Source organism: Phyllobates terribilis, unplaced genomic scaffold (genome assembly GCF_046119375.1).
Source record: "Phyllobates terribilis strain yellow unplaced genomic scaffold, ASM4611937v1 Scaffold_5__5_contigs__length_657084704, whole genome shotgun sequence".
Lineage (NCBI taxonomy): Eukaryota > Metazoa > Chordata > Amphibia > Anura > Dendrobatidae > Phyllobates > Phyllobates terribilis.
The window spans coordinates 290,130,213-290,202,301 of record NW_027362765.1 but is presented as its reverse complement, the minus strand read 5'-3'; the positions used below and the strand labels follow the sequence as shown (position 1 = coordinate 290,202,301).

At 44.4% G+C, this 72,089-nt stretch overlaps 1 protein-coding gene across 1 annotated transcript; it reads left to right on the top strand.

Annotated features, from left to right (window-relative positions):
* The first annotated feature begins 13,843 nt into the window (after positions 1-13,843).
* On the top strand, positions 13,844-71,540 carry LOC141273005 (uncharacterized). The gene is made up of 11 exons (XM_073684285.1): positions 13,844-13,989; positions 17,434-17,567; positions 18,494-18,670; positions 18,740-18,895; positions 19,670-19,793; positions 19,882-19,979; positions 20,068-20,143; positions 20,249-20,346; positions 20,673-20,784; positions 24,603-25,595; positions 70,717-71,540. Exons 2-11 carry the CDS (start codon positions 17,496-17,498, stop codon positions 71,469-71,471), a joined length of 2,661 nt encoding a protein of 886 aa, XP_073540386.1. The 5' UTR covers positions 13,844-13,989; positions 17,434-17,495; the 3' UTR covers positions 71,472-71,540.
* Positions 71,541-72,089: the final 549 nt, after the last annotated feature.

Genomic DNA, 72,089 nt, shown 5'->3' with positions numbered 1-72,089 from the left:
ATACTGAACGAATACGGACCACATACTGATAGTGGGGCCGTGACCTAAGAACGTCATCTGTACAGCAACTCCATTCTAGCTGTCTCACTACAGAGATGATGAGATCGGAGTTACTGCACTGAGGCTCATAATTTCTGTGAACACAGTGATGTCTATTCTACAGGTTAGGCCACGGCCCCACTATCAGTATTCGGTCAGTATTTTTTCTCAGGAGTGGGAGCCAAAACTAGGAGTGGGTGATCAATGTAGAATTGGTGACTTGTTTCTATTATACCTTTTCTCTGATTGTTCCTGACCTGGTTTTGGCTCCCACTCCTGAGAAAAAATACTGACCGAATACTGATAGTGGGGCCGTGGCCTTACACTAAGGCTTCCATGCACATAAGGCTAAAGTCGACAGGTTCAGCCACCAATCTGATGTGTATGGGGCCTCTCGACTTTCCTTCCATACTTTATGTGAGGGAAGGGAAGGACCCGGCCTGTTGGAATTCGAATGGTTGATCCTTTTGTTCGCTTAAGACAGTGTTTCCCAAACCCCATCCTCACGGCCCCCCACAGGTCATGTTTTCAGGATCTCCTTAGTATTACACAGGTGAGAGAATTCCTGATGCCTTGATGATACTTCAACCACCTGTGTAATACTAAGGAGATCCTGAAAACATGACCTGTGGGGGGCCGTGAGGATGGGGTTTGGGAAACTCTGGCTTAAGATAAGCCGCTGCTTGACGAGCCAGACATCTGCTCATGGAGAGCACAAGAACGTTTGGTGAACTTCTACTGTGTATGTGATAGTTAGGAGAGACAGCTGTCTGCCCTAAAGCCGTTTGATCTAATATATTTGAGGGCCTTAAAGGGACTCTGTCAGTAGAGAATGACTGTTCAAACCAAGCACCAAGGTGCTGCCAAACATTTAAGTGCATCTTCCCACCTACTTGTTTTCCCATCTATCTCCGCCCTTCTCTAGTTCTATAAAGCCAGAGCTGTCAATCAAAATAGAGGGAGGGCGGAGATAGAGAAAAAAACAAGTAGATGATAAGGAACACTTAAATGCGTGGCCACACCAAGGGTGCACAGAGCACCTGTGCTTGCTTTGAATAGACATTCTGTGCTGACAGAGTCCTTTTAAAGGGGTTGTGAAGACGCGGGGTCTTCTGTGGGCATAACACTACTCAGACAAGACAGGGTGAGGGTAAAACAGCGTGGCAATACTTTATTGAACCACAAAGCGATCAATAAACAGAACAGTCCCAGCTAATACCCAAGATGGTACAACATTACACAGTCTCACCCTTTCGCTGGCCCACCTGGGATGGAACAGCTGCAACTTTGGGACTTCCAGGGCCAACTACCTCAATCAGTGGTCCCCGCTTTTGGTGGGCCCCCACAGAGAGAAGGTAGCAGCAAGCTTAGGAAGCTAGCAGTCCATCGAGGTACAAGGCCAGGAGACCATAGGGTCCCACCCTGGCCTATCCGAGAATTTTCATGAGGCCAGATGACCGACTGGTCCCAATCTGGCTTCTCTGAATGTCTCCATGGGTTCCAGGCAACCGGAGGGTCTCACCTGGCAACCTCAAACATATCCATGGGGCCAGGGGACTATCGTTCCAACCTGGCCTCCCCAAATGTATTAATGGGTTCTCTGGTGGTCAATGGAGCATATCCGTATCTTTCCAGTCAGGGCCATATACCCTTAGGCTGGAATCATGTAGAATCCAAATCTGTGTCTCTTTGGATAAAGCCATGCTACTAGTGTTGAGCGTGCGTGCTCGTTTAACCCGTTAAACAAGCAAGCTCGGGTACTCAACGAGTAGTTTCAGCGTGCTCGGTGTTTCATTCATTTTTGCCACGTCTGCAAGTGTCACAGCTGTGACACATGCAGGGATAGCATGTTCGTCAGGCTATCTCTGCATGTGTCACAGCTGTCTAACAGCCGTGACACTTGCAGACATGGCAACAATGAATGAAATGCCGAAACTATTCGGCGAGTATCCGAGAGCGCTCGTTCAACACTACATGCTACCAAGCTGATAGTCTGATCTTTGATTCTTCTTGTCAGGTCTCTTTCAATTCTCTGTTTCAACATCTCATTGCTATAGAACCATAAGTCCTTTTAAGTACACATTCACAGGTCAAGGGTTAGGGATGAAATCATTCCACATGGCTCAGGTCTCATTGTTTGAGCATTTAGTCAATTTACATAGTGGATATAGCAGGGGGCTCTTTAAATAAACATCTAGCTGGCTTTCATATAACATGCAATTAGCATAGTAACAAACATCATTTTTTCGCAGACCAATAGAAGACAACAATCAGGGTTATACAAATACTGGTCTGTCCTTCTTGACCAGCCACAGAAATACACATCTATTTACAAGTCAACAGAAACAAAATAGTGCATTTCTCTTGGCTTAACAAATCTAATCGTCGGGCTGATTAAGATTATAAGCTGTATTATAAGGGTTCACAGGGGTTGTGCAGTGAAAAGAAGTTATCACCTAACTATGGGATAGGTGATAACTTGCTGATCAGTGAGTGTGCGACCGCTGGGACCTGCAGCGATAGGCAGAACAGGGACTTTCTATCCCCGTTACAAAATGGAGCGGCTGGTTGGATGCCCGATCACTACTCTGTTCATTCTAAATAGGGCTGCTGGAAAAAGTAGAGCGCTCTGCAGCCCCATAAGCCAAGAATGGAGCTCAGACTGAGCATGTGCACTGTTGCTGAATTCCAAGGGCTCGTTCACACTAGTGTATAATTGGTCCCATTCTCATCCAGGAGAGTGGGACGATTTTTTCTCACTTGTCATCTGTATACAATCTGTTTGTTTGTTTTTACCGCAGCAGCTCTTAATCTTTTACAGGACCATTTTCAGTTTCACATTTTGCAGTTTCCCATCTTACAGAATTGTAATGTATCCGTAAAAATCGGATGCCACTTATGGTCCGTACGGCATCTCATTTTTTTTCTCACACCCATAAGATTTCAGAGTGAAATTACAGCATGCTCCGATTTTTTTCTCACGCCAAATACAGCTGAGAAAATACACAGATCTGCACGGCCTCATTGTAACATTGGTCTGAGTGCAATCTGATTTTTTATCGAATTGCACTCATTCAAGTTATATGCCAGTGTGAGTGAGGCCTTAAAGAGATAAAAGTGCCCCATTCTGCTGATCAGTGCAGGTCCCAGCTGTTGGACACCACCGATCACTTATCCTGTACATAGGTAATAAAGGGGTTGTCTGATTAAAACAAGTTTGCTGTATTTATGCTTGGAAGCAACAGTATAAGATACAGATTTCCCTTACAGTGAACTTTTAGTATTATGTATACCTGGGGTATCCAATTTTCCCAAGGGGCCATATAAGAGACTGTGACTGGTGTAGAGTACCGAACCAATAGGCTGAAATTAATTTTGCTCAATATTAATATAATTATTACTATTTTACATTATTTGTATCGCTTAATACTGAGCAGAATTAATTCCGCTGACTCGCTGCTACATGTTACGATAGGGCTTATTGTAACTTGTATCCTTACTTGTAGCAGCGAATCAGCACCAGATAATTCACTGCTTTTTATAAAATTCATAAATCATTTAATTCTGTTAATCAGCCATTGTACCTTGATAAACAGCTACACACAATTGGAAGTCACCATAGCCCTCCCACGCAGTACAATGTCCCCACATCCCTCCCACACGCAGTACGATGCCCCCACAGCCCCATTCACACACACAGTGCGATGTCCCCATAGGTCCCTAACATAATTTGATGGCCCCACAGACAGTATGATGGCCACACAGTATGGTGGATCTCCCCCCCCCACCTCCACACATGGTTTCATGGTCACCACATGTACCATCCCACAGAGTGATGGCACTCATATCCCCCCACAGACAGTAATGATGGTCATCACAGCCTCCTCACACACAGGACGGTCCTCACAGCGCCCCATGCATGGTATAATGGTTCTCACAGGACCCTATACACATTATCATCCCCCAGACAGTATTATGGTCACCACAGCCCACCTATATACACTGCTCAAAAAATAAAGGGAACACTTAAACAACAGAATATAACTCCAAGTAAACCAAACTTTTGTGAAATCAAACTGTCCACTTAGGAAGCAACACTGATTGACAATCAATTTCACAAGCTGTTGTGCAAATGGAATAGACAATAGATGGAAATTATTGGCAATTATCAAGACACCCTCAATAAAGGAGGGGACCACAGACCACATCTAAGTACCAATGCTTTCTGGCTGATGTTTTGGTCACTTTTGAATGTTGGTTGCGCTTTCACACTCGTGGTAGCATGAGATGGACTCTACAACCCACAGAAGTTGCTCAGGTAGTGCAGCTCATCCAGGATGGCACATCAATGCAAGCTGTGGCAAGAAGGTTCGCTGTGTCTGTCAGCGTAATGTCCAGAGGCTGGAGGCACTACCAGGAGACAGGACAGTACACCAGGAGACATGGAGGGGGCCGTAGGAGGGCAACAACCCAGCAGCAGGACCGCTACCTCCGCCTTTGTGCAAGGAGGAACACTGCCAGAGCCCTGCAAAATGACCTCCAGCAGGCCACATATGTGCATGTGTCTGCACAAACGGTTAGAAACCGACTCCATGAGGGTGGTATGAGGGCCCGACGTCCACAGATGGGGGTTGTGCTCACAGCCCAACACCGTGCAGGACGCTTGGCATTTGCCACAGAACACCAGGATTGGCAAAGTCGCCACTGGCGCCCTCTGCTCTTCACAGATGAAAGCAGGTTCACACTGAGCACATGTGACAGACGTGACAGAGTCTGGAGATACTGTGGAGAGCGATTTGCTGCCTGCAACATCCTTCAGCATGACTGGTTTGGCAGTGGGTCAGTAATGGTGTGGGGTGGCATTTCTTTCGAGGGCTGCACAGCCCTCCATGTGCTCGCCAGAGGTAGCCTGACTGCCATTACGTACCGAGATGACCCCTTGTGAGACCATATGCAGGTGCGGTTGGCCCTGGGTTCCTCCTAATGCAGGATAATGCCAGACCTCATGTGGCTGGAGTGTGTCAGCAGTTCCTGCAAGATGAAGGAACTGAAGCTATGGACTGGCCTGCCCGTTCCCCAGACCTGAATTCGATTGAGCACATCTGGGACATCTTGTCTTGCTCCATCTACCACCGTCACGTTGCACCACAGACTGTCCAGAAGTTGGCGGATGCTTTAGTCCAGGTCTGGGAGGAGATCCCACAGGAGACCATCTGCAACCTCATCAGGAGCATGCCCAGGCGTTATAGGGAGGTCATACAGGCACGTGGAGGCCACACACAATACTGAGCCTCATTTTGACTTGTTTTAAGGACATTACATCAAAGTTGGATCAGCTTGTAGAGTGTTTTTCCACCTTAATTTTGGGGGTGACTCCAAATCCAGGCCTCCATTGGTTAATACATTTGATTTCCATTGATGATTTTTGTGATTTTGTTGTCAGCACATTCAACTTTGTACAGAACAAAGTATTCAATGAAAATATTTCATTCATTCAGATCTAGGATGTGTTATTTAAAATGAGTGTTCCCTTTATTTTTTTGAGCAGTGTAGTATGAGCCCACATATTCCGATGAGATTCACACACACAAAAAATACCTTGCTCCCATTCCCCTGGCGCTCTGCTCCTGTCTGCACGGAGGTTATGCACAGCAGACACAATGTAGTGACATCATCACGTCTTCTGTTACAGTTGCTCTCTTCTCCAATATATTTACGCCGGCAGGGCTTCCTCCTCCACTATATATTGGGACGCCGGCAGGTCTGCCTCCTCCACTATATATTGGGACGCCGGCAGGGCTGCCTCCTCCACTATATATTGGGACGCCGGCAGGGCTGCCTCCTCCACTATATATTGGGACGCGGGCAGGGCTGCCTCCTCCACTATATATTGGGACGCGGGCAGGGCTGCCTCCTCCACTATATATTGGGACGGTGGTAGGGCTGCCTCCTCCACTATATATTGGGACGCCGGCAGGGCTGCCTCCTCCACTATATATTGGGACGCCGGAAGGACTGCCTCCTCCACTATATATTGGGACGTCGGCAGGACTGCCTCCTACACTATATATTGGGACGCCGACAGGACTGCCTCCTCCACTATATATTGGGACGCCGGCAGGACTGCCTCCTCCACTATATATTGAGACGCCGGCAGGGCTGCCTCCTCCACTATATATTGGGATGCCGGCAGGGCTGCCTCCTCCACTATATATTGGGACGCCGGCAGGACTGCCTCCTCCACTATATATTGGGACGCCGGCAGGACAGCCTCCTCCACTATATATTGGAACGCCGGCAGGGCTGCCTCCTCCACTATATATTGGGATGCCGGCAGGGCTGCCTCCTCCACCATATATTCGGACGCCGGCAGGGTCACCTCCTCCTTTATATATTGGGTCGCTGGCAGGGCTGCCTCCTCCACTATATATTGGGACGCCGGCAGGGCTGCCTCCTCCACCATATATTGGGACGCCGGCAGGACTGCCTCCTCCACTTGACTTTTTATTTTTTTATAGACAGCTTATGAAAAAATCACAGGCAAAATTATTTTATGGACACATTGAAAAATCATAATATATCATTATTACTGTAAATGATACATATCTTAAGCCCATAATTCTGTTATGAAGACAATAGCTGCATTCACAGTAAAATGATGAGAATTACAGTCAAAATTATCTCAAAAGGAAGAACCAGGTGATGGCGCTGTCTTTGCCACCAAGTGAGATCAAGGTGCAGGAACTTCAGGTTGCTCGTAAGTAAAAGAATTTTTTTTATTATTCACACTAACATAAAACAATAAAACCTATATATAGGTATATATAGGTTTTATTGTTTTATATTAGTGTGAATAATAAAAAAAATATTTTACTTACGCGCAACCTGAAGTTCCTGCACCTTGATCTCACTTGGTGGCAAAGACAGCGCCATCACCTGGTTCTTCCTTTTGGCATTCTCGTTGTGGGATACTCCTGTCCCAGGATTCAATCCCACCTCACAGAGGTCGGCCGCAGTCTTTTGCAAATTCATCCATACTACAAGCGGGAGTTGTGCCTCGGCTTGCACAGCCCCATCAGGTGAACAATTTCCTATAGATACTCACCCTTTTAATTGATCAAATTTTACTACGCTTAGATAGCGCCACGTTTTTTCTCCTTTAGGAAATCTATTATCAGATCACATAGTCTTGATTCCATGTAAAAAGGGAATAATTATACCGGCTAACACAAAAAACCCTTTGTCTATTTATCTTAAAAGGTAATCTTTAATAGTCATACTTGACACATATAACATACAACAAGTGCCCATAAAAAGTGACCTAGTGCAGGTAGAACTGTTCATTTATCATGATTATTTTTTCTCTTTTTACACACCTTATTGCTGACAACGATAGTCTTCCACTACTGGATATACAAGTTTATAGGTGTGAACTTGGGCAAAAATAGCCTATACACAACAAGTCACTAAACTTAAAAATAGCAGAAGGTTGTTGTAGATGGGGCTTATGAATGCATATCTATTATTTCCCAAGCTACATCAATATATCACATATATATATCTCAAGGGTGCAACCTTATACCAGTAGTCCTTAATCAAATATATTCACATAAAAATAATCACGATAAATGAACAGTTCTACCTGCACTAGGTCACTTTTTATGGGCACTTGTTGTATGTTATATGTGTCAAGTATGACTATTAAAGATTACCTTTGAAGATAAATAGACAAAGGGTTTTTTGTGTTAGCCGAAATCTATTATCAGTCAAAATTATCTGCATAAGTTTCTTCTAAAAAAAAAAAAAATCACGTACACCTTAAATATTTTTTTATGGAAGAGGCCAAAAATTGCCATATTTTTATGGACTGTCCAGGAATTTTTGGACACCGGGAGGGTGGCTGCAAGGTGCAGCCTGTGGGCCACTGTTTTCAGAACTTTCGCCTGCCTCGGTCCACGAGCCAGACAGCAACAGCCAGAAGGCCGGACGTGGCCAGCATGCTGCACTTTTCCCAAGTATGATGTACACCAAACTAAGTACTATAGATTTGAGTTACTGAAAATTTAATGTCCTCCTTTTTGGCTAAAAATACTCCTCAAAATTGGCAAGAGAAGTGTTTTTACTCCTCTGTAAAATATGTAGTGTGACATTTGCCAGAGCCCGTCCTATGGAGCAGTGGGGGACCAGCAGTCAGACCTCAGCAACTGATGGCCCTTTAATAAAAATCTGTAAAAAAATGTTTCGTCCCATATGACTTGTACAATAGTTCAGCTGTATGGGCCACAGAGGATAGTAAGGGACCACAGGGAATGGTAAGGGACCACAGAGGATGGTAAGGGACCACAGAGGATGGTAAAGGACCACAGAGGATGGTAAGGGGGCCACAGAGGATGGTAAGGGGGCCACAGAGGATGGTAAAGGACCACAGAGGATGGTAAGGGGGCCACAGAGGATGGTAAGGGGGCCACAGAGGGCCAAGATAGACTGCTGGGACCGAATAAATTGGTTACATAAGCGATTAGCATCTTTTTATTTACATGCTGCTCAGGATAGGAAAGAATTACTGTCAGCGAGATCTGAACGATTTAGCGCGGGTCTACTGGTGATGAGTTTGCTACAGATTGTTTCCCCAACAAATTGCAATGTGTGAACACACCCCGAGCTTTAGAGATATAGAAATGAAAATTCAACCCATAATTCTCAAACACTTTTATTAAAACAAGTATAAATAAATCATGACATATTTATCAGATGTGCCATTATCTTATTTGTTTCGACATTGTGATACATTACAGTGGGTACGGAAAGTATTCAGACCCCTTTAAATTTTTCACTCTTTGTTTCATTACAGCCATTTGGTAAATTCTAAAAAGTTCATTTTTTTCTCATTAAAGTACACTCTGCACCCCATCTTGACTGAAAAAAACAGAAATGTATAAAGTTTTGCAAATTTATTAAAAAAGAAAAACTGAAATATCACATGGTCATAAGTATTCAGACCCTTTGCTCAGACACTCATATTTAAGTCACATGCTGTCCATTTCCTTGTGATCCTCCTTGAGATGGTTCTACTCCTTCATTGGAGTCTAGCTGTGTTTAATTAAACTGATAGGACTAGATTTGGAAAGGCACGCACCTGTCTATATAAGACCTCACATCTCACAGTGCATGTCAGACCAAATGAGAATCATGAGCTCAAATGAACTGCCCAAGGAGCTCAGAGACAGAATTGTGGCAAGGCACAGATCAGGCCAAGGTTACAAAAGAATTTCTGCATTACTGAAAGTTCCTAAGAGCACAGTGGCCTCCATAATCCTTAAATGAAAGAAGTTTGGGACAGCCAGAAGTCTTCCTAGACCTGGCCGTCCAGCCAAACTAAGCAATCGTGGGAGAAGAGCCTTGGTGAGAGAGGCAAAGAAGCACCCCAAGATCACTGTGGTTGAGCTCCAGAGATACAGTAGGGAGATGGGAGAAAGTTCTACAAAGTCAACTATCACTGCAGCCCTCCACCAGTCGGGCCTTAATGCAGAGTGGCCCGACGGAAGCCTCTCTTCAGTGCAAGACATATGAAAGCCTGCATAGAGTTTTCTCAAAAACAAATGAAGGACTCCCAGACTATGAGAAATAAGATTCTCTGGTCTGATGAGATGAAGATAGAACTTTTTGGTGATAATTCTAAGCGGTATGTGTGGAGAAAACCAGGCACTGCTCATCACCTGCCTCATACAATCCCAACAGTGAAACATGGTGGTGGCAGCATCATGCTATGGGGGTGTTTTTCAGCTGTAGGGACAGTACGGCTGGTTGCAATTGAAGGAAACATGAATGCGGCCAAGTACAGAGATATCCTGGATGAAAACCTCTTCCAGAGTGCTCAGGACCTCAGACTTTGCCGAAGGTTCACCTTCCAACAAGACAATGACCCTAAGCACACAGCTAAAATAACAAAGGAGTGGCTTCAGAACAACTCTGACCATTCTTGACTGGCCCAGCCAGAGCCTTGACCTAAACCCAATTGAGCATCTCTGCAGAGACCTGAAAATGGCTGTCCACCAACGTTCACCATCCAACCTGACGGAACTGGAGAGGATCTGCAAGGAAGAATGGCAGAGGATCCCCAAATCCAGGTGTGAAAAACTTGTTGCATCATTCCCAAGACGACTCATGGCTGTACTAGCTCAAAAGGGTGCTTCTACTCAATACTGAGCAAAGGGTCTGAATACTTATGACCATGTGATATTTCAGTTTTTCATTTTTAATAAATTTGCAAAAATTTCTACATTTCTGTTTTTGTTTTCAGTCAAGAAGGGGTGGAGAAAAAAATATGAACTTTTTAGAATTTACCAAATGGCTGCAATGAAACAAAGAGTGAAAAATTTAAAGGGGTCTGAATACTTTCCGTACCCACTGTACATATATAAATAATTATAACAAGGTGAAAGATATAAATATATTTAGACATACCAGCCTATAACCATGAACAATATAACAAATTCAAGACGTAGAACTAAGCCATGTTAGAGATAAGTACAGATGAAAACAAAATGCACGAGTGACAACTGCACGTGACTGACATCACCCTCTTCCCTGTGCAGACCAACCCCGCCACATGCAGTCCCATGCATGTGAAATCAACTCCTTCCCTACATAGCCCACCCCACCACATACAGCCACAGGCAAATAACATCACCCACTACTCCGAGCAAAGGCCCTGCATAAAGTCCCACACGAGTGACATTGCCGCCATTCACCAGATTCCCAGCATGCAGCCCCATGAAAGTAACATCCCCACCATCCCTGCACAGCCCCCACGAGTGACATCACTCCCTTTCCTGCACAGCATCCCCACCCCCCCCCAGCATGCATCCTCACACGGGTAACATCGCCCCTTCTCCACATAGGCACTCAGCATGCAGCCCTACGTGAGTGACATTACCCACTTCACTATGCAGCCCCATGTGAGTTGCATCAGTCCCTTCACCGCGCATCCCCCGGCCCCAAGAGTGTGATAATACACTCTTCCTGACAGCAACAAGCAAGTTATATCGTCCCCCTTTCTCCGCACAGCCCCTCCTCGTCACCCCCCCTTTCTCCGCACAGCCCCTCCTCGTCACCCCCCCTTTCTCCGCACAGCCCCTCCTCGTCACCCCCCCTTTCTCCGCACAGCCCCTCCTCGTCACCCCCCCTTTCTCCGCACAGCCCCTCCTCGTCACCCCCCCTTTCTCCGCACAGCCCCTCCTAGTCACCCCCCTTTCTCCGCACAGCCCCTCCTCGTCACCCCCCCTTTCTCCGCACAGCCCCTCCTCGTCACCCCCTCTTTCTCCGCACAGCCCCTCCTCGTCATCCCCTCTTTCTCCGCACAGCCCCTCCTCGTCATCCCGCCTTTCTCCGCACAGCCCCTCATCATCTTCTCCATGCAGCCCCACTCATAGGCTTTACTGTGAAAGCCATCCCAATACGCATCCCCATAAGTAACAGTGACGATTTCTCTGCAAAAGCCCCCCAATATGCCCCCGCCCTTTGAAAGCCCCCCCAACATGCAAGATTACTCATTTCACTGGGCAAGCCCCCCAAGATGACCCCCTTCCCTGAGCAATCCCCCCAACATGCCCCCCACTCTGCAAGATGACCCATTTCCCCGGGCAAGCCCCCCAAGATGACCCCCTTCCCTGAGCAATCCCCCCTACAGTCATGGCCAAAAGTATTGAGAATGAGACAAATAGTAATTTTTCCAAAGTTTACTGCTTCATTTTTTGTAATGCCAATTTGCATATACTCCTGAATGTCAAAGAGTGATCAGCTTAACAGCAATTACTGTACTTGCAAAGTCAATATTGGCCCAGAAAATGAACTTTAACCCCCAAAACACATTTCAACATCATTGCAGTCCTGCCTTAAAAGGAGCAGCTAACATCGTTTTAGTGATTGATCCATTAACACAGGTGTGGGTGTTGATGAGGACAGGGCTGGCGATCAATCAGTCATGATTAAGTAAGAATGACATCACTGGACACTTTAAAAGGAGGCTGGTTCTTGGTATCATTGTTTCTCTTCAGTTAACCATGGTTATCTCTAAAGAAACACGTGCAGCCATCATTGCACTGCACAAAAATGGCCTAACAGGGAAGAGTATCGCAGCTACAAAGATTGCACCTCAGTCAACAATCTATCGCATCATCAAGAACTTCAAGGAGAGAGCTTCCATTGTTGTCAAAAAGGCTCCAGGGCGCCCAAGAAAGACCAGCAAGCGCCAGGACCGTATCTTAAAACTGTTTCAGCTGCGGGATCGGACTACCAGCAGTGCCGAGCTTGCTCAGGAATGGCAGCAGGCTGGTGAGAGTGCTTCTGCACGCACTGTGAGGCGGAGACTCTTTGAGCAAGGGCTGGTTTCAAGGAATGCAGCAAAGAAGCCACTTCTCTCCAGAAAAAACATCAGGGACCGACTGATATTCTGCAAAAGGCACAGGGAGTGGACTGCTGAGGACTGGGGCAAAGTCATTTTCTCTGATGAATCCCCTTTTCCATTGTTTGGGACATCTGGAAAACAGCTTATTCGGAGAAGAAGAGGTGAGCGCTACCACCAGTCTTGTCTCATGCCAACTGTAAAGCATCCTGAAACCATTCATGTGTGGGGTTGCTTCTCAGCCAAGGGAATCGGCTCACTCACAGTCTTGCGTAAAAACACAGCCATGAATAAAGAATGGTACCAGAATGTCCTCCAAGAGCAACTTCTCCCAACCGTCCAAGAGCAGTTTGGCGCCCAAAAATGCCTTTTCCAGCATGATGGAGCACCTTGCCATAAAGCAAAGGTGATAACTAAATGGCTCATGGAACAAAACATAGAGATTTTGGGTCCATGGCCTGGAAACTCCCCAGATCTTAATCCCATTGAGAACTTGTGGTCAATCATCAAGCGACGGGTGGACAAACAAAAACCAACAAATTCTGGCAAAATGCAAGCATTGATTATGCAAGAATGGACTGCTATCAGTCAGGATTTGGTCCAAAAGTTGATTGAGAGCATGCCAGGGAGAATTACAGAGGTCTTGAAGAAGAAGGGGCAACACTGCAAATATTGACTTGCTGCGTTAACTCATTCTAACTGTCAATATAACCTATTGGTACTCATAATATGGTTGCAATTATATTTCTGTATGTGATATAAACATCAGACAAACAGTAATAAAAACCAGAGGCCAGCAGATCATGTGAAAATATAATTTTGGTGTCATTCTCAAAACTTTTGGCCATGACTGTACATGCCACCCGCCCTGTAAAAGCCCCCAACATGCCCCCCACCCTGTGAAAGCCCCCCCAACATGCACCCGTCATGTGAAAGTCCCCCAACATGCTCCCCACCCTGTGAAAGCCCCCTCAACATGCCCCCCGCCCTGTGAAAGCCCCCTCAACATGCCCCCGCCCTGTGAAAGCCCCCTCAACATGCCCCCACCCTGTGAAAGCCCCCTCAACATGCCCCCCCGCCCTTTGAAATCCCAACATGCATCCCGCCATGTGAAAGTCCCCCAACATGCTCCCTTCCTCGTGCATGCAGCTTCAGAATGTCATGCAATCTGAAGTAGTCACATAATGTATTTTTTATGCCCCCAAAATACAATCTTAGACACAGTTAGTTCTATATGTAAAAAAAAAATAAAAGCCATAATGTCCATCTGCACACAGCTCCAGAATGCCGCAACTCTGCCCACTCAGGGTCGTGTGTACAATACCCAGCCTTCAGCCACAACCTCACCAGCAGCTGCAGCACAACCCTGCCCTCTGATACCCGAGCTGACCCGGACAGAGTAGGCGCCGCCCCTTCCGGTGACGTCATTCCCTCAAAAAATCAACTCCGATCTAGTCGCTACCGTCATCACAGGTCCTGCAGCTCAAAGACAGTATTCATCTGCCAGAAGTAGCTCACAGATGTCAGGTTCGCCTGAGGTGATTCAGGTAAGAGGTGGAAGTAATGCTGAGAGAGAGAGCTGGGCAGCTGCTAATGTAATTACATATGTGTGTGTGTATATATATATATATATATATATATATATATATATATTTATATATATTATGCAGAGGTGTAGCTAGGGTTTTGATTCAGGGGGGCAAAACTTCTGAGTGGGCCCCTAACCATGTATGGTAACCCTGATTACAGCTATGGTGGCGTACCCAGATAGTGTATGTAGGAAAACCTCAACAGATGACCGCACTGTTACTAAAAATAATCTGTATAGAAAGACCAGCACTAATACTACTGCCATATGGTGACATATTGCTAGATACCAGTCCTGCAGAACATATAAGAGATCACAGCACAGTTATATATAGTAACTTACAGCTGATGTTCTTTCTGATTAAATTGTTCGCTTTTCCCGTCTTTTTCATCTGGCCCAGACCGACACGACGACTTCTCCAGCCAAGACTCAGAGTCTCAGGTCTGCAGAGATCACAACAAAGACACATTTGACTCCTTACATTTCAGGCACCGTCCCCATCTATTCCCAACCTGCACAAACGCCTCATGCTGCTGATACCCCAATACTGAGCCGCTGATGCCGTGTCCCTATTAGTGCACCTGCTGTGTGCCCTCTAGATGGTAAAACAAACCTCTAGAATATAGTAATGCCATGTGCAAGTGCCCTTATTGTGCCCCATATAAAGTAATAGTGCCCTCTGTGTGCCCCTTTGACAGTCACAATAACCTGAGTTCCCCTATAACGATAAGTGCCCACTTAACATTAAAGAATGGCTTGAGTCTCCCCCCATGTACAGCTCCTTTATACACAGTATGATGCTCTCCTATACACAGTATAATGCTCCCTCAACTTATAGTACCCCACACATTATACTGACCCCTTAGTAGACTCCAAACTGATGGCTCCAACACTGTATGATGGCCCCCACACTGCACAAAGACTCCACATTATCTCCCACACTGTATGATGGCCCCCACAATGTGCAAAGACCCCACATTATCTCCCACACTGTATGATGGCCCCCACACTGTGCAAAGACCCCACATTATCTCCCACACTGTATGATGGCCCCCACATTATACAAAGACCCTACATTATCTCCCACACTGTATGATGGCCCCCACACTGTGCAAAGACCCCACATTATCTCCCACACTGTATGATGGCCCCCACACTGTGCAAAGACCCCACATTATCTCCCACACTGTATGATGGCCCCCACACTATACAAAGACCCCACGTTATCTCCCACACTGTAGGAAATCCCCCACACTGTGCAAAGACCCCACATTATCTCCCACACTGTATGATGGCCCCCACACTGTGCAAAGACCCCACATTATCTCCCAAACTGTATGACCCTAACTGTAATCCCCACACTGTATAAATAGCCTACATATAGTATAATGCACCAGATAGTCCTCCATATAGTATAATCCCCTCATAGGCAAAGTCCGTAGCATAATCCCCCCCCCCCCATAGGCACTCCGTAGCATAATCCCCTGCAGCAGGATGATAGTTTGTGGAGACACTATGTCACATCCAGTTTCACTTGCAGTACAGAATGGATCAGTCATGACCATTTCTTCAAATGTCTCCTGAGCTATTTTTCAACATGTCATCTCCAGGCCGCATGTTGTTTCTGCTATTGTGAGCAGCCTGCATGGCCGAAATGTGTTACCATGGCCTGCAGCATCTGCTTCCCAAAGATATGATAAACCACAGTTAGGTTAAGTTCACACGATGCGTTTTTGACGCGTTTTCCCGCCGCAGAAGCGCTGCGAAAAGGCTTGTTAATACGTGTGCCAGGTATAGCAATGCGAATCCAGATGTGCTGTGCACATGATGCGGAAATTTCCACTCTGGATTCGGATTGTGGTAAAAACCGCAGCATGTCCATTGTTTGGGCTTTTCCGCCGCAAATTTGTGCTCATTGACTTGCATTGAGTGGCAGCAAACCCGCAAGTATAATATCTATACCTGCAGATATGCTGAGTTTCAATGAAAATCAATAGGCGCGAATTCACGCTGAAACACGCTGCGGGTGGTACCCGGGTTGGGAGAGGAGGACTGCATTTCCTCTCATCCTACCGCCGCTCTCGATGATAAGCGAGAGCGGCGTGGATAGGAGGAGCAGTAGTCAGCTCTGCCCAGCGTGTGTGCCCGCTGTAAAGTAAAAATAAAAAAAATAAACCTCTATACTCACTATACTCACCTGTACGGCAGTGATCCTCTCCTCCCGGTGGCCGACGGTATACTGCGGGGAAATTTCTGCTTCAAATACGCATAGTGCGCACATAGCCTTAAGGCTGGGTGCCCACGTAGCGTTTTTCATGCGTTTCCGCAGCGTAAACGCTTGTGAAACGCTAGGTAATCTGCACCCCATGGTCCCCAAGGGGATTCCGCATGTCCTTTGCACATGCTGCGGATTTTTCCGCAGCGTTTCTGCAGCGCTCATAAATCCGCAGCATGTCATTTAATTTTGCGGAAGCGCCGCCATTGACTTGCATTGAGACGCATAGAAACCGCGACTGTACATTTCTACAAGCGGCTTCTATGCGTCTCTATGTGCGGATGGCACCCAAGTCTGGAGGAGAGGAGACTCTCATCCAGACCTGGGTACCATTGTACCTGTAAAAAAAAGAATAAAATAATAAATAAAGTTTATACTCACCTGTCCGGCGTCTTCTCTCTGAATGCCAGCAGCGCTGAAGGACCTTCGGTGACGTCACAGTCATGTGACCGCAGGCCCTTCACCGCTCTGTCTCGCGATATGCCGGCAGCCGGGAACCAGCCAGGAACGAGCACTGCTGCACACACCGGGGCCTCGGGGGTGAGTATAGCTTTATTTTATTTTTACGGTTCACACTGTATAAATCCATGCCGTTTGCATGGATTTATACAGTGTGACCTAGTTGTCAAGCACTTTCCAAGTGATGCTATCGCCTGGAAAGCGCTTGTCAATCTGCATGCGGAAACGCATGTGGATCCGCATGTATTCTGCAGGAAAAACGCATGCACAATCTGCATGTACAATCTGCATGCGTTTTTTTCTGCCAGGGAGATGCAGAAATGATGCAGAAATTTTCTACTTCATTTCTGCATCGTGGGCACATAGCCTAATTTAGGTTTTAAGGGGGGGGGGGGGGGCAATTACTTCTTTTAACACACGGCCTAATATTTAAATTTGTTTTCTGATCTGAAACATTTAAGTGTGAGAACAGGCAAAAGAATAAGAAGTCAGGAAGGGGTGAACACTTTTTCACACCACTGTATAATGTTGGTGCTTATTTTCCTAGGGCATCTCTTTATAATTTTTCAGAAAGTGCTACTTGATGGTGACATAGTATTTATTGTTTGGATTATGATGGATAATTGTACCCCTTATTCATCTAAACCACATTATTTCTATCATTTATAGATTGTTTGAGAGACCTCATGACTGTAATCAGCGGACTGTCTGTGAAAGATCCATGACTGAAAATGGACAAGAGTCACGTGACTGAGAAGATATTAAATTTCGCCGTGGAGATCATCTACCTTCTGATTGGAGAGGTGAGGCATTTTGGGATGCGCAGTTTGTCACACGATTTTAATGGGGTTGTCCGGTCCAACTCTATAAGTCTGCAGTCACTCTGTGAATGAGGTCTTGTTTTTTTGTGGGACAAGTTGTGGTATTAAATGGCACTATTCATTTTACCATATAATTTACTGAAAAATGGGGGGAAAAAAAAGTCCCAAGTTAAGGTAAAATGGCAATAAAGAATCCAACACCAACATTGTTTTTTTTTCTATTTTGTTTTCATGACATTTCATTGTACAGTTCAAATTACCTGGCAATATGATTACAGCAATGCCAAATTTATTTTTTGTTTAAGTGGTTAATAAAAAAAATCTATATTGTGTAAAAAAATTGTTTTGTCTTTTTTTTTCTTTGGAGTTTAACACTCTGTTTGAAGTTTAACACATATGGTTTTGACAATTTGATATTTTAATAGATATCACTCTCTCGGGTATGTTGTTTTTTTTATTATTTCTCTTTGATGGAGATGACTCAAGATTGTTTGTTTGCATTTTATTTTTTTATATTTTTGAAAACGTATTTATTTTTTAGCCCCCTTAGGGGACTTGAGCCTGCAATCATTTTATTGCTCATACTATATACCACAGTATTGCAGTATATAGTGAAATTGCGGTTCTCCAATGACACCCATACTGTAGCTGAGTCTCACAGACTGGGTTTAGGCAGTTATGCGGGGCTTCAGCAGACCCCCAGCTGCCGTGGTACCGCATTGACTCTCTGTGGAAGCGTTGTAGCTTTAGACAGATGCCAGCTATGTTAAACAGCTAGCATCTACCTGGTATTAAGCAGGCTCAGCTCCTGAGCCTGCTTCATACAGCCCTTAGCATCCTATGACATAAAGCATATCTACTAGCTAGTTAGAGGGTTAATATTTATCAGGGTTTTCCATCATACACAGGATTACACAGTAGTAAGAAAGACATCTGATAAGTGTGTGGACCCCTGCATATTAGGAAGATGGAGCAGGATACAGAGCCCCATCATGGAGCTGCCTCCTCACCCACTGATCCTTGAGTACAATGATCAGAAGATACTAGAACTCGCCAACAAGATGATTGAGCTGCTGACTGGAGAGGTGAGATCTGCTGGGAATACTGGGGCATTTTTTTTTATCTTGCTTAAATGGCACCATTAATTTCCACAGCACTTTACAAAGATCAGCATCGCTGTTCCCATCGGGTGTCACAACCTAAATTCCCTATCAGTATGTCTTTGGAGCGTGGGAGGAAAACGGAGAACCCGGAGGAAACCTACACAAACATGGGGAGAACATACAGAATCCTTGCAGATGTTGTCCTTGGTGGGATTTGAACCCAGGACCCCAGTGCTGTAAAGCAACAGTTCTATCTACTGAGCCACCATGCACTGTACAGTAAAATAAGGATTTGTAGCGGAAATTTAATAAGACGCCTTTTATACATCAGTCTTAATAAAAAGCCAGCTGGAGTGAGATGTGCATACCACTTAAGAAATGAGGTGCATCATTGGCAGTCTGTGTACCAGAAAATCAAATCTATATCATATTTTTGGAGTAAATTATAATGAATAAAGAGAAAATTTCAGCTCACCCCTGAGATGTAATCCCAGTCTGGCATGGAGCACGGAGTCCTCGCTGCTGCACAGCGCCTGGGTCAATGAGGAAGTGAAGATGGATCCAGCTCAACACACCAGGCAATTAATTAAAATTCAACAATCTTTATTGGCAAATCCTTTTAAAAACTTTTAGAAAAGACACAAAATGGACATCTCAGACGACAAAGCATATATTATGGGGTGGTGTGTATAAAATATACCATACGCGTTTCGAGTGAAAAATTCTTGATAGCCAGTGTGCAAGAGTTTTTCACTCGAAACACGTATGGTATAATTTATTTAATACTTATTTTCCACCAAAATTTGAAAAAAAAATTTCCAAATCAGACAATGTGATTTTCAGGATTTGTTTTCTCATTTTGTCTTATAGTTGAGGTCTACCTATGATGTCAATTACAGGCCTCTCTCATCATTTTAAGTGGGAGAACTTGCACAATTGGTGGCTGACTAAATACTTTTTTCCCCACTCATTGTGTGTCAGGTCCCTATAAGGTGTCAGGATGTCACTGTCCATTTCTCCATGGAGGAGTGGGAGTATATAGGAGGACACAAGGATCTGTACAAGGACGTCATGATGGAGATGCACCAGACCCTCACATCACTGGGTAAGTGGGTATTTTCACTGTACAGAAGAGAGCAGCTAGGGTTATATAACCCTGGTGTATCCAGTCACTATGTGTGTGTTTCCCACAGAAGGATCCAGTAAGAGAAATCCACCAGAAAGATGTCTCAGTCCTCTGAATTCCCATGATTGCGCAGAGAAAAGTCTAAATATTCCACAGGCTCATCAGGTAAAAATAGCTGAGGTCTCACCAAATATCGAATACGTCTATGCAGTAAACCAAAGTTATGCTTAATGATTTAATTTTATCTGTTTAGGTGGACAATTTGGTTGATATTAAAGTTGAAGTTATAGATGATGAAAACGATACTTACGTGATAGCTGATCAGCAATGTAAGGAGGGTTTGATTTTTAGTATCAGTTTTGAGGGTCACCGAGATACTCGCTATATAATCACACAAATAAATAATGTATTGAGTCACTGTGTGTCTTCTACAGATGGATCCAATAGGAGAAATCCACCAGAGAGATGTCCCAGTCCTCTGTATTCTTTGAACTGTCCTGCAGAAAATCACAGTGTCCCACAGGATCCACAGGTAGTCGGCATCGAGGTTTTCTCATATAGCAAGCTTGGCTTATTAAACCATTGATTTTAGAGGGAGTCTGTCAGCACAGAATGACTGTTCAAACCAAGTACAGACTCTTGGTGCATCATGGTGTGGTCATACTTTTTGTTTTCCATCTATCTCCACCTTTAACTGGCTCTATAAAACCAGAACTGTCAATCAAGAAAGAGGGGGAAAATAGGTGGGAAGTTGCACTTAAATGTTTGGCCACGCCAAGGGTGCACCGAGCACCTGTACGTAGTTTGAACAGTCCTTCTGTGCAGACAAAGTCCTTTTAAACCTTTGTTTCTGTTTAGGATGAAGATCTGCTTAATATTAAAGTTGTTATAGAGGAAGAAGAAGATGAGATGTATACGAAGGATGATAGGCAATTTAAGCAGGAGGAAATTCCAGTAGATATCTGTCAAGGTGAGCAATGACCAAGATAAAAGGTTGTCATGTTCTGCATGTTCTGTCGCTACATCAACCTCAGTGGAAACTGGAAGAGTCTGTCCAGTGGTGGGGTTAGCGACAATCAGCCCTTCTAGTATCCTTACATCATTGTTTAATAAATGGTCAAATCGCAAGAAATTCAGATAGCGGGGACAGCAGCTGTGCCATAAAATGGCCAATTTTCCAACAGGCAAGCAATATTTAAAAGACAGTTGCTCTTTACCAGACCAGCAAAGTATGGGAAGAGAAGAAATACATGTAAATCTCCTCTTGTTAACACTGGCCTCACTATTTACTGCAAAACACACAGTGTAATAAAGCCATTAACTAACCACAAGGTATTTTCATAAAGCATATTTATAGTGTTAAAATTCTGTATAACACAATATATGACAGTCCACATGACATCCAAATGGACAGCATAGCTGAGCTTAAGATTAGCATTGTTTGGTTATCCTTTAACAATAAATCAGCTAAGAAGATCATTCTGGATAAGAGCTAAAAGAACCAGCCATCAGACAAGCTCTCTGATGAACTTCGTTCTAATGCTTGCTCTGTAATGATAGTGGTCATGTTTAATGAAACTCTAATGCAACAATGCTTTTTACCCCAAAATACATACATTTGTGTAAAAAATGCTCTTAGAGGGTGTCCATATCCTATACATTTTTGGGACAATAGTTATTAGCTTTCAGTATATTGTGAACACAAATAAGTGTTTCCTGTTCATCTTACGGCAGCATAGCAATGGGTTAGGTTTACTTCAGTCCTAACGAACAGAGCATAGATTAGCAGTAGTTTAAAATAAGGACAACATATAAGAATCATGTTCACACTAAGCATGCTTTTTTTGTTCTGTCCTAGAACAAATATAGTTTCCTCTGGGATTGCTACCTTATACTAATTCCACAAGTACTATGGTGTGTGTGTGTAATATATACACATACATTCATACTGGGGCACTGTTATGTACATGAAATGTAACCATGCTGTGCATCAGGGTTTTTTTTCCATTTTTGCCCACCCAAACCAAACAACACCCACTCTTCAATTTAATTGGCTAATTGTGAGTGGGCAGAATTTCAGCCATGGGTGGGCGGGGTTTCAGCGGCATCATCGTTATCTTAAATATGTGTTCACCTATGGTAATAGAAATCCATTTAGGATCCAAAAGAGCCGGCTCTTTTTGGTGAGCGGAGCAAGATCACCAAGACGAGCTGTACTGCCCATCACTAACTGCCACATAATAAACCTGCTTCCTTCTTCTTATAGAAACACTCCTGGTGTTTCTAATCAAACACTGCAGAGCTGGGATTTAACCCTGTCCTTCCCAGCTATGATGCATACCCCTCTCCCTCCTCTGCCCAAAGCCTAGGGCTGGGCACCGTCTGCCACCCCACAGTGCCAACAGGGTAGTCACTCTATAAAAACTGATTATTGGCTCCCAGCTCCTGGGACAACACCATTCACACATGGCTCTGCTATCTACAGCTTACACACAGAGCTCTGCTATCTACAGACTACGTGCAATGTTCTGTTACCTACAGCCTCACACAGTGCACACTTCACTACCAATGCCAACACATCAAAAAGCTAAAAACTCATTGTACACAGTCGCACACACTGCTGTACACAGTCGCACACACTGCTGTACACAGTCGCACACACTGCACACCCTGTGTACATCATGTCACCTTGTCACCACCACCCATCATGTGACCTTGTTACCTCAGCCGACTCCTGGCGGCATACTGGACTACTGGGTGCTACCACTTCAGCCCACAAGTCCCATAGCATGCAACAAGTCCTTAACCACTCCCACTTCATGGGACACGGAACCACAGTCTTTGCCTATGTCAACCCGGGCCATGAGATAGTTCTTGGCATCGTTATCAATACACTTTACCACATCCTTACACTGCAATGCCTGTGCTCTCTGGGATTTCATGCCCCTGCATTCTCCACTACTTGTAGGAATTCACTTGCTCAGGTAGGCATTAGTCCTTGGGTAGCGTTCAAACAGGCAATGCGGCTTTGGTCCAAACACATGCAGTTTTTATTGCTTTCCACAGGTTGCACGGCACCAAAACAACACAATCATAAATCCCATTCCTTTTCCAGGCACTAACTAAACAGAACAGACCCTGGCTACTCATACACGGCTGAGCTAGCCCCAGCTCTGTCAAACAAAACAGCTATTGTCCATAGCAACCACTGACACTTGCTATTCTCTGCGCACGGCCTGTGCAGATGCTTCTCTGAGAGAGATTCTGACCTCTCCCTTCAGTTCCAAGACACATCCAGTCTGGTGCACACGGCCTGTGCACTCACCAGCTAACAGATTTGCCTCTGCTTCCTTCAGTTCCAAGATGCACACGGCCTGTGCACTCACCAGCTAACAGATTTGCCTCTGCTCCCTTCAGTTCCAAGACACATCCGGTCTGGTGCACACGGCCTGTGCACTCACCAGCTAACAGATTTGCCTCTGCTCCCTTCCAGCAGATGGACACTCCCTCATGTGATATTTAGTAATATACAGACTAATGATATATCTTCAAGATGTTTTCGGCAAATAAGAGATCAAGTCTTCAAAAAGAAACCAGCTAAAGATGACAAATCCATCAATAATAATAATAAAAAACACCAGGCCTGTTTTATTCATGTGGACAAAAGATTATCCTAGTTTACCTCATGTTGATTGAGCAACGTTATTGCAAAGATCTGAAAGATTGTTATTCAGATGTTTATTCCAAAATGATGGGAACAAATGATTAATTTTTTCTCAACTTAAAATAAAAAAGGGAGCATTGGAATCGGTTTCATAGTTCTATCAAGTTTCATGGAATATATTCAAGAATCTTTGCCATTTGTAAACTATAAGGAATATTCAGATAGGTTCTAGACCGTACTTTCCTTAACAAATAAATCTTAGACTCCATTTTGAACTTTTTTTTTTCATTTGCTCAGTGTTATCAGAAGAAGAGATTATTTAGTGACTGTAAATGCTCAGGATGCGTATCTTCACAGTCCAGTTCTGAAGTCTCACAAATGCTTATTGAGGATTGCCATCTACATAGGGAAAAAAAATTTTAATTGAGAAGGTAGTTGAGGTGGTGAAGTCCAAACCGGTTTCTAGGGAGCCGGTATGTCACTCTCCACAAGGAGAAACATTATCCCTTAGACCTCAGTCCAGAGCCTCTCACCTAGTCATATCAGTTCTCATACTTTGCACTGATGAGGGCCAACAGCCCGAAACACTGTGTCTGCAAATTGAGATTCTAATTTGGCTTTTATCCTAAGTCATATTGCACGACTCGTTAAAGGGTCAATTGTGACTTGTAGGATTGCTGCTTCCAACAGGTGGCGCTATAAAGTTCACGTCTTCTTTCTCTCTGAAGAGGCAATTTGCATATTAAATTTCCCAGAGGAGCATTGCACGGCAAATAAGCCTCCTTACTTTGACATGCCAGAGCCGGTATGTCACTCTCCACAAGGAGAAACGTTACCCCTTAGACTTTAGATTTTTGTAACCTTTCCATAATTTTTATGGGAACTAAAATACTCACATTCCATTTGTAGCATGACACTTGGCAATCCCAAATGTTGATGAATTATCCCTCTCCACCACAGCTGATATACAGCTAAGATATCCTAAACCGAATCCTTTTCTAATCTGTAGTTCCTTACTTATTAATGTGTAGGAAGCTTAGTTTACTGAGGCTTGACTGTAGTTTCTAGAATAAAAGTTTGTGATTAAGCTTCACTTTTTCTATTTTTTTTTCATTATTTAACAGGACTAATGAACATCAGAAATATCTCAAGTGGACAAGTTATTTTATCTCCAGATTGTGAAGGAGATGTTGATAAGTTTATACAAGATTCTTCAGGACAAAACATGACTCCAAATATGCTCCCAGTCCTTCAAAGTCGAGTTCTATCAACTGATGCCTCATATGATAAAAAACATTCTCTTGATCTTGCATATATTGAGAAAAAAGGTCTACATCACAAAGCAGGAAAAGTATATCCATGTAACGTGTGTGGGAGATATATTAAGTCAAAAACAAGTCTGATTCGACATCAGAGAATCCACACGGGCGAGAAGCCATTTTCATGTTCTGAGTGTGGGAAATGTTTTACGCAGAAATGTGATTTTATTGAGCATCAGAGAGTCCACACAGGAGAAAAGCCGTTCGCATGTTCTGAGTGTGGGAAATGCTTTAGGCGGAAATCTAATCTTGTTGCACATCAGAGAATTCACACGGGGGAGAAGCCATTTTCATGTCTAGAGTGTGATCAGTGTTTTACAAGGAACTCCAAACTTTTTAGACATCACAAAACTCATCATGCAAACAAAAGGTTTTTTTCCTGCTCTGTTTGTAGGAAAAGTTTTACACAGAAATCTGATTTTATCCAACACCAGAGCATTCATGCAGCAGAGAAGTGGTTTTCTTGTCCCGAGTGTGGGAAGAGTTTTAATAGGAAATCCAATCTTGTTAAACATCAGCTGGTGCACACAGGGGAGAAGCCATTTTCATGTTCTGAGTGTGGAAAAGGTTTTACGAAAAAGTCAAATCTTGTTGGACATCAGAGAATTCACTCAGGGGAGAAGCCGTTTTCATGTAATCATTGTGGGAAATCTTTTACACAAAAGTCTAACCTTGTAACCCATCAAAGAATTCACACGGGGGAGAAACCATATTCTTGTCCTAAGTGTGGTAAATGTTGTACACAAAAGGCTAACCTTATTGAGCATCAGAGAGCTGGCACTTGTGAAAAGTTATTCTCTTCATTATCAGGGAGATAATTAAATAACTAAAGCTCTACACAAAGGCCCAAAATTCCTAATTTCTGGATCTTTGAGGACAAAGCTCAAATGAGTGGTGTGCTCCTTATCCCAAGAAACCTTTGTAAGGATATAGGGTGGTTTGGTTCTCCATATGACATGAACTGGCCCATCTACTAAATGCTGTGTGAAGGGAAAGGGGTGGGAATGGAACAAAATAAGATTACCTTTTCTAGATCATGTTTGCTCTGTCGGCACCATAATAGTATATGGCCCTGTTGGCACATACGCCCGAATCTCTTTTTGTGGGGGGGCTTGGACGTAAGCCCTGACGGAGCCACTGACCAGGTGCCTGAACGCAATGTGAAAGCACCCGAAGGGTAAAGCCACACAAATACAGTAGCTTTATATCTTTAAAATGGAAGTAAAGAAGAGGATAGGGGTGGTAAAAGTGCTATTTTTCACAGCTTTCAAACTTGAGTATAGAGAAGCTTTAAACAGGTTTTTCATCTAAATGTTTTATTTGCAATACATTTATTAATTATGTAGTTTGATTTGAAAGATGTTTCTTGACTGCTGCAAATTTGTTTTCCTCCTTTACTGTTGCCATTACAGGGCCAAATAAAATTTGAGTTAAATGTCTAAGACATCCCCAAGAAACAGTCTCAGATTATTATGATCTTCAAAATGTGTAATTGCTACTGAACATTGGGCAAAGATGGGACAAAGAGGTCTATCTGTATCCCTACTATGCCTGACTCTCTGCACCATAACAACAATAGGGTTTTGGCTACTTTTATTTTAATTTATATCAGTCTTCCAAGATTACTGACTCCATGTTTATTAGTTCTAGTTATTGAAAATATAAGACATTAAGCTATATAATATACCACGTACAATATATGGCCAAGAGCATGTGGACACTTGATCACTACAACTCATTGGATATCCTGTTTCAAAACCATAGGCATTCATATGTATTTGTGTAAACTGTCACGATTAATGATGTATTGAAAGGTCTGGCTCAAAATTAGTGTCTTAATGTATTGAAGGGTCTTCCTGAGAGCTGAGGTTGGGGCTTTGTGGAGCCACTTGAGTTCCTCAACACCAAATGTATCATCCCTTTGTCATTTATGGTCTTTGATTTGTGTACAGGGTTACATCCAGGCTGGAAAAGTAAAAGGCCTTCTCAAAACTAATGGAAGCAAACTGCTATGCAAAATTTCCTTCACTGGAAATAAGGACGCCTGGTTTAGACCACTAGGAAACAGCCCTCACCGTTATCTCTCCTCTGTCAAATGCTACAGTATGAAAAAAATGTGCTAAGCGCAATATGGACTTATCCAAGTATATGAGGTTGATGAACAATGGTGTGCTCACCTCATATGGTTGTGTATGACACAACCGCTAATAATGCATAATTGTCACCTACTGCATCATCCACAGACGGTATAAATTGTAACATGAAGCCAAGAAATTGTGGATTTCGAGTGCGCTGCTGATTCCAAAAAGGATCTGAAGATAAGATAATAGGGTGGTTTATTGTCAACGCTTTGTCAATACTGACTCCTTCCTCAGGACAACCAAATGTGGAAAAACTTACATTGGTTGTACTGAGGAAGGAGTCCGTTTTGACTTTGAAACGTGTCAATAAAACACTCTATTCTCTTATCTTAGGATCCTTTTTGGAATCGGCAGCACACTCGAAATCCACAATTTTCCCACTTCATGTTACAAAATGTAACAGTATAACATGCATTATGGTAGGTGTTCTCTAGCCATCTGCAAATCTTAGATTCATCATGCATATTGCCAGACAGTGGAATATGAACAGCCAACATGTTTCCATTGTGCCAAAGTCCAGTGGTTTGCATTACATCATTTCAGATGGCACTTGGCATTACACCTAGCGATCTTAGTCTTGTATGCTACAGCTTGACGATGGAGAACCCATATTTTAAAGCTCCTAATAGTTATTGTACTCACTGGTGGACACAGACAAAAAAGAGCCCCCGTGCAGGAACAATATATGGGCCCTTTGCAGCCCAAGATCTCCTAAAAATGCAAAATTGCACCTGCTTTGGAGGTAGAAATGGTCCCCCCTTACCTCTTGGGCCCCTGTGCATCGGCACAGGTGGCACAAATGATATATCTGCCCCTGACTGTACTGACCTCACCTCGGGATGCAGTTTAAAACTTTGTAGTGTTAATAGGAAAATTTTAACACGCTTCAACACCCAGTGCACTCTCTTTGTGCGTTTCTATGGTGCACTGACTTGCAGATGAACTGTTGTTCTTTTAGATGCTTCTTTTTATAATTAGGTCATTTTTATCAGTGTCTTTTTTCTTAAAAAAGTACAATACTGCTTGTTTGTTTTTTGCATATTTGTAATACCCCATTGTTTTTGACCACAAAAGTAGATTGTCTTTGTGCAAAATGCATAATTTACATTGTTACAGTACATGTTGAAAAGGTTACAAAATACATTGTAGCAAAGCTTAAACTACATAGCTTAAAGGGAACATGTCACGTCCTAGTTGCTATGTACACTGCCCCCATTGCTTTGTTAGTGATGCAATTTCATTAAAATCGGTGGCAGTATAATGATTTTATAACATTATATACACTTTGTCCTACCTGCTCGTATTCAGTCATAGGGGTTGCGTCTAGATTGGAGTTGGATTTTTTGAGGACCTCACTCCAGCAACTACGATCTAGTCTCCTCAGCAGTGAAGCGTCTAGATCGGATGTGATCTTCTGTGGTCCTCACTAGCCTCCGATCTAGACGCAACCCCTATGGCAGAATACAGCAGGTAGGACAAAGTGTATATAATGTTATAAAATCATTATACTACCACCGATTTTAATGAAAAAGATTGTTAACGATGCACATTGGGGCAGTGTACATAGCAACTAGGATGTGACAGGTTCCCTTTAAGATACATAACTAGTAAGTTGGTTAGTCTGATAACTTGTAGTTGTAAGAATCAACCTGAAAATATGAGACCAACCGGAGCATAAAATGGGGTCCTTTGTAATGGTATTGAGGGGAGAACAGGTGTATCTACCCAAGGACCCCATATTCTCTGAAATTTGGCAACAGCTTTCCTTTTGAAATACACACCTTTTTCTAATCTAATGATATTCATTCTGTTGATGTATTCAGTAATACAAGGAAAAGCTGGCTGTAGGCAAAGGCTTAATATTCCTTTGCACCCAACATTCTGAGTATGCCTGTAGCCACATCATTTTCATTAACATTATCCCCAAATGTCCTAAAAGACACACTTCTAAAGAAATAAATACCCATACCATATACCTAATAAATAATATCAAGTACTCTAATCCAGAATGATCCCAATTGAGAGCACTCTTAAAACGGGCATAAAACCCCTAATTGTCTACTTCTCATCTAGGACTGTTAGAATTGGGTCGAAGTCTTATTTTGTAAATCCTATAAAAAAGGAATAAATGTGATATGTGTGACTCCGAAAGAAAGTGGCATTGTATCGGACACAATATCTGACCACTGCTCATCTGTCATAGGCCCACATCAGTTTTCAAGCTTTTTTTTTTACATAGATCTTCAGAGTGAAGAGAGGAAAAAGTATTTAGAGTCTCAGGGAAGGCAGAGAGAACAGGCTACAGAACAGGAAAGCACATGAAGAGTAAATAAGTGCAGGATAGATATTGTGTTGATAATGAAGACAGTGGTACCCTGGATACACAGAGAGCTCACATCCAGCATGTATTCCAAGAGACACTCCCACAAGACAAAGATGTAAACCGTGGAGGAGACGGCAAACCACAGATCTGGAGGGCTGAATAGGGAATTGAAGATTGCAGACTGAAACTTGCATCATTTTATTAACTAAAGGTAACCAATAACATAAGTAAAAAATGTTTTTTTTCCATATTAAAAGTGGCCATAGCTTTTAACCCCTTTACCCCCGACGGTGGTTTGCACGTTAATGACCGGGCCAACTAAAAAAATCCAAACTATAAAAAATAGTTTGGATTTTTTTAATTGGCTCCTGTTCACACTACGAAGGATGTGCTGGCCATTTTCAGTATGTTTCTAAATTCTCTATGTGGCATGTGCACTTCCTCCTCCATCAGCCTCAGGTGATTTTAAGTAGTTGGCTGGTTCAGTCCTACCCCATAAATTGTAGGCTTGCATTTCAGCCCAAGAGAGGTGACCGAGAAGGACCGGGACCCAACAATGAGAGACGCCTTGACGCTGGTTGTTGGGCACACATATATTAGCTAATCTATGGCCGAAGTTCTTTCCTTTACTGTAATTTTTCATATTAATATTACAGAAAAAAATTGAAATATTTCATGTACACATTTTGTAGCGCTTTCATATGTTTCTATTGCAGTAATGCAGTTTCAATGTCTTAGAGCAATCACTTAGCAATTTAGGAAGCAACTTTGACTTTTTTTTTATAAAACAGAAAAACCCGATATAAATGTTGTATCGCTGTAATCGCACCGACCCGAAGAATAAAGTCATCTAATCACTTATACCGCACGAGGAACGGCGTAAAAAATAAACTCTAGGGTTAGGGTTGTGTTACGGTTAGGGTTGGGATTTTTTCAAAAGTAAAGAGAAAAAAAATTATGACTATATGGCAACTAGTGTTGAGAGCAAGTTCTCGCTACATGAGTTTGCATCGGGTGCTCAGGTATGCACCGAGTATCGCGGGTGCTCGAGTAACATGCTCGAGTCTTCGCCCCATGTTTTGCGGCTGTTATACAGCCAAAAAAACACACGGGGATTGCCTGCCATACACGGGCAATCACCGCATGTTTTTTTGGGGGTATCTAACAACCGTGAAACATGCGGGGCGGGGACTCACAGGGTGAGTGAATACCCACCGCCACATGCGCTAATTTTCCTGGCATTATCTTCTACTAGCAATCCGTCTGATGAAGTTCAGAATGTTATGACTGAAACGTTACACATATTATGGATTGCATGTTCTGAATAAATTATCTTCTCTACTGCATGAAAAGAGTGCCAGACAGTCATAAAAGGGCTTGTTTTTTTGCGGGACAAGTTGACGTTTTTATTGGTACCATTCTCGGGCAGATGACATTTTTTGATCACTTTCTATTCCAATTTTTGGGAAGCGGACTAAACAAAAAGCAACAATTCAGGAATTTTTTTTTCATGCCGTTCCGCGTGTAGTAAAATTGATAAGGCAGCGTTATTCTTCGGCTCAGTACGTTTACAGCAGTACCACATTTATATAGGTTTTTTGTTTGTTTTGGTGCTTTTGCACAATAAAAACTTTTATAGAAAAAAAAAAAATTGCATTGCTTTATTGTGAGAGCTATAATTTTTTTTTATTTTTCGACTGATGGAGCTGTATGGCAGCTTATTTTTTGCGGGACAACATGACGTTTTCAGCTGTACAATTTTTAATTACATTTGTCTTTTTTGATCTCGTTTTATTCCATTTTTTGTTTGGCGGTATGATGATAAAAAACGAAGCAAAAAATAATGCTTTATTTTTTTAATGTGTTCACTAAAGGGGTTAACTAGAGGGACAGTTTTATAGGTCAGGTTGTTCCGGACGGATGCAGCAATACCAAATATGTGTATTTATTGCAATATATGCAATTGAACCTTGATGTGTATTGAGAGCCTGTCAATACATTTGGAAAAAGCAGCCAAAGCATATTTTCATACCCCTAAGCACTTCTAGCCTGACTGACCTATTTCTTCTATGCTAGAATTCTTATGACTGTCACATTGGGTCTCTATAAAAAAAGGCATAATTTTTGTTGGAGCCAAAGCACTTATACAGCCATATCACTAGCTCCAGATGCAAAAATGTATTGACAGGTTCTCTTAATTTTTAAAAAGATTTCAAATTTAATTTGCAGCAAATTGATTTGCCACAAATCTCAATACTGCAAAGCTTCTAATTATCGGGAAAAAGATGTGTGTAACCCTATGAGGTCTCTCATGGCTAGTTTGAACTGCTCTTGAGCTCTTTAATGCAAGCACAGCAGTCTATAAGTAAATGGATGGTAACTGGCAGTAACCAACTGTTTAAAAAAAAAAACTGCTACTGCCGGATTTTTAGTCTTATTAAATAGTAAAAATGGGCTAAAAATTATCCTTTTTTTGGGAGGGTTGGGGGCAGAAGACTGCCTTGCTGTTTTTTTATACACATACAAAGTGGTGTAAACGTAAGTACTGTCTTTTTCACAAGGGTGCTGGAATAATTATTCCTGTTTGTGGAGCATCATGATAGTTAGTGTTTGCTAAAAAAAGAAGTGATAGCTTTTTTTCCCTTCACCCATGACAGCACACCTGAGAGAGGATCCGCCCATCGAGGACAGAAAACCATCTGAAATAAAAGGGCGACTCCTCTCCCCCCGCTTCAGTTGGTTTCCTGTCCTTGATGGGAAGCCTCATGAAGTAATCAGCGGCTGTCATGCATAAAGGAAAAGACTTACCCAGGCTTGTCCTGACGCTGGAAGAGCGGGCTCTGGTCCGTGGCACCGGCCTTCAGGTGCTGGTAGCGCTGTCCGCAGAATCTCTGGGGTCCTGTCATACGTGCGGGTGCAGGCGGTGCCGAGGTCCCGGGCTTCCGCTCACCACCGCGCCGCCCTCCTCTTGCCTCCCATGTGATTGGTCACATGCCTCTGACGTCAGGATGCGGGGCACATTGGGTAGGGCATGCCTCGATGACGTCCGGGGTGGCGCCGGAAGAAGATGGCGGCGCCCTGTGTAACGCCGGCTGGCACGGCAGAGGAGTGAAGCTTCTCAGGACTCCACGGTTTCCCGGAAGGATGCGTCGCGTATCCTGAAACACCCTTCAATTCCGATATCCGCAGTGGTGGGGTGAGTGATCTACGTGAATGTCACTAGATATATTTGCTAAAGGGCCTCCTATTGTGTGTTTAAATCACCAGGAGGAACCCAGGAAAGTTACCGCCAAGAAGAGGAACAAGGAATGTATGTTATGCAAATGTCCGCTAGAGATAGACTGGCAGAAGGAGCTCTGCTCGGACTGCATCCAGAGAACTATCTGTGAGGGGTACCCCGGATTTTGCAGCTAGCCTCAGGCCTGTCATCAGATCAGAGGTAGAGGGTTGCTTTAAAACTATTTTGAGGGAAAAAAGAAAAATCATATCTGATCCTTCTTCTGATTCTGACTCCTCTGTGTTATCGGATGGACAGTGCCGTAGTGTGGCCTCATCCTTTTCAGACAGTGATAGAGGGGGAAGACCATGCTTCCCTATGGAAGACACAGATAGAGTGGTGAAAGTAGCCAGAACCACTATGGGGTTAAAGGAAGATAAACCCGTTAAATCCCTCGAAGACATGTTTGGAGGGTTGGAAGAAAAGAAAAAGCACCTTCCCAGTGAACGCTAAGGTCCAAGCACTTATTAATAGGGAATGGAGGAAGCCAGAGAAGGTAGGAGCCTTACCTTCATAATAAAAAAGGAAATATCCCTTTGACCTAAAGGACTCTGAAAACTGGGATAAGGTGCCAAAAATTGACACTGCTGTGTCTAGATCGTCAAAGAGATCGGCACTCCCTCTTGAAGATTCAGGGGTTCTTAGAGACCCTTTGGACAAGAAGGCAGATACCTTCCTAAAACAGACGTGGGAATCAGCAGCAGGAGGTCTTAAACCAGCCATTGCAGGAACGTGTACCGCCCGTTCCCTTATGGTATGGTTGCAGCAGTTGGAAGATCAGCTGAAAGATAAAAAGACCTCAAGGGAAAAAATTCTAGACAACCTACCACTATTACATTGTGCGGCTGTCTTCCTAGCAGATACCTCTGAAGACTCTGTAAAATTGGCAGCTAGGTCGGCTGGTCTATCAAACGCGGCAAGACGAGCTTTGTGGCTCAAGGGATGTCCTGGGGACTTGCAATCAAAGTCCAGACTGTGTTCTATCCCCTGTGACGGCCAATTTCTCTTTGGCAAAAAATTGGATGATGTCCTTGAAAAGGCGAGCGACAAAAAAGGAAGATTCCCTGGGGTTTCGGCGGACGCCAGGAAGACCTATTTTCGGAGGGGGAAATTCAGTAGAGGTCGCTCCCCAGGAGAAAAAAGAAAGTGGGATTTTAAAACCAAGAAAGAATCCGATTATATGTACGGAGGACCCTCCGTTGCCTCAAAAAAACTTCGACAATGATGCCAGGCCACAAGTAGAAGGAAGACTGTCTCATTTTATTCAGGCTTGGGAAAACATTTCCTCCAGTCCCGGGGTCCTCAACATAGTGAGAGATGGACTAAGGATTCAATTTCTTAGGCAACCACGGCACTTGTAAGAAAATCAGACGAACAGCTGGCCCTAGAATCAGAGATCTTGAGTCTATTACACAAGCAAGGATTTTATTCCCCTCTCTTTCTAATAAAAAAAACTGGACGGTTCATTCAGGACTATTATGAATCTAAAAGGCCTCAACCAGTTTGTAGACAACCATACATTCAAAATGGAATCAATAAATTCAACAATAAAGCTTTTTTTTCACAATTGCTTTATGGCGGTGATAGATCTCAAAGACGCGTATTATCACGTCCCAATTCACCCAGATCATCAAAAATATCTAAGGGTTGCTCTTTACATCAATGGAAGTTGCAGACACTTTCAGTTCCAAGCTCTCCCTTTCGGGTTGCCGATTGCTCCAAGGATATTCACCAAGCTGATAGCCGAGGTGACATCCTTACTTCGCATTCAAAACATGGTTATAATACCATATCTGGACGACTTCCTTATAGTGGGGAATTCAGAGAGCCACTGTATTTCTCAACAGAAACAAGTCATGGCTGTCTTGCAAAACTTAGGCTGGATGGTCAACACCCACAAAATCAAGACTAGAACCCGCAAGGGTCCAGGCCTTTCGGGGGTTTACTCTAAACTTCGAGTGTCAGACTTGTCTTCTACCCAACAGCAAAATAGACAGTCACAAATTTGGTCTCGGCAGCTATACACACCCCAGTCATGTCCCTGCTAGGTACTCAAACATCATGCATTCCGGCGGTCAAGTGGGCCCAATTTCACACAAGAAACCTTCAGTGGAAATCTTGTCAGCACAAAGTTTTTTAAAAGGGTATTTAGAAGGAAAGGTACATCTCTCCTTGAGAACCAGGAACTCCCTCTTGTGGTAGACAAGTCAAATTTAACTTTAGGGGTCCAGTGGGACACACCAGTACAAAACATCATCACAACCAATGCAAGCAACTCAGGGTGGGGAGCACACTTGGAAAATCACATAATTCAAGGCTCTTGGTCATTCCTAGACAAAGAGGGGTAATCAAATCTAAAAGAGCTATGGGCAGTGAGGAACGCTTTAGAAGGCTTCCTCCCTTTACTACAGGGTCGTCATGTTCGGGTTATGTCGGACAACAGAACCACCGTGGCTTACATAAACCACCAGGGGGGAACAAGATCTCATTCTCTTCTGGAAGCAGTAAGCAGACTTTTTCAAATAGCGAAGCAAAATCTCCTATCTCTTACAGCACTACACATACGAGGCCTAGAAAACACGAGAGCAGACTTCCTAAGCCGCAACAAGTTGAGACCAGGGGAATGGGCCCTGAATCCCAGAGTATTCCGACAGATAGTACATCTATGGGGTCTACCAGAGATAGATTTGTTCGCCGACAAAAACAACAGGAAAGTGGAGAAGTTCTGCTCACTAGACCCAAGGGGAAACCCATTGGTAATAGATGCTCTCCAGATTCCTTGGAGTTTCAAGTTGGCCTATGCCTTCCCTTCAATAGCTATGATACCTCTGGTAGTGAGGAAGATCAGGAAGGATCAAGCGAGAGTGATTTTCATAGCCCTCTTTTGGCCAAAGAGACCATGGCTCTCTCTTGTGAGAAGTATGTCACTATCAGACCCATGGATCCTACCAGAGACCCCGGACCTTCTGGCACAGGGACCAATATTCCACACTCAAGTGAAGGGTTTCCACCTAGCAGCGGGGAATTTTGAGAGAGCCATAATTGAAGGGCAAAGGTTTTTCATCAGGTTTAGTGTTTACTCCATTAAGAAGTAGAAAGCCCATTACCACCAAAATCTATGGTCGAACACGGAGAAAATTTTTAGATTTCCTAGGAAAGCCGTTAAGCCAAAAACCTCCAATTAATTCCATCCTGGAGTTCTTACAGCAGGGGTTTGAGTTAGGTCTGGCTACCAGTACACTTAAGGTCCAGGTTTCTGCCTTGGGTGCGCTATACAACTCTAACCTCAAGGTTCATTAAATCTTGCGGTAGATCTAGGCCAGTCTCATTACCCAAAGTTACTCCATGGAACCTGAATTTAGTGCTTGACGCCCCAACTATAAAACCCTTTGAACCAGTTCAGGAGTTGTCTGCAAAATATATAACTCTCAAAACAATTATTTTGGTGGCTTTAACATCTGCCCATAGAGTAAGTGATTTGCAGGCCCTATCCATAAATCCTCCATATACACAAATATTTGAGGATAGAATATTATTGAGACCTGACCCAGCCTACCTTCCTAAGGTTGCGCTCAAGTTTCATAGATCTCAGGAAATTGATCTGCCCTCCTGTAGTAACAACCCGAAGACCCCAGGGGAACAGAAGTTTCATAACATTGATGATGTTAGAAGGGCTCTATTGCAATAGTTACATGTAACTAGCCAGAGGAGACGTAGTCAATCCCTGTTTGTAGCCTTCCAGGGGAGTAGGAAAGGTTAGGGGGTGACAAAAGCAACTATAGCAAGATGGATTAGGGCGGTCATTTGCTTAGCCTACTCTGCTAGTAACACCCTGATGGCATCAAGGATCACTCCACCAGAGCTGTGGCTACCTCCTTGGCAGAGAAGGCAGAGGTATCCATAGATCAGATCGGTAAGGCCGCTACCTGGACATCACCATCTACCTTTTTCAAACTTTACCGTTTGGATCTATCCTGCCTATCAGACTTAACCTTTGGTAGAAGGGTGCTGCAAGCCATGGTCCCTCCCTAAGGTGTTTCTTCTCCAAAAGTCTCTCAGGTGTGCTGTCATAGGTGAAGGGAAAACACCAAGGTTACTTACCGGTAGCCGGTTTTTCCAGAACCCATGACAGCATCCGTATATTCCCCTCCTTTTTCTTTTCCACCATATGGGTGTGCACATTTGCTGGTGTTATATGATGAGGTGTTGGATTTTGTGTATAACTCTTTTTATGGAGGTCTTCTTAATGCTCTGTAACCAACTGAAGCGGGGGAGAGGAGCCGCCCTTTTATTTCAGATTGTTTCCTGTCCTCTATGGGCGGATCCTCTCTCAGGAGTGCTGTCATGGGTTCTGAAAAAACCGGCTACCGGTAAGTAACCTTGGTGTTTCACAAGCAGTCTAAAAATTATCCTTTTTTTAAGGATTTGGAAAAGTTTACCATTTCCAAATGACTAAACAATTATCACTTATCAAGCCGTGCAAAAATGATCCCTTTATTTAAGAAACCGGAACAGGTTAGCTGTTTTCAAAGTGAAAGAGCAATGGCCTGTCAACAAGCATTTTAGGCTATGTGCCCACAATGCAGATTTGAAGCAGAAATTTCCTGAGCGGTTTTGTCTCTTCTTTCCAGCAAAAACATTTTTTACGCGTTTTACATGCGTTTTTTTAAGTGTTTTTGAGCATAAATGAATGATTTTTGGAGTTAAATAAAGTTGGTGGGACATTGCTTAAGCCTTTGGATTACCATAAGAACTGGGGTGAGTATATTGGTTCATTTAACTGATTAAAGAATGGGTCTGTTGTATTTCAAATAAAGTGTTTACACTGTGTCTGTGTGTTTCTTTACTTTGGTCATGAAAAGGTCTGATTGAAACCTTGACCTCACCAAACTAAAGAGCTGGGTGTCAGCTAGTCCCATTCACCCAATCTTCATTAGCATTTCTATTCTCGTAATTTATGTGACTGATGTGAGCTGTTTTTTAAGCCTGGGAATGTGCACCTAGGCAAACATTTTCCCTGGCCATAATTAAAATCTCACAGCTGGTTCATTAGCCCCTATGTCCCCCTTCCCCGATCAACACTTCACAGCGCTTTGGACATAACGATTTACAGTACAGACCAAAAGTTTGGACACACCTTCTCATTTAAAGATTTTTCGGTATTTTCATGACTATAAAAATTGCACATTCACACTGAAGGCATCAAAACTATGAATTAACACATGTGGAATTATATACTTAACAAAAAAAGTGTGAAACAACTGAAAATATGTCTTATATTGTAGGTTCTTCAAAGTAGCCACCTTTTGCTTTGATGACTGCTTTGCACACTCTTGCCATTCTCTTGATGAGCTTCAAAAGGTAGTCACCGGAAATGGTTTTCACTTCACAAGTGTGCCCTGTCAGGTTTAATAAGTGGGATTTCTTGCCTTATAAATGGGGTTGGGACCATCAGTTATGTTGTGCCGAAGTCTAGTGGATAAACAGCTGATAGTCCTACTGAATAGACTGTTAGAATTTGTATTATGGCAAGAAAAAAGCAGCTAAGTAAAGAAAAACGAGTGGCCATCATTACTTTAAGAAATGAAAGTCAGTCAGTGTGAAAAATTGGGAAAACTTTGAAAGTGTCCCCAAGTGCAGTTGCAAAAACCATCAAGCGCTACAAAGAAACTGGCTCACATGAGGACCGCCCCAGGAAATGAAGACGAAGAGTCACCTCTGCTTCTGAGGATAAGTTTATCCGAGTCACCAGCCTCGGAAATCGCAGGTTAACAGCAGCTCAGATTAGAGACCAGGTCAATGCCACACAGAGTTCTAGCATCAGACACATCTCTTCAACAACTGTTAAGAGGAGACTTTGTGCAGCAGGCCTTCATGGTAAAATAGCTGCTAGGAAACCACTGCTAAGGACAGGCAACAAGCAGAAGAGACTTGTTTGGGCTAAAGAACACAAGGAATGGACATTAGACCAGTGGAAATCTGTGCTTTGGTTTGATGAGTCCAAATTTGAGATCTTTGGTTCCAACCACCGTGTCTTTGTGCGACGCAGAAAAGGTGAACAGATGGACTCTACATGCCTGGTTCCCACCGTAAAGCATGGAGGAGGAGGTGTGATGGTGTGGGGGTGCTTTGCTGGTGACACTGTTGGGGATTTATTCAAAATTGAAGGCATACTGAACCAGCATGGCTACCACAGCATCTTGCAGCGGCATGCTATTCCATCCGGTTTGCGTTTAGTTGGATCATCATTTATTTTTCAACAGGACAATGACCCCAAACACACCTCCAGGCTGTGTAAGGGCTATTTGACCAAGAAGGAGAGTGATGGGGTGCTGCGCCAGATGACCTGGCCTCCACAGTCACCAGACCTGAACCCAATCGAGATGGTTTGGGGTGAGCTGGACCGCAGAGTGACCGCAAAAGGGCCAACAAGTGCTAAGCATTCCTGGGAGCTCCTTCAAGATTGTTGGAAGCTCATCAAGAGAATGCCAAGAGTGTGCAAAGCAGTCATCAAAGCAAAAGGTGGCTACTTTGAAGAACCTAGAATATAAGACATATTTTCAGTTGTTTCACACTTTTTTGTTAAGTATATAATTCCACATGTGTTAATTCATAGTTTTGATGCCTTCAGTGTGAATGTACAATTTTCATAGTCATGAAAATACAGAAACATCTTTAAATGAGAAGGTGTGTCCAAACTTTTGGTCTGTACTGTATGTTGCGTCCAAAACGCGGAGTTATAATGCCGAACTTTTGTTGTCACTAAATGTGAATCCACCGCATATAATGACACTTCAATCGGTCAAAATTTGCAGCGGAGACTAGCGTCTCTGCTACAGAAATTGACATGTTGCGGGTGAGTTTGGGTACGTGGCCACGGTCAGAAGCCGCTGCAGGTTTGACGCTGTGTGTTTTATACAGCATCAAACCCGCAGCGTTCAGATGTTACAGCATAGTGGATGGGATCTCTAGAAATCCCATGTCTGCTTGCGTGCATCTGAGGCTGCGAATCACCCGTGGACACTGATATGCAGTGCGTCTTTCAGGACCACAGCATGTCAAATTCACTTGCTTAGTCGCTAGTCTCCACAACAGAAATTTGACCACTAGAAAGTATTGAATGCGGTAAATCCACATGGTTCAGTGAACACGTGTGGATTTACCTGCGTTCAAAATAATGCAACGTTTTGGATGCAGCAAAAATTTGCATCCAAAGCGGTGCTACATCTGAATTATGGGCACAGAGCCTAAAATAAAATAAAAAAATGGCGTGGGCTCCCACTTCATTTTTATAACCAGCAGAGGGAAAGCTGACCGCTGGTGGCTGATATTAGTAGCAGCAGAAGGGGCCATTAGCCAAAAATGTTCCATGGCTATTAATATCAGCCCACAGCTGTTTGTTTAGTCTTTACTGGCTAGATTACAGGGGGACGTGGGGTACCCCTATAAAATCTAGCCAGCAAAGGCTAAACTAGACAGCTGCGGGCTGATATTAATAGCCATGGAAGGGGCCATGAATACTAGCCCCCTAATGGTTGCCACATTTTCAATAAAAGACAAGGCCAGAATAAAGAATTTTAATGAAATAAAACAGACACCGTTCTACAATTTTTTTTTTTACACGCCTCCGCGAAGCCCCCCCATCTCCTGTAAAAAAAAAATAATAAACAACAATATTCCTCACCTGTCCGCCGTCGACGACGTAATCCGCGTAACGCCAAGGTCCCACGACGATCCGGATCATTTCTATAGCTGTGACATCAGGAATCACTGATGTCACAGCTGTAGAATACAGTAAAATCACAACTCGAGTACCAGCCGCGGCGCAATTCCGTCGCGATTTTGCGCCTATTGATTTACATTGAAAAGCAGCAAATCCGCATGTATAGATATTATACATGCGGGTTTGCTGCGATTCAATGCAAGTCAATGGGCGCGATTTCGCCGCGAAATCGCGCCTAAATTGGTTGTGCTGCAGATTTTTCCGCAATGATAATCCGCTGCGGATATCTCCGCATAATGTGCACAGCACATGCGGATTATCATTGGTAAACATGACAGACCTTCTACCAAGCGTTTTTAACCGCTTCCCGACCGCCCACTGTAGATAAACGTCCGCGCTGCTTGGGCTCTGTGCAGCGCGGACGTTTAAAAACGGTGGGTGGTCTCGCAGTGCTCAGGACCCCCTGGGTCCTGCAAGCGCTGTGAGAGCGGTGCAGAGCGTTAGCTCTGACAGGGAACATCATCGGGACCTGATTAGATCAGGTCCCAGTGATGTTAACCCTTTGCTGTCTTCTATATGCTGCGATCTATAGTGATCGCGGCATATAGGAGACAGCAGGAGGAGAGGGGGTCGTCCACTTACCTCTCTGACGACCCCTTGATTGCTTTCAGGACCTGGCGTTGCTATGGCAGCTGGAGGTCACATGACCGCCTCCAGCTCTGCCATATATAGTGTCCTTCCTGTCTGGCTTCAGCCTGTAGCTGATGCCAGACAAGAGACTGTGAAACAGTCAGTGAAGATCTCATATAATGTAATATATGTCTATTACATTACATGAGATCAGGGATCAGAAAAATAAAAATTAATGTCCCATACAGGGACTAAGTAAAAATGTAAAAAAAAGTTTAAAAAAATGTTTTGAAACTGTTAAAAAAAAAATACAAAATAAATAAATAAAATATTAAACCGATAAATCCATATAGTTATGCAAAAATAAAAAAAGTACACATATTTGGTATTGCCGCGTCCGAAACAACCCGAGCTATAAAACTGTCACACTAATTAACTCCTTATGTGTACACCGTAATAAAAATAAATAAAAAACGGAGCAAAAAACTATGCTTTTTCCTCATATCGCCAAACAAAAAGTGGAAAAAAATGCGATCAAAAAGCAAAATGGAAATAGAAATGGTACCGCTGAAAACGTCATCTTGTTCCGCAAAAATCAAGCTGCTATACAGCTCCATCAGCCAAAAAATAAAAAAGTTATACCTCTCAGAATAAAGCAATGCAAAAAAAATATTTTTCTATAAAATTGTTTTATTGTGTAAAAGCGCCAAAACATAAAAAAATATACAGTAAGTGTAGTATCGCTGTAAATGTACTGACCCGAAGAATAACGCTGCCTGATCACTTTTACCACACGCAGAACGGCATAAAAAAAAACCTCAAAAAACAATTCCTGAATTGTTGGTTTTTGTTAATTTTACCTCCCAAAAAAACGGAATAGAAAGCGATCAAAAAATGTCACGTACCCACAAATGGTACCAATAAAAATGTCAACTCGTCCCGCAAAAAACAAGCCATCACATGACTCTGTCGGCCGAAATATGGAAAAATTATAGCTCTCAAAATATGGCGATGCAAAAACTAGATTTTGCAAAAAAAAGCGTCTCTTAGTGTGTGACAGCTGTCAGTCATAAAAACCCGATATAAATCTGGTATCTCTGTAATCGCACCGACCCGAAGAATAAAGTAATCTAATCAGTTATATCACACTAGGAACGGCGTAAAAAAAAAAATAAAACCAATTCTTCACCTGCTACTGATTTGTTTATTATGTCTCCCAAAGATCGCAGTATGGCTCGGCACACATTTATCCTGCGCTCTGCGCTGAGCACTTACGCCAGAGTTTCCATGTAAATCTCTGAAATATGTGATTCAGCCGGAACCCATGACGGAAGATTCCCTGTAATGAGGCAGATATAGGCCACTGTGGATGCCGTCTGGCCTGTGATCCCACGGTGTCATTTGTTTTAGGCGTGCATAAAAGTGCGGTTGGCCACAGTTTTGTGCACTTCTGAAAAAAAGGACACCGCTAAACAGAGGCCAGACGGAGTCCAGAGTAACTCTGCTGCCTCATTACAGTGAATGGATCCCGCAGGGGTTTCATCTGAATTACATCACTTGGAAATTTAGATGGAAACCCCGATGTAAGTGCTCAGCCTAGAGCGCCGGATAAATGTTACGTAAAATGTTCCCAATAAAAGCTTCAACTCAGTCCTCAAAAAAAACTAGTCCCCACTCAGGTCCGTCATCTGTTAAAAATATAAGGGACTTCCAAGTTACTGGTAGCAGAAAGGCTCTGGAAAAGCGAAATGGCCCTTGCCCCCCAAAAGAAATTCAAAAAATTTTGTGCTCCCAAATCCAAATGCCTATTCTACAATAATTTGTTCTCCAATTGTCAAATAGCACTCCGTCCCCCCCAGATCTCGCCATATGGCTGAGCGGTACGATACAGCCACATATGTATTGGCACTTTTAGAAGAAATTGTGTGACACATTTCGGCACCATTTTTACATATGGTCCTGTGTGAAAATGTAAAATCTGAGGGTAAAACATTTTTTTGTGGTAAAAATATAATTATGCTTTTTTCACTGCCCAATGGTATAAATTTAAAAATTAAAAAATACTCACTACTTCCCTAGATGAATTCCTTGAGAGGTGTAGTTTACAAAATGGGGTCACTTGTGGGGGTTTCTGCTGTTTCTGCATGTCAGCGACTCTTTAAATGTGACACGGTGTCTGCTGCCTATCCCAGCCAACATAGCGCTCCTTTCTCTTCTGAACCCTGCCGTACACCAAAGCAGTGGTTTTCCCCCACATATGGGGTATCGGCGTGTTCAGGAGAAATTGTACAACAAATTTCATGGTGCAATTTATCCTGTTACCCTTATGATAGTACAAAATTAGGGAAAGGAAAACATTTTTTTGTGGGAAAAATGTGAAAATTTTATTTTTATGGCTCAATATTATAAACTTCTGTGAAGCAGCTGGGGGTGCAAGGTGCTCACCACATATCTAGATAAGTTCCCTAAGGGGTCTAGTTTCCAAAATTGTGTCACTTGTATGGGGTTTCCACTGTTTAGGAACATCAGGGGCTCTCCAAACGCAACATGGCGTCTGCTAATTATTCAGACAAATTTTACATTCAAAAAGTCAAATGGCGCTCCTTCCCTTCCAAACCCTGCCGTGCGCCCAAACAGTGGTTTTCCCCCACATATGGGGTATCGGCGTGTTCAGGAGAAATTGCACAACAAATTTCATGGTGCAATTTATCCTATTACCATTATGATAATGGAAAATTAAGGGATGAAAAACGTTTTTGTGGGAAAAATGTGAAAATTTTATTTTTACAGCTCAATATTATAAACTTCTGTGAAGCACCTTGGGGTTCAAGGTGCTCACCACACATCTAGATATGTTCCCTAAGGGGTCTAGTTTCCAAAATGGTGTCACTTGTGGGTGGTTTCCACTGTTTAGTCACATCAGGAGCTCTCCAAACGCAACATGGTGTCTGCTAATTATTCAGACAAATTTTACATTCAAAAAGTCTAATGGCGCTCCTTCCTTTCTGAGCCCTGCCGTGCGCCCAAACAGTGGTTTTCCCTCATATATGGGGTATCAGCACGCTCAAGAGAAATTGCACAAAAAATTTTGGGGTCCATTTTTTCCTGTTACCCCTGTGAAAATAAAAAAAATTGGGTCTAAAGTAACATTTTTGTGAAAAAAGTTAAATGTTAATTTTTTTCTTCCACATTCCAAAAATTCCTGTGAAGCACCTGAAGGGTTAATAAAGTTCTTCAATGTGGTTTTGAGCACCTTGAGGGGTGCAGTTTTTAGAAAGGTGTCACTTTTGGGTATTTTCTGTCATAAAGACCCCTCAAAGTGACTTCAAATATGATGTGGTCCCTAAAAAAATGTTTTTGTAAATTTTGTTGGAAAAATGAGAAATCGCTGGTCAACTTTTAACCCTTATAGCTCCCTAACAAAAAAAAATTTTGGTTCCAAAATTGTGCTGATGTAAAGTAGACATGTGGGAAATGTTATTTATTAACTCTTTTGTGTGACATATCTCTCTGATTTAAGGGCATGAAAATTCAAAGTTTGAAAATTGCAAAATTTTCAAAATTTTCGCCAAATTTCCGATTTTTTCACAAATAAACGCATGTGATATCAAAGAAATGTTACCACTATCATGAAGTACAATATGTCACAAAAAAACAAATCTCAGAATCAGGGGGATCCGTTGAAGCGTTCCAGAGTAATTGCTTCATAAAGTGACAGTGGTCAGAATTGAAAAAATTGGCCCGGTCACGAAGGCAAAAACAGGCTCTGGCACGAAGTGGTTAATGTGTTTCTGCGGCGGAAATACTGCCGAAATAACAAGCACTTTCCACCTATTGTGTCCCCCCATTTCCTTGTAGAATGTAAGCTTGTGAGCAGGGACCTCACTCCTAATGTAACTGTTTAAACTGTCTCACCTTGTATTGAATTTATTGTCTGTACATGTCCTCGCTTAATTATAAAGTGCTGCGGAATATATTGGCGCTGTATAAATAAAAATTATTATTATTATTACTATATGTACCCTAAATTTGTATCAATAAAACAGTCAGCTCGCCACGCAAAAAAAAAGTCCTCACAAAGCTCACTGGACGGAAAAATAAAAACGTTCCAGGTCTCAAAAAATGATGATGGAAACCAAAATTATATTTATTTACACACCTGAGGTTTTTTTTCTCTGCTTAACCCCTTAGTGACGGAGCCAATTATGTCTTTAATGACCAGGCCAATTTTTACAATTCTGACCACTGTCACTTTTATGAGGTAATTACTCTGGAACGCTTCAACTGATCCCTCTGATTCTGAGATTGTTTTTTGTTACATATTGTTCTTCATGATAGTGGTAAAATTTCTTCGTTATGACTTGCAGTTATTTGTGAAAAAAAATGGAAATTTGGCAAAAATTTTGCAATTTTCAAACAGGGGGCGCCCACTGATGAAGAGGCTTTGAAACGTGTGTTGGGGTTAGAGGCACAAGATGGCACAGTGGCAGGATGTCCAGGAATAATCTGGTAAAAAAAAACAAGTGGGTATTATGAATTGTTGATACGGCTAACATTTCTTCTGTTTATCTATGGAAATCATGATAATGATGATCTACAGTAGTGCTCAAAAGTTTACATACCCGGCAGAATTTTTCCTTTCTTGGCCTTGTTTCAGAGAATATGAATGATAACAAAAAAATAATTTCTCCACTCGTGGTTACTATTTCGGTGAAGCCATTTATTGTCAAACTACTGTGTTTTCTCTTTTTAAATCTTAATGACAACCAAAAAACATCCAAATAACCCTGATCAAAAGTTCACATACCCTGGTGATTTTGGTATGATAACATGCACAGAATTTGACACAAATGGGTTTGAATGGCTACTAAAGGTAACATCCTCACCTGTGACCTGTTTGCTTGTAATCTGTGTGTGCATAAAAGCTGAGTGAGTTTCTGGGATCCAGACAGACTCTTGCATCTTTCATCCAGCCACTGACGTTTCTGGATTGTGAGTCATGGGGAAAGCAAAAGAATTGTCAACGGATCTACGGAAAAAGGTAGTTAAACTGAATAACACAGAAAAGGGATACAAAAAAATATCCAAAGAATTGATAATGCCAGTCAGCAGCGTTCAAACTGTGATTAACAAATGGAAAATTGGGGGCTCTGTAAAAACCAAACCACGGTCAGGTAGACCAATCAAAATTTCGGCCACAACTGCCAGGAAAATTGTTCGGGATGCAAAGAAAAACCCACAAATAACATCAGCTGAAATTCAGGACTCTCTGAAAACTAGCAGTGTGGCTGTTTCGAAATGCACAATAAGGAGGCACGTGAAGAAAAATGGGCTGCCTGGTCGAGTCGCCAGAAGAAAGCCATTACTGCGCAAATGCCACAAAGTATCTCTAATACAATACGCCAAACAGCACAGAGACAAGCCTCAAAACTTCTGGAACAAGGTAATTTGGAGTGATGAGACCAAAATTGAACTTTTTGGCCACAACCATAAACATTACATTTGGAGAGAAGTCAACGAGGCCTATGATGAAAGGAACACCATTCCTACAATAAAGCATGGAGGTGGATTACTGATGTTTTGGGGATGTGTAAGCTACAAAGGCACAGGAAACTTGGTAAAAGTTGAAGGAAAAATGAATGCAGCTCGTTATCAGCAAATACTGAAGGCAAATTTGCACTCATCAGCCCAGAAGCAGCGCATGGGACGTACTTGGACGTTCCAACATGACAACGATCCAAAACACAAGGCCAAGTCGACCTGTCATTGGCTACAGCAGAACAAAGTGAAGGTTCTGGAGTGGCCATCTCAGTCTCCTGACCTCAATATCATTGAGCCACTCTGGGGAGATCTCAAGCGCGCAGTTCATGCTAGACAGCCCAGGAATTTACAGGAACTGGAGGCTTTTTGCCAAGAAGAATGGGCAGCTTTACCATCTGAGAAATTAAAGAACCTCATCCACAACTACCACAAAAAACTTCAAGCTGTCATTGATATTAGAGGGGGCAATTCACGGTGTTAAGAACTGGGGTATGTGAACTTTTGATCAGGGTCATTTGGATGTTTTTGGTTGTCATTAACATGTAAAAAGAGAAAACACATTAGTTTGACAATAAATGGCTTCACCCAACCAATAACCATGAGTGGAGAAAAATTTTTTTGTTATCATTCATATTCTCTGAAACAAGGCCAAGAAAGGAAAAATTCTGCCGGGGTATGTCAACTTTTGAGCACAACTGTACACTAGTGGCCAAAATTGAGGCAACACCTGCAGTTTTTCACAATCACCAATATTTAATGAAAGTTTTCACTGACATACTTACTTGAACACACACCCTCTTCTGCGATATGCATTCTATCTTTGTTTATAGTAACCTGGGTGTGATTTAAGACCGATATTGTGCCAGCAGTATTAGACAGGAGTGGTCACCTAAGAAGAGAGCCAAAGCTATTACTTTAAGAGAAGAAGGGTACAGTTACCGGGAAATTGCAGCACGAATTGGAAAAGAGATCTCACCGGTCAGCTTTCTCAAAGTGTGTAAGCGGTTTCAAGAGACTGGTTCGATAAAGAATAAACCAGGTAGAGGAAGGAAGAGGGCTACAACTCCTCAGACTGATAGAATTGCTAGAATCGCCTTAAATAAACTGCTGTTGACATCAACAAGGAGCTTGTCAACACTGGAGTGACAGTGTCCGATCGGATGGTTCGACGATGATTGGTAAACGCGGGGTAAAGAGCCAGAACACCACGTAAAAAGCCATTTTCAGAAACGTCTGCAGTGGGCCAAAGAGCATTCTAAATGGACCATTGAACAATGGAGAAATGTTTTATGGAGCGATGAGACACACATATCCATCTTTGGCAGCGAAGGTGTCCGCTACGTTCGACGACCTGGAGACGATTGCTTGCCAGAGTGTACAGTACCCACCATGAAGCATCCTCTGAGTGTTATGGTAGGGGGCTGCATGTCCAGAGATGCGGTTGGTAGGCTGCAGGTAATTGAAGGAACAGTTAATGCTGAAAAGTACATCAAGGAAGTCCTTCACCCTAAACTCATTCCTTCGGCACGTGATGTGTTTGGTGAAGGGACACCGTTTACTTTTCAGCAAGATGGAGACCCATGCCATACAGCTAAAAAATTTCTCTCTTGGTTCAAGGACAAAAATGTCCAGCTATTGAATTGGCCAGGAAACAGCCCAGATCTCAATCCTATTGGGAATCTCTGGGCTCGGCTGAAAAGAGCGGTGTCAAAACAGCGGGCTTCAAACAAGCAGGAGCTCATTGCAGCCATCATCAAATCATGGTTTTATATCATCACACCATCTGATTTACACAAACTGGTAGATAGCATGCCAAGTAGATGCCAAGCAGTTATCAAGGCCAAGGGCTATCCAACTAAGTATTAACATTTTAGTGTTAAAGATATGAAAATAGGACAAATAAATGGCTTTTCTCCCACAGTCATCTGAGTGACAATACTGTCCAATTTGTTGACAAATGAACAAATTTCCTGCTAATATGGTGTTTCTATATGAGATTTTGTTATTTCTACTTAAAAACTTTACTGTGAAATCAAAAACATTAATGAAATTTGGATTTGTTTTGGCAAAATTCTAAAAATTCATAAATCTTGAGGGTGTTGCCTCAATTTTGGCCACTAGTTTAGATTTTTTGTACTGGCACTTTAGATAATAATGATATTGATTAGAGAGTGTATAGTAACATTAATATAGGAATTGTATCCTGGCAATGTGTCCATAATATTTCTTGTGCCCTCTTTTTTGCATATCGTGGTACCTGTATTAATTGTTGTTTTTTAATTTACATTAATAAAATAATGTTTTTATGTATGATGTAGTCACTTGGTATATCTAAACTCCAGGTAGTATATGATATACACAGATAGATATTGATTTAAGGGTGATACCGCTGAATGTGGTTATTGGTGATATTGGACTTTTTTTTTTATTTAAAAATTTTCGAAACCATTTTTTTTTTTTTTAGGGACCACGTCACATTTGAAGTGACTTGGGGATTTTCTGTCATACAGACCCCTCAAAAAGTGACAATTCTAAAAACTGAACCCCTCAAGGTGCTCAAAACCACATTAAAGAAGTTTATTAACCCTTCACGTGCTTCACAGAAACGGAAGCAACGTGGAAGGAAAAAATTAACATCTAACTTTTTTCAAATTTTACTTCAGACCCCAATTTTTTTTATTTTTGCAAGGGTAACAAGGGAAATGGATCACAAAATTTGTTGTGCAATTGTTCTTTAGCATGCTGATACCCCATATGTGGGGGAAAACCACTGTTTGGGCGCAGGGCTCGGAAAGGAAGGAGCGCCATTTGACTTTTTGAACGCAAAATTGGCTGGAATCTAGAGTGGACGCCATGTCGTGTTTGAGGAGCCCCTGATGTGCCTAAACAGTGGAAACCCCCCACAAGTGACACCATTTTGGAAACTAGACCCCTCAAGTAACTTATCTAGATGTGTGGTGAGCACCTTGAACCCCCAGGTGCTCCACAGAAGTTTATAATGTATAGCCGTGAAAATACAAAAAACTTTTTCCACAAAAATGATCTTTTAGCCCCAAATCTTTTGTTTTCGCCAGGGTAAGATGAGAAAATGGACACTAAGAATTGTTGCGCAATTTCTCCTGAGTACGCTGATACCCCATATATGGGGAAAAAAAATCTGTTTGGACGCACGGCAGGGCTCAGAAGAGAAGGAGCACTGTTTTACTTTTTGAATGTAAAATTTGTTGGCCTAATTAGCTGACATCATGTCGCGTTTGGAGAGCCCCTGATGTGCCTAAACAGTGGAAACCCCCCACAAGTGACACCATTTTGGAAACTACACCCCTCAAGGATTTTATCAAGGGGTATAGTGAGCATCTTGAATACAGACCCCTCAAAAAGTGACAATTCTAAAAACTGAACCCCTCAAGGTGCTCAAAACCACATTAAAGAAGTTTATTAACCCTTCACGTGCTTCACAGAAACGGAAGCAACGTGGAAGGAAAAAATTAACATCTAACTTTTTTCAAATTTTACTTCAGACCCCAATTTTTTTTATTTTTGCAAGGGTAACAAGGGAAATGGATCACAAAATTTGTTGTGCAATTGTTCTTTAGCATGCTGATACCCCATATGTGGGGGAAAACCACTGTTTGGGCGCACGGCAGGGCTCGGAAAGGAAGGAGCGCCATTTGACTTTTTGAACGCAAAATTGGCTGGAATCTAGAGTGGACGCCATGTCGTGTTTGAGGAGCCCCTGATGTGCCTAAACAGTGGAAACCCCCCACAAGTGACACCATTTTGGAAACTAGACCCCTCAAGTAACTTATCTAGATGTGTGGTGAGCACCTTGAACCCCCAGGTGCTCCACAGAAGTTTATAATGTATAGCCGTGAAAATACAAAAAACTTTTTCCACAAAAATGATCTTTTAGCCCCAAATCTTTTGTTTTCGCCAGGGTAAGATGAGAAAATGGACACTAAGAATTGTTGCGCAATTTCTCCTGAGTACGCTGATACCCCATATATGGGGAAAAAAAATCTGTTTGGACGCACGGCAGGGCTCAGAAGAGAAGGAGCACTGTTTTACTTTTTGAATGTAAAATTTGTTGGCCTAATTAGCTGACATCATGTCGCGTTTGGAGAGCCCCTGATGTGCCTAAACAGTGGTGGAAAAAATTAACATCTAACTTTTTTCAAATTTTACTTCAGACCCCAATTTTTTTTATTTTTGCAAGGGTAACAAGGGAAATGGATCACAAAATTTGTTGTGCAATTGTTCTTTAGCATGCTGATACCCCATATGTGGGGGAAAACCACTGTTTGGGCGCACGGCAGGGCTCGGAAAGGAAGGAGCGCCATTTGACTTTTTGAACGCAAAATTGGCTGGAATCTAGAGTGGACGCCATGTCGTGTTTGAGGAGCCCCTGATGTGCCTAAACAGTGGAAACCCCCCACAAGTGACACCATTTTGGAAACTAGACCCCTCAAGTAACTTATCTAGATGTGTGGTGAGCACCTTGAACCCCCAGGTGCTCCACAGAAGTTTATAATGTATAGCCGTGAAAATACAAAAAACTTTTTCCACAAAAATGATCTTTTAGCCCCAAATCTTTTGTTTTCGCCAGGGTAAGATGAGAAAATGGACACTAAGAATTGTTGCGCAATTTCTCCTGAGTACGCTGATACCTGTAGCCGCCATCTTGGTAATGATAAATCATATCCAGGGATGGCCACACTTCAGCAGCCCCCACCCTTGGGACCTTCTGTTAAAACGTCAACTAGATAGTTTCCCCCCATCCAGGCTCCTGTAAGATAAGAAGCCTACTTAACACTTGAATGCTAGGAGCTTCAAAGACTTCGAGAGGAAACACAGCCAGCAGGGGGGGGGTGCTTCGTCTATCTGTACCTGACCATTTGTCCCATAGGACTAGTTTCTTTGTCTGTCACAAGCATGGAGGCATAAGATATAGAAACATGAATAGTACACGCATGTTGCGTGGGATGGGCCAATAAAAAAATATCACGGCGTCCCGGAGCCATTGCGCACACAAGCCTCCGCGGTAGACGTTTGTACGTGCTCTGGAAGCCAAGATATAGCGCGGAGCCATTCCTGAGGACCGTATGGTATCATAATTGATATCAAAAGGTCGGTTACGGCGGCCCGAATCCATGGGAACCCCTGGGGGTATCATGAGACCATCCCAGAAGAAGTTATTGGGTTCCATAGAATTTGGGCTTCTGATCGAAGTTAGACCTGAGGGTGGAGACTGAGCCAGCTGACCTCACCAGCAGTGGGCGGGACGGGGCAGGTAAGATAGCAGGACAGACAAGAGACAAGTCAGTCTTGACCCAAGAGTGGTGTGCTGAACATCTGAGCACCAGCTGAGGCCACCAAGGGGAGGAGCAGTTTGACCATGCGGTGGTAGGCCTCAGCCTGTAACAAAGAACCGTGCCTGCGATCGCAGAATCCTCTCCCTACGTCACAAGAAAATCAAGAAACCGGTAACTGATATGCTGTGGTGATTCTGTGTGTTGTATTCCATTGTTGTATAGTTTAGCCTGACCTTATACCTGTGTATATTTAGTTGTATATCGTGTATCTAGTGTATTATTATAATCAATTACCTCAAGTAATTGTGGGCCTGCCTTTTATTCTGCATAACGAACGCACGTCCGTGTGAGCTCGGCTCAAGCCAAAAACGCTACCCAGGGTTGGTTCCTGACCCGATATAGGCCCATTCACGGACTGGGCGTATATCTAAAATAGGGACTGGTGGCAGCATACCAACTGGGGATTGGGGAAGGCTGGTAGTGACGGTCGGAGGTTCAGATATATATATTCCTGGCGCGGCCAAGGAAGATATATATACCGCCCTCACTACAGAGGGCCCCGATACCCAGTAGGTTACAGGACAGTCTCCCTGGCGACCGCTTATCCTAGGTGCAGTTCCTTGACTGACCTGAGGCTAAGAGGGCGCTAGCGAGTTGTGCTGTGTAGTGACGTTACGGTTTAGTGACGTTGAAGGGATAACACACTACCGTGTTCCCTGCGCTGGTTGCAGCTTCCTGGCACTACTTTCTCTAGGTGCAGTACCTTGACTGACCTGAGAGGTAAGGGGGCGCCAGAGAGCTGCACCCACCGGCCGGCTTTCATCACATTGGTGGCAGAGCGGTGGGATTGCAGAATAATAGTGTTGTGGGACCCCTACTCCCAGGCACTAAAGACTGCCAGTGGTAACTTCCACTGCTGGAGTCTTAAGGTCAGCCCAACGTTAGACGGTCAGGCTAAAAGTATAACAAGGTGTGTGCAAACTCAGGGTTGCAGCGGTGTCGGTTACCAAGATGGCAGACGGCACCAGGAGCAAGACCCTGCAGGAGGCTAATGCTACGGTCCGTGTGGCAGGAGGGGAGGACATTGTTACTCATGGCGAGGAGGAGTCCAGCCCGGGCACCTCAGGGAGCCAGTCCCCAGTATACGGTCCCGCAGTGGGCTGCCCACCACCTACCCAGCCCAGCCTGTCCAGATCACAAGCCCTTTTACAAGCGGCTATGGCAAGTCTCCAGTCTCATGGCGATGCCGTCTACAAAACCCTCCTGGCAGCATCAGAGAAGGCAGCGGAGGAGGAGCGCGAAGCTGCGGAGCGCCGGGAGGCTGCGGAGCGTGAAGCTGCAGAGCGCCGGGAGGCTGCGGAGCGTGCAGAGCGAGCTGCGGAGCGCCAGCACCAACTGGACCTGGCCCAGCGGGGGCTTCCGCTAGAGCAACCAACCCATCAGGAGACCAAGTCGTCCAAAGTCCGAGCTGAGGACTTCCCTCTACTGGAGAAGGATGGGGACCTGGACTCCTTTCTGGTGGCATTTGAACGGACCTGTCTTCAGCACCATCTGGCCCGGGATCAGTGGGCCAGATACCTGACCCCCCGTTTGAGGGGTAAGTCCCTGGATGCCTTGGGGGACTTACCTGCCGGGGAGGTACAGAACTACGACTGCATCAAGCGGGCCCTGATCCGGCAGTACAACCTCACTCCCGAGTCGTACCGCCAGAAGTTCCGGAGCCTGCTGCGTGGCCCCAAGGACACCTGGACCGATCATATGCGGGCGCTGTTGAGAGCCGCAGAGCACTGGACCTCGGGTCTAGCGCTTACTACCCGCCAGGAGGTCCAGGAACTGTTCGTCACGGAGCAGTTCTTGTGGAACTGCCCAGAGGACCTCCGACAGTTCCTCCGTGACCGAAAACCAACAGGGGCTTCTGCTACAGCCGCCCTGGCAGACGAGTATGCCAATAACAGGGCGCCTGAGCTGAAGAAGTCTGCCAGCAGCACCTGGAGAGGGGGTAAGCCCAGTCATGCCCCTGTTTCCCCGGCCCCTAGAACACAAGGGGTGTATCCCCCTGTTGCCCTCTCCAGGCAAGGACCAGACGTAAGACGTTGTCATCTATGCAACAAACCAGGACACTTTAGGGCTGAGTGTCCCCAGCGCCAAAAGACCCCATCCCAGTCCCAGAGAGCGCCCAATGTTTTGTGTGTGGGAGGGGGTGGTGGTAGGTCCCTGGACAACATCCAACCCGTCACCATAGGCCGTTCTGCGGTCATGGGACTGCGGGACACGGGCGCTGAACGAACACTGGTACGGCCTGAGGTGGTGTCCCCCCAGGACTTGGTACCAGGAAAGACTCTTTCCGTCTCCGGGGTTGGAGGCGTGGAGCCGGCACTTCCCGTTGCCATGGTGTATTTGGACTGGGGTGCCGGAAGGGGGATGCGGGAGGTGGGAGTAACGCCAAATATTCCCGCAAATGTTTTATTAGGGACCGACTTGGGGCGTCTAGTATCGCAGTATGTACCCTCTGAACCCCCAAGTTCGGCCCCCCAAGAGTGTATTGATTTGTCTGCTGCTAATGCCAACCATGTTGTATGTAGTGTGTGTCCTGCTGAGGAGGAGGGAGTGAAACCTGAGGGTAACACCTGCACAGACACAACACAAACAGGGTTAGTGAAAGCAGGTGGGGAGTGTGGGGATGCCCGCAGAGGTGCTCAGCCGGCGTGCCGTGACCTCTTGTCCTCCGGTGAGGGAGGGGGCGGGCAGGATTCTGTAGAGGGAAGCTCAGGGATGGAGAGGGGGGCAGCTACCGGCAGTGTAGGGCTCCCAGGGGTATCCAGGCTGCTGAGTATAGGCCCACTGCAGGGGGAGGAACAGGCCATGGGAGGTGGGGGTGTCCCAAGAGAGGAGCCGCCAGGTAAGACCCCAGGGCAGGAGTTCCCCACATCCGAGATGTCCAAAGGCCTAGGAAGCCTGCCTGATCGGGCGGCTTGGTCAGAAACAGAGGGGAAGCAGGCACTACCCACGGTCACAGCGGTCATAGCCGCTGTCACCAGGAGTGGGAGCGCCGGAGCCCAAGGAGCCTTGCAGAGGTCCGACGGCTTCCCCACTTCTGACCAAGTGTCTGCCGGGTCAGACAGCGGCCAGGTGACATGCCCGGAGGGGCTGACAGAGGATGTGGCAGTTTCGTCGATTCTGGCCACATCAAGTCAGGAATTTCAGGCTGCGTTGGAAGCAGACGACAGCCTGAAAGCTCTCCAGGAACAGGCGGCACAGCCTCCCATGGAGTCAGACTGCGAGCGGGTGGTCTGGGACCAGGGACGGCTGTACCGGGTAACGGTCCAGCAGGGTTCACCGGAGGCGTGGCCCAGGGACCGACAGTTAGTGGTACCCTATCCGTTCAGGGCGGAATTGTTGCGGATCGCACACGAGATTCCGATGGCCGGACACCTAGGGATCGCTAAAACCAAGGCCAGGATAGCTCAGCATTTCTACTGGCCTGGGATGGGAGCCGCGGTGGGTGCCTACTGCCGTTCGTGTGACACCTGTCAGAGGGTGGGGAAGGCGGGGCCGCGCCCCAAAGCCCCACTGGTAACTCTGCCAATCATCGAAGAGCCTTTCTCGAGGGTTGCTGTGGATCTTATTGGACCTCTGTCCACTCCCAGCCACTCCGGGAAATGCTTCATACTCACGGTAGTGGACTATGCCACCCGGTACCCGGAAGCGGTAGCTTTGTCGTCCATTCGGGCCGACAAGGTGGCTACCGCCTTACTGGAGATCTTCTCCAGAGTGGGTTTCCCCCAAGAAATGCTCACCGACCGAGGGACCCAGTTCATGTCGCGGCTGATGGAGTCCCTCTGTAAGCAAATGCAGGTGCAACATCTGGTGGCCAGCCCGTATCACCCACAGACTAATGGCCTGTGTGAGCGGTTCAATGGCACCTTAAAGCAGATGCTTAAGATGTTGGTCGACTCCCACGGGAGAGACTGGGAGCGTTACCTCCCACACCTCCTATTTGCTTACCGGGAGGTTCCGCAGGCCTCAACGGGGTTCTCCCCCTTTGAGCTCCTGTACGGGCGACGGGTACGGGGCCCCCTGGCTCTGGTGAATGAAGCATGGGAAGGGGATTTGGCCACCCCCGAGGTGTCGGTCATCGAGTATGTCGTGCGCCACCGGGACAGGATGATGGCCTTGGCAAAGCTGGTGCAGGACAATATGGCCCAGGCCCAGGCCGACCAGAAGCGGTGGTACGACCAGAATGCTTGTGAGAGGACCTACCAGGTGGGTCAAAAGGTGTGGGTACTGGTCCCCGTACCACAGAACAAGCTTCAGGCAGCCTGGGAAGGTCCCTACTTCGTGCACCAGAAACTCAATGCCGTCACCTATCTGGTCACCCTGGATCACGCCCGTGGAAGGAGGAAGGCCTTCCACGTGAACATGATGAAGGCTCATCATGAGCGGGAAGCGACTGCCCACCCAGTGTGCAACCTTCCCGAGGAAGGAGAGGTAGAAACCCTCCTGGATCTGCTCACCCAAGCCAAGGCGGGTGGGTCCATCGAGGATGTGGGGGTTGGCCACCAGCTCACGGAGGACCAACGGTCCCAGCTGGGGACCACCCTGCACCCCTTCCGGGGGCTGTTCAGCAGCCTGCCCGGAAGGACTGAGATGGCTGTCCACGACGTGGACACTGGCGATCACCCGCCGATCCGGCGTTCAGCATATCGGGTCTCTTTCGAGGTGCAGGGAAACATGCGCCAAGAGATAGACGAGATGCTGAAGCTGGGGGTGATCCAGGCATCCAGCAGCGCGTGGGCCTCGCCTGTAGTCCTCGTACCAAAGAAGGACCGAACTACACGGTTCTGCGTGGACTACCGGGGGCTCAACGCTGTAACGGCCACCGATGCGTTCCCCATACCACGCATCGATGACCTGCTCGATCGGATGGCCGGGGCTAAGTACCTGACCATCATGGATCTGAGCCGGGGGTACTGGCAGATTCCTCTGACCCCCGCGGCAAGGGAACGCTCTGCCTTTATCACCCCTTTTGGACTGTACGAGTCCACAGTGATGCCATTCGGCATGAAGAATGCCCCTGCCACTTTTCAACGGATGGTCAATACGCTGCTTGAGGGACTTGAAGGGTACGCGGCTGCGTACTTGGTCGATATTACAGTCTTCAGTCCCACTTGGGAGGATCACCTAGAGCACCTGCGGCAGGTGCTCGGTCGGATCCACCGGGCAGGCTTGACCATCAAGCCGGAAAAGTGCCAGCTGGGCATGAGTGAGGTCCTCTACCTGGGTCACCGGGTAGGCGGGGGGGTTCTGAAGCCAGAACCTGGGAAAGTGGATGTCATCGCATCCTGGCCCACTCCTAGGACCAAAAAGCAGGTGATGTCCTTCTTGGGGACCGCTGGGTACTATAGGAGGTTCGTCCCACACTATAGCACCCTGGCCAAACCCCTGACGGACCTCCCCAAGAAGAAGCTGCCCGTCGCAGTCGACTGGACAGTCGCCTGCGAGACAGCTTTCGGGGCACTCAAAGCCGCCCTAAGTAGCTCCCCTGTACTGCAAGCTGCCGACTTCGACCGGCCGTTTGTGGTACAGACCGACGCCAGTGACTTTGGCCTCGGTGCTGTGCTAAGTCAGGTCAACACGACAGGCCAGGAACATCCTGTCTTGTACCTGAGCAGGAAGCTACTGCCCCGGGAGGTGGCTTACTCCACGGTGGAAAAAGAATGCCTGGCAATTGTATGGGCCCTGCAGCGTCTGCAGCCCTACTTGTACGGGAGCCATTTCACCGTGGAGACGGACCACAACCCCCTCAGCTGGTTACACACGGTCTCTGGGTCGAATGGCAGGTTGCTACGCTGGAGCCTCGCTCTCCAGCAGTACCACTTCTCCATTCGCCACAGAAGAGGCCGTGACCACGGTAACGCTGACGGGTTATCCCGGCAAGGGGAGGGTGCAGAAGGACGCACGGGGGAACACAGGAATGTGCTACCCCCTCGCGCCCTCGTATAGGGGGAGGTGTGATGAACCTGTAGCCGCCATCTTGGTAATGATAAATCATATCCAGGGATGGCCACACTTCAGCAGCCCCCACCCTTGGGACCTTCTGTTAAAACGTCAACTAGATAGTTTCCCCCCATCCAGGCTCCTGTAAGATAAGAAGCCTACTTAACACTTGAATGCTAGGAGCTTCAAAGACTTCGAGAGGAAACACAGCCAGCAGGGGGGGGGTGCTTCGTCTATCTGTACCTGACCATTTGTCCCATAGGACTAGTTTCTTTGTCTGTCACAAGCATGGAGGCATAAGATATAGAAACATGAATAGTACACGCATGTTGCGTGGGATGGGCCAATAAAAAAATATCACGGCGTCCCGGAGCCATTGCGCACACAAGCCTCCGCGGTAGACGTTTGTACGTGCTCTGGAAGCCAAGATATAGCGCGGAGCCATTCCTGAGGACCGTATGGTATCATAATTGATATCAAAAGGTCGGTTACGGCGGCCCGAATCCATGGGAACCCCTGGGGGTATCATGAGACCATCCCAGAAGAAGTTATTGGGTTCCATAGAATTTGGGCTTCTGATCGAAGTTAGACCTGAGGGTGGAGACTGAGCCAGCTGACCTCACCAGCAGTGGGCGGGACGGGGCAGGTAAGATAGCAGGACAGACAAGAGACAAGTCAGTCTTGACCCAAGAGTGGTGTGCTGAACATCTGAGCACCAGCTGAGGCCACCAAGGGGAGGAGCAGTTTGACCATGCGGTGGTAGGCCTCAGCCTGTAACAAAGAACCGTGCCTGCGATCGCAGAATCCTCTCCCTGCGTCACAAGAAAATCAAGAAACCGGTAACTGATATGCTGTGGTGATTCTGTGTGTTGTATTCCATTGTTGTATAGTTTAGCCTGACCTTATACCTGTGTATATTTAGTTGTATATCGTGTATCTAGTGTATTATTATAATCAATTACCTCAAGTAATTGTGGGCCTGCCTTTTATTCTGCATAACGAACGCACGTCCGTGTGAGCTCGGCTCAAGCCAAAAACGCTACCCAGGGTTGGTTCCTGACCCGATATAGGCCCATTCACGGACTGGGCGTATATCTAAAATAGGGACTGGTGGCAGCATACCAACTGGGGATTGGGGAAGGCTGGTAGTGACGGTCGGAGGTTCAGATATATATATTCCTGGCGCGGCCAAGGAAGATATATATACCGCCCTCACTACAGAGGGCCCCGATACCCAGTAGGTTACAGGACAGTCTCCCTGGCGACCGCTTATCCTAGGTGCAGTTCCTTGACTGACCTGAGGCTAAGAGGGCGCTAGCGAGTTGTGCTGTGTAGTGACGTTACGGTTTAGTGACGTTGAAGGGATAACACACTACCGTGTTCCCTGCGCTGGTTGCAGCTTCCTGGCACTACTTTCTCTAGGTGCAGTACCTTGACTGACCTGAGAGGTAAGGGGGCGCCAGAGAGCTGCACCCACCGGCCGGCTTTCATCACAAAATGGATCACAAAATTTGTTGTGCAATTGTTCTTTAGCATGCTGATACCCCATATGTGGGGGAAAACCACTGTTTGGGCGCACGGCAGGGCTCGGAAAGGAAGGAGCGCCATTTGACTTTTTGAACGCAAAATTGGCTGGAATCTAGAGTGGACGCCATGTCGTGTTTGAGGAGCCCCTGATGTGCCTAAACAGTGGAAACCCCCCACAAGTGACACCATTTTGGAAACTAGACCCCTCAAGTAACTTATCTAGATGTGTGGTGAGCACCTTGAACCCCCAGGTGCTCCACAGAAGTTTATAATGTATAGCCGTGAAAATACAAAAAACTTTTTCCACAAAAATGATCTTTTAGCCCCAAATCTTTTGTTTTCGCCAGGGTAAGATGAGAAAATGGACACTAAGAATTGTTGCGCAATTTCTCCTGAGTACGCTGATACCCCATATATGGGGAAAAAAAATCTGTTTGGACGCACGGCAGGGCTCAGAAGAGAAGGAGCACTGTTTTACTTTTTGAATGTAAAATTTGTTGGCCTAATTAGCTGACATCATGTCGCGTTTGGAGAGCCCCTGATGTGCCTAAACAGTGGAAACCCCCCACAAGTGACACCATTTTGGAAACTACACCCCTCAAGGATTTTATCAAGGGGTATAGTGAGCATCTTGAACTCAGAGGTACGACACAGAATTTTATATCATTAGGTCGTCATATTGAATATCTTGTCATTAGTGTTGAGCGCTACTTGAGTTTGCATCGGGTATGCACTGAGTATCGCGGGTGCTCGAGTGACATGCTCGAGTCCCTACCCCACATGTTTCGCGGCTGTTAGACACCCAAAAAAACATGTGGGGATTGTCCATGTATGGCAGGCAATCCCTGTGTGTTGTTTTTTGCTGTATAATAGCCGCGAAACATGTGGAGCAGGGACTTGAGCATGTCACTCGAGCACCCGCTATACTCGGTGCATACCCAAGCACCCGATGCAAACTCAAGTAGCGAGAACTTACGCTCAACACTGGTCGCCATATCATCAAATCCCAACCCGAACACAACCCTAACCCTAACACAACCCTTACTCTGAATGAGGCTTACATTGAAGGGGTTGTCCACTGCTCAGATAACCCCTTCTCAATCACTGTTTCTCCCAAGTAAAAAAATAACAGCTATACTTACCTCCGGTGAGGGCTCGCATGGCATAACAATGTCACACAAGCCCCGAATGAGCCAATGCCAACAGTGGAACAGTGCACACAGGTAACTATAGCTGTTATTATTTTATTTGGGGGAAGCGTAGTGATTGAGAAGGGGTTGTCTGAGTAGTACACAAGCCCTTTAATAAAGGAACTAAAGGTCTTAAGAATGAGATGGCAAGTAAGAGCTATGGTCACATGATGCAGGAGGTGACCGTAGAAACGCTGGAAACGGAAGACTGCAGCGACCGGTAAGTATTTTAATGCACCCTATACATCAATTACTGATTGATAACAAAGGAGACAATGATAAAAAAAACAGAGCCAGAGTGGCCTTTTACAAGGAACCTGTCAGAACTTCCACCCCACCCCAAAAAAGTTATAAGACTATGTACGCCTTTAAAATATAAGCCAGTCGATCCCTTTATTACTCCAAAGTGCTGTCGCAGCAGTGCACAATCTCATTTTAAAGTTCAGTATACATTAATTTGGAAGTGCATTGGGCCGAGACGAGGAACTTCCATTTTCTCCGTTTCCTGAAGCTTTAGTCTCTGTTTAGCGCCTTTAGGCGGCGGATCCAAGGGATTAAGCTGTGCTTATTTATGTTTTGTTTTTTTTTTAAATAATTTATGACAGAAAGAATATAGTGACACCCATGGATTCCAGTCAACACACCGAGATAGACAGTGGTGCAAATATACTTGACTGTGGCTTACTATCAGAAAAGAGTAATCCGTGCGGCTCTTGCCATTCTGAAAGTCAATAGGGTCGACCCATCAAGCAGTTTTTAGCCAGAATTTTGTTGTTAAACTGCTTGATATGTCGTAAAAAGTTGCGTAATCCTGGACAACTTTTTGAAGGGTTCAGGCGGGACGGGGGCACCAAAGGCCTCCGATAAATTCCTTATAATTTAAGCCACAAAAGTGCTGTATATTACAACTAAAATGTATACCAGTCTCGTGTACATTTTTGTTTTTTGATGTGGTGAACAGTGGTTGAAAGATGTGCCGAAATCATTAAAGAGGTGCACGCCTAATAAATTTGGGTCATCTTCCTCCAAAGCTGTTAATACTGGTGTACAAAATGCGGATCTTGAATTGGGGCCAATATTCCTTTATTTCCTTCAGGAAAACTGTATGCAGCATAGTGGACATCGTTCAGCAATATGGCCAACGACCTGTTCACACTATGAGCCCTTTTTCCTGGCAACGAAGAGATAAAGACATTATACATATCATATCTTATTTTTATACATTCAAATTTTGCAGTTAATTTTTTGGGGTACAATGCGCTCAAGGTATTGTCTGGTTAAAGCACCACTCGGCGTTTTTTTCTTATTTTACAGCGTTTTTTTCTTATTTTACTGCTGGAGAGGTGCTTCTAATCTAAATTTCCTTCCCCTAGTTTTATACTTACCAGCCGCCATCTTCATCTGTTCTCTTCGGTCGGTCTCCAGCAGTTTGTGACCTGCTGGAGTGAGCAGGTCACTTTTCAATACAAGACTATGAGAGCTTCGTTCTGGCTGACATAGACTTGTATTGAGAACTTGTGACCGTTACTTCTGACTTCCGGCCAGTAAGAAGTTGTAGTCACTTCTTACGGGCAGGGACCTTAGAGTAGAAGCACCACTCCAGCGCTGAAAAAACAAACGCTGGACTGATGATTTAAAACATTACTGATTGCTGGGGGTCCCAGCTGTTGAATCTGCACTGATCAGCAGATCAGGGAACATTTAACCCCTTTACCATATACTTGATCAATGCTTCATTCATCCTCTATGACGTTGCTTGAAAAATCCGTACGCAGCTCTTGGCAGTCCCATAGGGAGTGAATGGAGCGTCGGTCTAGTATGTGCACTGCCGCAGTATACAGTGCCTCCTTCTCAATGTGGGACCCCACTGATCAAGGAGTTGTCACCTATCCTGTGCAGAGGGGATAGCTTGTCTCTACTGGACAACCCCACAAGAATGTAGGTGCTGCCATACAGAAACCATCCTAGTCACTAGCAGAACACCGTATTCCATTCTGGGGCTACTGGAGAACCTACAAAGGGCTCATTTACTACTGAAGTGACTAGACTATCTGGACACTCTGGTGGTCCTACCAGCAGCCCAAACAACCTGGGCTCAATGTCCAAGACAACCTCCACCCCTCTCTTCCCAGACATTACCCCCCACCCCAACCATACAGTCCTGTGCTGCCATCAACTGAGCGATCACAAGGCTGTCCACAGCACAGACGTGAGGCGGCCATTTTCTCGTGGTCCTGAAGACGTCTGACCTAACGTTCCCTCTCTCTCGTTTTGGCAGGGTCAGGACGTGCTGAATAATACCGGCAGAACAGCACCGGGGACAACAGACAGACATTTTGTTGTGGTCCTTTGTTGACAGGCTGCAGACACAGGACTCCCGGGACGTTCTGGGTTATGCTCCTCGCTGCTTTCAGTTCCGCCTCCAGAGACTGAGCCGGGTGTCTGCTCCTAGAGGTAATCCCGCATAATGGCGCTGGTGTGGCTGCTGCTCGGAGCCGTCCTCGTACTGCACTGTGCCGTGCATGAGGCGGGTCACAGGCGACAGCCCTGACTGCTGCCTGCAGAGCCGCCTGCGCTACGGGCTCCGTGCATGGACATTCTGCTTGTGTTGCCCAAATCAGTATAATTAGAATAGGACAGATGCCGCCATAGCAAACGGGTCGTGTGTTATTGCTACCAGGAATAGTCAGAGGCATAGGGGCGCGATGCATCAGGACCGGCGAGAAAGGGGGGGCGTGTCACGTCGTTGCAAGAATCTAAACTGTCCCCAGTGTGTTGTTAATGATGCAGTGTGCATTACCAACATGTTATTTCCATTAAAATCGGCGCTGTAATCATGTGACGAGCACTTTATATAGTTATATCGTACCTGTCGCTTAGTCATAGGGGTGTGCTTCATTTCGTTCAGTCATGGGCGCCACTGCCTACTCAATCTGATTGAATGTCCTGGAAGTTACGACGTCACTCGAAACCGTTGTAAAATCCCACGCTTGCGCATTTTGTAGCCTGGAGTGCGCAGTGTAGAGCGGGGAGCTGCTTGTCACGACACATGCATGGCTCCAGGCAGCACACTGCGCAAGGGCGGCTGCACACTGCGCAAGGGCGGCTCCAGGCTGCACACTGCGCAAGGGCGGCTCCAGGCTGCACACTGCGCAAGGGCGGCTCCAGGCTGCACACTGCGCAAGGGCGGCTCCAGGCTGCACACTGCGCAAGGGCGGCTCCAGGCTGCACACTGCGCAAGGGCGGCTCCAGGCTGCACACTGCGCAAGGGCGGCTCCAGGCTGCACACTGCGCAAGGGCGGCTCCAGGCTGCACACTGCGCAAGGGCGGCTCCAGGCTGCACACTGCGCAAGGGCGGCTCCAGGCTGCACACTGCGCAAGCGCGGGATTTTACAACGGTTACAAATGACGTCGGCGCTTCCAGGACACTCAATCAGATTGAGAGGGGTGGTGACGCTCATGACTGAATGAAATGAAGCACACGCCTATGACTAAATGAGCAGGTACGATATAACTATATAAAGTGCTTTTGGGACATGATTAGACCGCACATTGCATCACTAACAATGCACTGGGGACAGTTTAGATCCTTGAAATGACCTGACAGGTTCCCTTTAATGAGTCTGGCGCAAGTAACGCCACAGCCTCTCATAAATTAGAGGAGCTGTGGCATCACACCCCCCCACACCACCTACCTGTTCCCGTGTCACACCAGCTCTGCCGATCCAGTGGAGCTGGGAGAAACTGACATGGAAACGCCAAAATTGGCAACATTTTTGTGCAACTACAAGTTTTGTGACTTTTCGAAACAGTTTGCGCCAGAATTCTGACGAAATAGTTTTTCTGAATCGGGTCCGTGATATTTTGGATCTAGATTTACACTTGGTTTCCCTCCCCAGGGAATGTTAATCATAAGGGGTTACTGCCCTTAGTACTCACAGTACTGTGCACCCTACACTTTCTATATGTGTATATATTAATATAGATTTTTTTTTTTAATAAGAAAGGGCAGGCAGAGGAAACAATGATAATTGGAGGTAGTGCAGCTCTTCATCATCACCAGTTGTTAGTCAGTATGGCGCAAATAACTAGAAATTCCCTAATTGAACCACTGGCGTTACTAAGCTTTTTCTATATTCACGTAGGGAATCCGTTTGACTTCAGGGCCCAAAGGACAAACCGCTGGTCGCTGTCAGCCATGATTGTCTAGATGGATCTGAAGACGCCCCTGTCAGGACTGGTAAGTGGAGGATTAGCCTGATGACAGATTGCCATGACGTCCTAAGGCAATCCACTGTATGCATTCTCCAAGGGTAGGTCTGCCACCTGCTGCTTCACTGACTAAACACCCATGGATAGTGACTTTTGTGTAGGCTCCTCATCCATTATCTCATTTCAGGACTGCTCTTGTACCAGGCATGGCAATGCATGTTCATGGTGCCCTAAAGCTGTAGAGCTTCTCTTGCCGGTGATTAGGGAGAAGAGTCACTTGTACCACAGCCACACATTTCCTGAGATCTCCTTAGACAGGTTTGAGGCTAACAGAAGCAAGAGGAACCAAGGCAAACTCGTGACTTGTGTGGGATCACTAGTGTAGTTCTTAGAAGAGAGCCAATGGTACAATGGAAACTGTTGGGAACTTTGGAGGACAATAGAGTAGACGCATGGACAGATGGACCAGAAATGTAGGGTGTCTTCACATTTTATGACAGTTCGAAACCTTTCTATGATATATAGCAGAGTAGGAGGTTATGACACCTCTCATACCCGCGCCATACAAAAAATCATGCAGCACCCAAGGCTAGAATTCACTAGAATTGCAGCTTCCCAATTATCATAGAGGGGAAGAAGGCTTTAACCACTTAACAAAGGGGCCAATTCCCGTTTTTGCGTTTTCGTTTTTTCTTCAGAGCCATAACTCTTATTTTTCTGTCCATGGACATGAAGGCTTGTTTAAGAAATCCGAAAAACAAACAGCCTATATACTGCTGTACTTTCAAATATACAAGAAACCAAAATAGACAAGGAAGCTAATGCAGCTCTAAAGTAAAATTATATTTTTTATTAAATTCATTATTAAAACCAATAAAAAATATTATCAAGAATGGGGGAAAAGGTGACATGGAGACCCCATCCTTCCAGATCATACAACCAGCATTCTAAATACTTAATACAAGTTATATGTATACTACTGAACGAAAAATATTATATTGTATAGTACATTCTAGGGCTAGAATAATACATCTGTGACGAAAATTGTGTACATAATCATAATCCAGATTCTCAAGTGAGACAGTATATAATATGCCAAAAGATCATACAATATATAGCTATATAGTCACCAAATGGATCTAATAATAGCCTGAATGTATAATAAACACAATATACAAGGAATAAATCCTAAATGGTATAGTTTGCTTGGTTAGTAAAGAAAGTGCTGGTTCCTATAAGAATCAAGTAAAATCCTAGAAATATATAAAGACAATACAATACAACATACAACCATGTATCATAAATCAGACATAAGCAGGACCTGCGAATCAGTGCTGTAAACAGGGAACAAGCCCTTATAAATGTGCACTGCTAAGTTAATCTAGTAATGCAAGTGCATAGAAAGATTTGAATATAGGTATATAGGTGGCGTGCAGAGCAAGAGTAACCATATCAGAACATAGCTTTATGCCAAATACTTATCCAGAACAACCTGGATAGCGCAGGGACAGGTACTCCAACTTGCGTTTCGCGTTAGCTTCTTCGGGGGGAAATACGAATTCATATAGACATGAGGGCTTGTTTTTTGCGGGACGAGTTGTACTTTTGAATGAAATTCATTTTACCACATAGTGTCCCGAGGGATTTTTCGAGACCCATAACATTTTCAGTCGATGGATCCGTGTGATGGCTTATTTTTTGCGTGGCGAGACAACATTTCTATTAATACCATTTTAGGATAGATGTGACTTTTTGATCGCTTGTTACAGCATTTTTTATTGAATTGCAGCGACCAAAAATCTGTAATTTTAGCGTTCTTGATTCTTTTGATTACCGATCTGGTTAATTATTTTTACATTTTGATAGATTGGACTTTTCTGAATGTGGCATTACCACATATGTCTGTTTTTTATTATCTTTATTTTTAATAAGGGTGATTTGAACTTTTTTTTTTTTTTTCATATTTACATATTTTTTTTTACTTTTTCACTGTTTTAATAGTCTCTTTAGGGGACTTGAAGGTGTAAAAATCTGATCATTTGTGCTACAGTGGGGGAAAAAAGTATTTAGTCAGCCACCAATTGTGCGAGTTCTCCCACTTAAAAAGATGAGAGAGGCCTGTAATTGATATCATAGGTAGACCGCAGCTATGAGAGACAAAATGAGAAAACAAATCCTAAAAATCACATTGTCTGATTTGGAAAGAAATTTTTTTCAAATTTTGGTGGAAAATAAGTATTTCGTCAATTACAAACAAGCAAGATTTCTGGCTCTCACAGACCTGCAACTTCTTCTTTAAGAGGCTCCTTTGTCCTCCACTCATTACCTGTAGTACTGGGACCTGTTTGAACCTGTTATCAGTATAAAAGACACCTGTCCGCAACCTCAAACAGTCACACTCCAAACTCCACTATGGTGAAGACCAAAGAGCTGTCGAAGGACACCAGAAACAAAATTGTAGCCCTGCACCAGGCTGGGAAGACTGAATCTGCAATAGGCAAGCAGCTTGGTGTGAAGAAATCAACTGTGGGAGCAATAATTAGAAAATGGGAGACATACAAGACCACTGATAATCTCCCTCGATCTGGGGCTCCACACAAGATCTCACCCCCGTGAGGTCAAAATGATCTCAAGAACGGTGAGCAAAAATCCCAGAACCACAAGGGGGACCTAGTGAATGACCTGCAGAGAGCTGGAACCAACGATACACAGGCTACTATCAGTAACACACTACGCTGCCAGGGACTCAGATCCTGCAGTGCCAGGTGTGTCCCCTTGCTTAAGCTATTACATGTCTGAAGTTTGCTAGAGAGCATTTTGATGATCCAGAACAGTATTGGGAGAATGTCGTATGGTCAGATGAAACCAAAGTAGAACTGTTTGGTAGAAACACAACTCGTCTTGTTTGGAGGAGAAAAAATGCTGAGTTGCATCCAAAGAACACCATACCTACTGTGAAGCATGGGGGAGGCAATATCATGCTTTGGGGCTGTTTCTCTGGAAGGGACCAGGGCGACTGATCCATGTACATGAAAGAATGAATGGGGCCATGTATCGTGAGATTTTGAGTGCAAACCGTCTTCCACTGGCAAGGGCATTGAAGATGAAACGTGGCTGGGCCTTTCAGCATGACAATGATCCCAAGCACACCGCCAGGGCAACGAAGGATTGGCTTTGTAAGAAGCATTTCAAGGTCCTGGAGTGGATTAGCCAGTCTTTGGAGGGAGTTGAAAGTCTGTGTTGCCCAGCGATAGCCCCAAAACATCACTGCTCTAGAGGAGATCTGCATGGAGGAAAGGGCCAACATACCTGCAATAGTGTGTGCCAACCTTGTGAAGAATTACAGAAAACGTTTGACCTCTGTCATTGCCAACAAAGGATATATAACAAAGTATTGAGATGAACTTTTATAATTGACCAAATACTTATTTTACACAAAAATTTGAAAAAAATTTCTTTCCAAATCAGACCATGTGATTTTCAGGATTTGTTTTGTCATGTTGTCTCTCATAGTTGAGGTCTACCTATGATGTCAGTTACAGGCCTCTCTTATCTTTTTAAGTGGGAGAACTTGCACAATTGGTGGCTGACTAAATACTTTTTTTCCCCACTGTATATACAGCGATGCCACAGTATCGCCGTATATAGCATAAATCACGGTCTCCTTTGAAGCCCGACCACAGGCTGGGTTTCAAGGAAGTTCCGTAATGACAAGCACGAAGGTCTTTAACAGCCCCCCTGCTGTCTTAGCAACCTATCACGACCCGTGATCACGTCACGGGCACGCCGACGGGTACATGGAATGGCGCGCCCCCATGCTTGCGCGTTTTAAATGCCACTGTCAAAGATTGACAGCAGCATTTAACAGGTTAGCAATCATGGGCAGAGCTCCGTTCCACCCGCAATTATGAGACTCAGGTCCTGACTGTAACACACAACCATGACCTGCAGGGTATGGTGCGAGCACACCTTGTGAAACCGCTCAATACACCCACTTCCAACTTGAGCCATATGTGTACGGCGCATGTCGTGAAGAGGTTAAAGGGAATCAGAAAATAATGCATTGTTTAAATCAGTTTTTATGTTAAATATATTTTTTAAAATATTTTTCACATCTTATGTTTATTTTTTGTATCACTATTTATAAAATTTATAATAAAGCTGCATCAAGTGTATAGTGGCTGTGGCCAGTTACTGCACATCCACCCCCTATTGGAATCACTAGGGGGCAAATGTGCAGTACCCATCTACAGCCACTATACTGTTGATGGAGCTATACTGTGGAGATCCACAACAGAGCACATTCCTGCATGATCGAGATCGTCAGGGGTGCATGGTATCGCATCCCCACCGATCAGATTTTATAGTAAAAGTCCCGGACATCCCCTTTAAGTTTACTACCTAGTCAGTCTACTGCTGCCAATGTCCATGTGCCCAAGTAGATTGACCTCACTCACTGAATCTTAAGAGATACAAAGACCAGAAGATCATAGCCCTCACCAACAAGGTCAATGATCTTCTGACTGGAGAGGTGAGCGCTGCTGGGAATACTGGGACATTATACAGGAACACAAGGGATGATGTGTCTGGATGATGACTGTATCATTGTGTGTCAGGTTCCTATAAGGTGTAGGATGTCACTGTCCTTTTCTTTATTCAGGATTGAGAGTGTAAAAAAGGACACAGGACGTTGTGATGGAGAACCACATGCCCCATATATCACTAGGTAAGCAGAGGGTTATCAATTTTTATGGAGAAATTTTCATGGTCATCCAGAAACACCCAACTTCCAGCAAAACATACTGTAAGATCAATTCATTCTGTATCTTCTGAAGGTGGGTATACCGAGAAAAATCCATCAGAGAGATGTCACACTCCTCTTTTTTCCCAGGATTTTTCAGAGGAAGATAATCAAGTAAGTGACATTAACTTCTATTACATTTTAGAATATGATCAGAACCAAAAGATTGATGAAAGTTATTTCTTGTGATTATTGTTTTTGTATCTTCAGGGTGAAGATCTGATTGATATTAAAGTAGAAGTTATGGAAGAAGATGAGGAGGAGGAAGAAGAGATGTATGTGATTGGTGATCAGCAGTGTAAAGAAGAGGAAAGTCCTGTAGAGATCAGCCCAAGTAAGTAATGGCTGCAATATACAGAAGAGTTCAGCACTTTATTATACACCCTACAAATATATAGCATTTGCTGAACGTCAACCACTGCTCTCCAACTATAAGAATTTTGCTTTTGATCAAAACACATCATGTAATTTGCAATGCAAATTAATTTGATATCTTCTTCACCACAGGTAAAATCATAACATATTGTGTTTCAACAGCTTGTGCTACATAATTATACCCCAGTTTTAAGTTCCTCACTAAACACTTGAATCTTCTTTAGACTTTTGTTTGAAGATTTTATTTCTTCATTTTTGGTAAATACTGTAAAATTTAGCTAATCTTTGCTATATTTATACTTCGGCCAAATTTGTCGTTTTTAGAGATAATTGAAACGGGCTGCCCATATTGATACGTGGGCATCTTATATCAGTTTACATCAATCCGCTTTAAGACCATATTTGAGCATATCGTCAATTAATAATCACATGCAATGTATTGTCACTGTTTCTCATTTAGTTGGAGCCATGAAGAGAAATAAAGAGCTTCAAGAGATATGTTCAAGTCATCTTTCTTCCCCAGAAGATGAAGAGGAAGAAGATAATATTGATGTCCAACCGGATCACCAGGTATGATTAATTGAAGTCAAAATAGTTCCTTAAAACCAGAACTATTTTTATATCATGATTATTTATCTGTTTAGGATGAAGATTTGCTTGATATTAAAGTTAAAGTTGTTGAGGAAGACGAAGAAGAGGAGACGACAGATACAGAAGGTGACGTGCAGCTCAAAGAGGAGGAGATTCAAGTGGATATCAGTACAGATATGCCCCAAGCTCTTCACAGTATAGATCCACCATGCGATCCCTCAAATGATGAGGAACACTCTCTTACTACTAGCACAGATAACTTTCGTGGAACCCTATATCCCTGTTCTGAATGTGGAAAGTACTTTAAAAAGAAGGCAAATCTTATCAGACATCAGAGGATTCATACAGGGGAGAAGCCATTTCCATGTTCTGAATGTGGAAAATGTTTCACCCAGAAATGTGACTATATTCAACATCAGAGAATTCACACTGGTGAAAAGCCATTTTCATGTTTAGATTGTGGGAAATCATTTACGAAAAAGTCCAATCTTGTTGAGCACCAGAGAATTCACACGGGGGAGAAGCCATTTTCATGTTTTGAGTGTGAAAAATATTTTGCGAGAAAATCTGAACTTTTTAGGCATGAGAGGAGTCATCACACAGGCAAGAGACTGTTTTCATGTACTGTGTGTGGGAAACGTTTCACTCAGAAATCTGATTTAATGAAGCATCAGAGCCTTCACACAGCACAGAAGTGGTATTCATGTTCTGAATGTGGGAAATGCTTTACATGGAGGTATAACCTTGTGAAACATCAGAGAGTCCACACAGGGGAAAAGCCATTTCCTTGCCCTGAGTGCGGGAAGTGTTTTACCAAAAAGTGTAACCTTGATGAACATCAGAAAATTCATGCTGGGGAGAAACCATTTTCCTGTTCTAACTGTGGGAAATGTTTTACATCAAAATCTAACCTAGTCACACATCAGCGAATTCACACGGGGGAGAAGCCTTTTTCCTGTTCTCAGTGTGGGAAATGTTATACAAGGAAGGCTAACCTTCTTGAACATCAGAAAGTTTGTGAAAAGTCACTGTAGCACTGTTTCCTCCATTCGCAGTCATTAATTTAAAAAACTCATGAGTAAAAGGGATGCTATGGATAAAAATGTTCACACAATGTACCTTACTGAATGATGCATATTGGGTTTAGATAGCAGAAAATAGAAAAAAGAATTAGAAATTTTCTGGCAGTATACACTGTGTGTGCAATTATAAGGCTAGTGAGTATTTTGGCCATCATTTTTATGCATATTTTCCAACTCCGAGCTGTATAACCTTGAATGCTTATTGGATGAGGCTGATCAGGTGATGTGCATTTGTGTAATAAGGGATTTTGTGGCCTAAAGATATCAACATCCTTTATTAAGGTGTGCAGAATTATTAGGCAACTTGTGTTTCTCAGGCAAGATGGGCCAAAAAAAGATTTAAAGGGGTTTTCCACTACTTTTTCACCCCCCCGTTACATATCATAGCTCTTCAAAACAATACCTTTTGTAATATACTTGTATTATATGTATAGCTTCTATGAGCGCATCTCAACAGGGATCACATGGTACTGGATTGTAATGGAGATTCTTCTTGCTCCTCTGTTTTGTGTGATACTTACCTTTTCAGGCACAGGAATCCTGCAAAATGAAAGGAAGTTGTCACTGTGC

What these genes read in the sequence shown, in the direction of transcription:
- LOC141273005 (XM_073684285.1), top strand. Translation starts at nt 17,496, where the DNA reads ATGGACAAGAGTCACGTGACTGAGAAGATATTAAATTTCGCCGTGGAG. An exon ending in TTGAGCTGCTGACTGGAGAG is followed by an intron (nt 18,671 to 18,739) that starts GTGAGATCTGCT and finishes TAATTTCCACAG; the next exon opens with CACTTTACAAAGATCAGCAT. An exon ending in CACTTGTGAAAAGTTATTCT is followed by an intron (nt 25,596 to 70,716) that starts CTTCATTATCAG and finishes GAACCCTATATC; the next exon opens with CCTGTTCTGAATGTGGAAAG.